Raw genomic sequence first — 72089 nt, 5'->3', positions numbered from 1 at the left:
TGTCCTTCTGTGTCTCTAACTACAGTCTTCAGTTTAAAATCTAATTTGTCTGATATAAGAATTGCTATCCCACCTTTCTTTTGAGGTCTGTTGGCATGGAAGATGGATCTCCATCCCTTCACTTTCAGTCTGGATGTATCTTTAGGTTCAGAATGAGTCTCTTGTAGACAGCATATGGATGAGGCCTGTTCTTTCATCCAACCTGCAACCCTGTGCCATTCTATGGGAGCATTTAGGCCGTTCCTGTGATTATTGAAAGATATGAATTTATTGTCATCATGTTGCCTGTGAAGACCTTGTTTTTATAGATTGTCCCTCTAAATTTCTTTTCTATATCACTCTTGGGGTCTTTCTCCTTTTATAGGATCCCCCTTAATATTTCTTGCAGGGCTGGCTTAGTGGTCACATATTCTTTCAGTTTCTGCCGGTCTTGGAGGTTCTGCATCTATCCATCCATTCTAAATGACAGCCTTGCCGGATAAAGTATTCTTGGTTGCATGTTCTCGTTTAGTACCCTGAATATGTCTTGCCAGCCCTTTCTGGCTTGCCAGGTCTCTGTGGATAGGTCTGACTTTATTCTGATATTCCTCCCTCTATACATAAGGAATCTCTTCCCCCTAACTGCCCTTAAGATGGTTTCCTTGTTTCTAAGATTTGTGAGATTTACTATTGGGGTGTTGGCCTGTTTTCCTTGATCTTGTGAGGGGTCCTCTCTGCCTCTAGGACACAAATGTTTCATTCTCCAGATTAGGGAAGTTCTCAGCTATGATTTGCTCAACTATATCTTCTAGTCCTCTCTCTCTCTCCACCCCCGCAGGGATTCCAGTAATTCTGACATTGGAATGTTTCATGGTGTCACTTATTTCTCTGATTCTATTTTCATGGATTCTGAGTTGTTTTTCCCTGGCCTCCTCTTTTCCCTTTTTATCTATTAAATGTTCTTCCAGGTCACTAATTTGTTCTTCTGTCTCACTTACCCTAGCTGTTAGATTATCTAGATTAGATTGGATTTCATTTTTAAGTTCTGCCAGTTCACCTTTCATTTCTGCCCTTACAGACTCTATGTTGCCATTAATTGGTTTCTCCATTCTAGCTATTGTCTTCACAATTGCTAGCCTGAATTCCATCTCCGACATCTTGGTTATATCTGAATCCACTTGTAAATCTGTGGCATAAGTCATAATCTCTGAGTCTTTCCTATTTTGGGGGTTCCTCCTCCTAGTCACTCTGTTCAGGGGTGGTTGAGAGAATGTATAGAGTCCAAATTATTGACCAGAACCCAAGCAAGGTGCACCTGTTTTCTAGGGACCTAGGGTTGCTGGCCTCTTGTTCTCCCAGCCTGTCTTCTGGGGGAGGGGCCTGCCGCCCTATTACTCAGGAACCCTGTTTGGGCAGAGTTACCCTGCCCCCTGTGGCGGGGGATGGGCTCAGTGAAAACCGGTTTTGGGGGGCTTTTGCTCTCTGGCAGCTTTCCCTGGCGGCTTTCCATGTCTCTTCAGAGTAGAAGAGACCTTTTCTAACCCTCTGCCTAAGAGCAGAGAGATCACAGTCTGTTCTTCAGTGAGCTCTCCAGGCCACACTATCTCCATTTCTGTTTGTGCTACTATAAACTGCAGCATCCTGGGTTATGCGCCCCTCAGCAGTGCTCCCAGTCCTCACCGCCAGGTCAGGGCACATCTCTGCCCTTTGTGCTTCTAAAACCACCAGCCGCCCCCAGTTTGCACACGGGGCCCTGCTCTGGGTTTCTGTCCTGGGGGCTGCCCTAAAGTCCTTTCCCCATTGCTACCGTTCTGAGTCTGTGCTCCGTCCCCAGTGAGGGAGGCTATCTCTCACCAGCGGTGTAGGATCCCCATGGCTAGGCTCCCTCCCCCTTCCATTTATCCTTGGATATCTGCCTGTGGAATTATGGCTCCCCGATTCATACCTCGAAACCAACCGCCTGCCATATTCTGTTTGTAGAGATCTATCTTCTTACATCTCAGGCTGATTTTGTGGGTGTTCAGAGTGGTCTGGTAGATATCCAGTTCAATTCCGGGACTGGTTAGAATAGGGTCCCTCCCCTACTCCTCTGCCATCTTTTCCCTCTCTCCATTTGTACCACTCTACTAGGTAATAGTCACAACAACAAACACAAATTAATAAATAAATAAAACAATCTAACTAGACAAGGTACCACTGTGGAGGTTAAAAAGATGTCTATTGGAGACAGACACAATTGGGATTGAACCTGGTATAGTATAGCCAAGAGGAAAAGCATCCAAGATGGCCTGCCAGTGTTCAAAGTGCCTGTGGTCTCTTGCTACCCTCTAGTGTCATGATGCAGAAGTGCAGGCCTGGAAAAGAAGGACTCCACCTCAGGAAGGCTCTAAAAAGCAAATCTTGGGTATCCACACTGAGACACCTCCAAGGAAATGGTGATGAATGGGGTAGTTTGTGCCCTGAAGGATTCAGAGTGAGCAGGGGTCAGTCCCAGTGTCCTTACATGCGTGATCTCATCTCCTTGGCACAACAACACTATGATGTATGTGTGATTATCCTCCTTACCTTAGAGACAAGGAGACTGAGGTTCAGAGAGGACAAATCACACTCCCAAGGTACTCAGAGAGTCACTAAGAGTCAAACCCAGAGTTTTCTGATTCCAGAGTCCATGCCCATGCAAATGCTCTGAGAACTTAGCAATAGGAAATCTCACAGAGGCTTAGTGGATTTTCAGAGCACCTTCCTGGGGGAGATGACATATGATCTGGGTTTTGAAGAATGAGTACCAAGAGATGGGTGCCAAAAGGGGATGGAGCAGGACCCCAGAGGGAACTACTTGAGTGAAGGAGTGATGGGGAGAAACACTGTGGGTATGAAGGGATTAAGTGGTTCAATTTGGCTTGAGTGTAGGAAGCAGAGAGAAATAAAATGGAAGGGCTGGTTGGCTTGAGACTATGTTCTTTGTTCTTCCTACTATGTTCTTCCTTGAAACCCCTGCTGTAGGCATGGGATGGCTGAAAATGAAATAAGAAGTGTGAATTCCATTCCAGAACCCTGGTGGGTTCTGGAAAGACAGAGCCCACCAGCCCTGTGTGGCTCTTACTGAACTCTGGGGCACCCCAGAGTAGCCAAGAACTCTGAGGGGTGAGAGAGGGAGGACTAGATGAAGGCCAGATTAACAAGTACAGTAGGGCTAATCTGAGATGGTGGTTCTGCCTGCGAGAAGGGCAGTAGGAGGAAGTTCCTTCAGCAAGAGGCCACTTGTTACAATGACTGCCTCCTCAAATAGGAGTCAGCAGTCTAATAGGGTTGAATGTACTCAGCTGGACAAAGATATACTTTCAAAATCAAGACACTTTTCAGGAAAAGCCACGATGTGCAATATAGTGCAAAGAGACCTACACTTAGTATCAGTAAGTGTATCACTACTCCCTTACTGAAACTTGGTTTCTTCTTGGCTAAGTTTAAAATAAAAAATTAGAATAAAAATATACTCCCTGGGTTCTGATATGGATGCAAGATAAGAGGACAGGAGCCTTGACTTGTGCTTTGGCTCAGCTTGCCTTCCAAGGTCAGAGTGTCCTTTCTCAAGCAAAACTCAGATCAGTTCACTAATAGCTCAGACCCTTCTACAGCCTGCACTCCATGGAACATGGTCACTGCCTAGTATGCTGAACTCACCCGCTCTTCGTCTAACATGCTGTAGTCTTGTAATACTCATCAAACACATCAAAACCATCCCTGTCTCAGGCCTTTGCACTTGCTCTTGGTCTGCCTCTATCCACAAATTTTGTATGACCACCTTGCCATCATCGAGCCCATCTCCAATGTCCCAGCCTCACAGAGGCCTTCCTTAACCACTCTAATGAAACATTACCATGTTGTGGTTTCTTCATAGCCCTCATGCCTTCCCTGAGATGCTGTTGTTCACTTATTTGTTCCTTGATTGTGTATGTGCTTATCATCTATCTTCCTCCCCTACCCCGCCACTGGATGTCGGCCCTGAGGAAGAAGAGCCTGTATGGGTTTTGCTGTGCCCTGTTTTTTCTGTGCCCAGGAAATGGCCAATGCAAGGTAGGTACTCATTAAGTGGTATTTGCTGCTGCAGACACGTTGACTCTCTGTAAATGGAGTTTTCCAGTTATGGGGTGTTCTTGATGATTCCAGTCCTTTCCACCTAATTAGGCCTCACAAAGACCCTTGAGGTGTAGCAAGAACAGGCCCCCATCATACAGCTTGTAATCCTGGAAATTGGTCAGTGCCTTGGACTAATTTCTGGACATTCCTTCCAGATGCCCAATTCTCAGTCTCTTTTGGGCTTATTTATTTATTTATTTATTTATTTATTTATTTATTTGACAGAGAGAGACATAGCGAGAGCAGGAACACAAGCAGGAGGAGTGGGAGAGGGAGAAGCAGGCTTCCCGCAGAGTGGGGAGCCCGATGTGGGACTCGATCCCAGGACCCTGGGATCATGACCTGAGCCGAAGGCAGACACTTAACGACTGAGCCACCCAGGCGCCCTCTTTTGGGCTTTTGTGAGAATGATGGTAGCACAATGGAATGGTTTGCCATAGAGTTAGGTGGAAGTGGAGAAGATGTGGGAAGACTTCTCTGAGCCAGAGGGATGGATAAAGTTCTCCCTCAAATCAGGAAACTTCTGGGAGAAAAGGGAGGGCATCCTTGGCCTGCACTCACCATGAGTGCATTGAGAAGACGATACTGAGCCGAGCCTCCCTCATCCTTCAGTGTTTAATACCTCCTGGCTGGTTCCTTTCCTTCCCTACCTCTACAACAGCTTCCAAATAACTCCACCAAAGTACTTATTATATATTGTTGAAATAATTTATACAGTCTGCTTCCTGCTCTAGTTCTCATGACTTGTGAGGCAGACACTAAGCCTTTATTTATCTCTGAGTGTTACTTCAGTGCCTAGAACATAGTAGGTGCTCGCTAAATGTTGAGTCCATATATTTTTTTTAGGTGTGCCTGAATGAATTCTGTTTCTACACCACACCTAAGGTGGTCCTGAGGTGGTCTTACCATGCAAACAGCCACTCAATGTCATTGGCATCCAAGACCACACCCTTGCATAGACCCATGTTCCTGAGCAGCCTCACAACAAAAGGAGGAGCTCAGAGATCTTGTTATGAGTCTGGCTCTGTGCTAGTTTTGAGGAAGACATTTGTGGCTCTGTCCTTCAGTGTTTCATACTATTGAGGTTAACAAATCAGATGCCCAAATGTCTTAAGAAACAAGAGGAATATTCTACATATCCTAGTAGATGTGGGAAAAGCAGTGGACATAAGAAAGAGTGTCTACCTTTAGACAGAGAGGACGCATTTCTTGGGGATGAGAAAGGCTTCATGAAAAAGATACCATTTGAATTTTATATTTTAAGGGTATTTTTTCTTTTCTACTCTGTTGGAATCTCAAAATATCGGACACTACTCATTTAAAATGGAAATAGATAACTTCTCATTACATCTTCATCCCCTCCTTCTTGGGATGTCTAAGTTTTGTTTCCAAGAGCCCTAACTTGTTTCTCAGGTTAGCTTTGGCCTCCATGCTGGATGGTACTCTCTGTCACTACAGCTTTGGGCTCACTGACTCTGGAGAGTCTTCCATCACATCCCTTTTGTAACCTCTAGGGTTTCCACCACCTGCCTCCTTCCCCCAGGCTGTACCAGTCTTCTATTGCTGGTAAGGCCTTTTTATTAGCCCCCATGAGGTCCTCAGCAAGGTCAGCCCTACTGTATAGCCCTGCTGCTGCTCCTTTTGGACCTACGTGGTGATGGGGACATACATAGGTGCATCACTGGCCACTCCATTCATACCAGCTGGCTGCAATTCTATTCTCCTCTCTTGAGCTGAATCTTTGGGTCTTGTCTTCCCCCAGAGAGTCTTATTTCTTTGTCCACAATCTGATTCTCAATGGAAACCTAAGAGTCTATATTTACATAAAAATTGAGCTCCCCTTTTGTTCATTTTCGCTTTTGCCAGTTGCTAGACTCTAAGCAACTTGAAAACAGGATCTCTTTATACTGCTTCAATTTTTTATGGTATCCAATTTTGTCTTAACTACATTCTAGGTCTTCAGCAAACATCTGGGGATGCATTTTATTTATATGTACTTCCCTCAGTGCCCAGCAAAGGACATTGCCCAGAGAGAGAGTCCTCAGAGTAGTGGAGACAAATTGAGGGTGCATGTGTGTGTGTAGTACAGGACATAGACCTTACAGAGCCTTTGATATGACTCAGAATTCCAGACACAGCATTTGCTCTCCCTACCAGAAAGCAAACATGATACCTGCTTATCTGGATTCCACATGCCCACTTGCCAGCACCATCCCAGCTGAAGGGTGTGCATAGAAAAAGAAAAGGCAGGGAGGGGGTCCTCCACTGCCTCTGTCTACCCTGCCTCTGCTTTATTGCTGAGAGCAGAAGGAAGTTACCCAGGAGGGAGCCACGGGTAGTGGGACCAGAGGCTCCTGGGACCCACACTTGGGCTCTGCATTTCCATTCTTTGTACCATTGCCATGTCTCATGCCCAGAATGGTGAGAGACATTTTGCCTGGTTCCTTGCTACCTAAAATGAACTATATTTCAAACTGCTTATTTAATGCATTTCTCTTTAATCTTAAGAACCAGGGACTGAGTCTATATTTTAACACTTAAGAATGTATTTTACATAAACAGTCATGTATTTATAAATTTCCATATATTTGTAATTAAAATATGTTTTAGCTACATATTTTTTGAAACCTGCATAAAATCAGACAGTTTTGTGACTGCTTTAAGAAGTGTATCACATCAGAGAAGTACCTCAGAAAGCAATTAAATGCTTAAGATCACTAGAAAAATATCAAGGGAATTTTCCATTAATACTCAGAGCAAAACTTCTTTAAATCACATTTCTCACTATGTATCTAGGTATAGAAAAATAGATAGATGATAGAGAGATGATAGATAGATATATGAAAGATAGATGATAGATGATGAATAGATAGATACATAGATATCACACAGATAGAAATTACCACCCTCAAAAAAAAAATCTTTCCTTCCTTTCTAAAATTGCATAGAATCTTTACCACCAACCAGGTATTCAGTGTGTGTGCACACTCATTTCTTGTCCCCCCCTCTTCTATGGTCAGTTTCTTAATGTAGAGATCAACTTAGCCTTCTGTTTTCTTTAGTTCAGGTTCAGTTTCTCTCACTTGCCTATTTCCCTGATTCTGAACAATACAGAAAGTCAAGTAAGGGCCCTCAAGTTTGGAGGAGCAAGATGATTTGTAACCATGATTCTCCTTTATCTTCATCAAACCTAAAGCTAGTGAGAGGACCATGCCCTCCTAAGTGCTCCTGAAGGAAAAACAGTCTCCAGCTCCACAGGTTCCCACCAGGTCAGAGAATGTATAAGTGGCTGTTGTATCCTATAGATCTGGGTATTCCAGGCCAGTGGACATCCTTCCTCCCCATCCATGGGATCTTAACAGAATGTTTTCTTGCTTGGGGAAGGGGATGTCTCACAAGTACTTTTTAAAATTAATACTTTGTTTTTTTTTTTCCTTTTTAAAAAGTTTTTATTTAAATTCCACTTAGTTAACATGCAGTGAAATATTACTTTCAGGTGTATAATATACTGTATGGTGACTAACATAACATAATAAAAATATATATAGTGATTCAACAATTCCATACATCACCTGGTGCCAATCACAAGTGCACTTCGTATCCCTATCACCTATTTAAGCCATCCACCCACCCACCTTCCTTCTGGTAACTATCAGTTGGTTTCTATAGTTAAGAGTCTGTTCATCAGAGATATTGCCCTATAGTTCTCTTTTTTATTTCTTTTTGTCTTTTACTTTTATTTTATTTTTATTTTTTTTATTACGTTATGTTAGTCACTATACAGTACATCATTAGTTTTTGATGTAGTGTTCCATGATTCATTGTTTGTGTATAACACCCAGTGCTCCATGCAATATGTGCCCTCCTTAATACCCATCACTGAGCTCACCCATCCCCCCATCCCCCTCCCCTCTAAAACCCTCAGTTTGTTTCCTGGAGTCCATAGTCTCTCATGGTTCTTCTCCCCCTCTGATGTCCCCCTCTTCATTTTTCCCTTCCTTCCCCTAATGTCCTCCATGCTATTCCTTAAGTTCCACAACCAAGTGAAACCACAGATAAGTGAAACCATTGACTTTCTCTCCTTGACTTATTTCACTTAGCATAATCTCCTCCAGTTTCATCTATGTTGATGCAAAAATTGGGTATTTATCCTTTCTGATGGCTGAGTAATATTTCAAGCTATATTACAGAGCTGTGATCACCAAGACAGCATGGTATTGGCCCCAAAACAGACAAAGATCAATGGAACAGAATAGAGAGCCCAGATATGGACCCTCAACTCTATGGTCAACTAATCTTTGACAAAGCAGGAAAAAAATGTGCAATGGAAAAAAAGACAGTCTTCAATAAATTGTGCTGGGAAAATTGGACTGCTATATATAGAAGAATGAAACTCAACCATTCTCTAACACCATACACAAAGATAAACTCTAAATGGATGAAAGACCTCAATGTGAGACAGGAATTCATCAAAATCCTAGAGGAGAACTTAGGCAGTAACCTCTTCGACATCAGCCACAGCAACTTCTTTCAAGACACGTCCCCAAAGGCAAGGGAAACAAAAGCGAAAATGAACTTTTGGGACTTCATCAAGATAAAAAGCTTCTGCACAGCAAAGGAAACAGTCAACAAAACAAAGAGGCAACCCACGGAATGGGAGAAGATATTTGCAACTGACAGTACAGATAAAAGGCTGGTATCCAAGATCTATAAAGAACTTCTCAAACTCAACACCCAAAAAACAAACAATCAAGTCCAAAAAAATGTGCAGAAGACATGAACAAACACTTCTCCAAAGAAGACATACAAATGGCAACAGACGCATGAAAAAATGTTCATCATCATTAGCCATCAGGGAAATTCAAATCAAAACCACATTGAGATACCACATTACACCAGTTAGAATGGCAAAAATTGACAATGCAAGAAACAACAAATGTTGGAGAGGTTGTGAAAAAAGGGGAACCCTCTTACACTGTCGGTGGGAAAGCAAGTTGGTACAGCCACTTTGGAAAACAGTGTGGAGGTTCCTCAAAAAATAAAAAATAGAGCTACCCTATGACCCAGCAATTACACTACTTAGGGCATTTACCCCAAAGATACAGATGTAGTGAAAAGCAGGGACACCTGCACCCCAATGTTCATAGCAGCAATGTCCTCAATAGCCAAACTGTGGAAAGAGCTGAGATGCCCTTCAACAGATGAATAGATAAAGAAGATGTCACCCATATATATAAGGGAATATTACTTTTTAAAATTAGATGTGATAACTGGTTGGCATCCCTAAAGGCAGGGTGAAGGGTCGGGTACTTCTTGGCAGAGGAAAGTTGTACCTTGCTACCTCTTACCCCTGCCCCTACCCCAGCAAACACACAGGTACAGGCACACAAAAGCCTCCAGCTCCAGCTTAAATTTGCCTGACACACTTCACAGGGGACTGACTAGAGATTTATTTATCTCTGTAAAGAGAACCAGGAGTGGAGCAGGACCAGACTTCATGACAACTGTCCTCTCGATTGAGTGACAAGAGATAAAAACCACCAATTCAAGGGTCTTATCAGGAGACTTTGGTCTCCCCAGAGGCACTACTCAAGTTTTCTGCACCTGCCTCTAACCCACTTAAAATCATAGGCTATGCCTCAGAATCCTTTGTATCTGTATTCCAGGATGAGGGGAACCACACATAGCAAAAAATGGAACAAACCATAGCCATCCAGGAAGAAGAAGGTATGGAGAAATGGAAAGTTCATCCAGCTCCATCCACCATTCTATATGTTTGAATCATTTCTCTGATTTACCCCGTAGCCAGAAATGGGTGGGTGGGCGTTGGGGATATGGTCAGAAAGATCACATGAGCAAAGGCTTTGCAATGAGAAATAGTAGGTTGTCTGCCAGGAACTACAAGAAAGTCCTTCCTGATGGGGCAGAAGCATGACCCAGGGAGTAGTGAGAAAAACCTGGAGAGGTGGGCGGGCTGTGTTGTGTCAAAATTTAGATTCGGTCCTGTAGGTAGAGGCTATGAGGAACCAACGAGGGATTCTATGTAAGATAATGACACAGACTCTTTACATTTAAAATGCATTATTTAAAAATTATTTATCTTAACACAATTTCAGACTTACATAGAAGTGTCAAAAACAATACAAAAAATTTCTGGACAACCTCCACACAGATTCACTGAAATTCCCAAATGTTGATATCTTTTCCACCCCCTTCTGTGTACATGTGTGTATGTATTTTTATAGAGCGATACATAGATATGTATGTATGTTCAGGAAGAAGATATATGTGTGTGTGTATATATATATATGTATAAATATACAGAGAGAGATGTATATATACCTATGTGTATATATAGATACATGTATATAAAGCTGGTATACATATGTATAGATTCACATGTATATGCTATATGTATATAGATACATATCTATCTATATAACTATATATCTGTTTGTATATCTGTATCTATCTTTCTATCATCTATGTTTTGTTTTCTTTTTCCTGAACATTTTGAGAGTAAATTGCCAATGTGATACCTCTTTGCTCCTAAACACTTCAGTGTATTTCTTTCTTTTTTTTTAAATCTTTTTATTTATTTATTTATTCATTTGAGACACAGAGATACAGAGAGAGAGAGAGAGAGAGAGAGAGAGAGAGAGAGAGAGAGAAAGCATGAGCAGGGAGAGAGGCAGAGGGAGAGGAAGAAGCAGGCTCCTTGCTGAGCCAGGACCGATGTGGGGCTCGATCCCAGGACCCTGGGATCATGACCTGAGCCGAAGGCAGACGCTTAACCATCTGAGCCACCCAGGCATCCCAGTGTATTTATTTCTTAAAGACAAGAAATTCTTTTACATTTGTCTTTTGGAATGATCATTTTGGCTTCTCTGCATAAGACGGTTTGCACTAGAGAGACCGCAGACAAGGAAATAGGTTAAGGGATCTCTTTGGCAATCAGGCAAGATCTGATGAAGACCAGACCAGGGAGGGGCTTCTTAAAATCACATACACCGTGTGTGGCATACATTACCCATCTAGGTGATAGATCATCAGGACTTGGTGAGTGGTGGGATGTGGTTAGAGGTGGTGCCAGGTTTCTGGTCCAGTCTGTAGGGTGGCTGGTAGGGGTGCATGGTGGTGTTGTTCACCAAAATGAAGAGTGAGTAGGAGGAGCAATGACAAGTTCAGTTGTGGAACCAGTGTTGAGACCAACAAGTCCTTGAGACAACCAGATGATGACACTGAGGAGGCACCTGGATATCCCATGGATCTGAAGCACCAGGTATCAGGCCTGGTCTGGAAATACAGATTTGCTAGTCGTTAGTATAAGGTGGTAATTAGAAGCATGGGAGTGAGTAATATTACCAAATAAGACCAAGAGCCTGGAGGCAAATCCTTGTGGATCCTCAACCTTTCAGGGGCTTCATTCTACATCTTGGGGCCACACAGGGCAAAGGTAAGCTCAGTCCCATAGGGCAGCAAAGCATCCCAGGGCATCCCTATCATGATGATGAAATCATTGGTTCTGGGCATGGAAAGGCCTGGTGGGTAAAAGCCAGCATGGGGACCTTAAAAGTGAATTACTTCTCACAACTAGGAATTTCCTCAGAGTCAGGAAAGGAAGAGGTGGTTTGAAGGGTTTAATCCCCTCTGATATGAGAGGCTGGATGAAGGCAAAGGAGAATGGGTTCCATCTCAGTCAGGTCACAGTGCAGGCCACAGCGTGTCTCCTGAGAACAGGGATGGGCCAGAGCCTTGCACTGTGTCCTGGAGAGTCTGGGAAGAGACAGGTGTGGGTGCCACACAAGTCTGGTCCTGCCATCATTGCAAAGCCTTGGCTTTAAGGGGGATGGCGGTGAGGAGCATACAAGAGGGAAAGAGAATTTCCTGCGTAGATTTTGACATTGGCCAAAGTCTGGTTTCATTTGGTTGGTTTTCGTTTTATTTTGTTTTGTTTCGTTTGATTTGGTTTGGGTTTTGGTCGGGTATCCAGTGTTCAAGTCTTCTCTCGGGCATTTGATAAAATGTGACCTAAAGTAAGTCCCTTCTTTTGTCTATCTCACCTTTTCCATATTTCTTAGTGACAAACTGGACAGACCACATTCATAGTACCCAGGCTTTTGGAGTTCACCAAAACTAAAATTATTTAAAAAAAAAAAAAAAAAACAGCACAATTGGTAAAGAGGGCCAACTTTTAATTTTCCCAAGTAAGGGCAAAAAGCCCTTTATAATTACTATCACTTCAATAAATAAAGCTAATTTTAAAATTAATGACTCTAGAAAGTGTATAGTCTCAAAAGAGAAAACAGAAAAAAAAAAGACCTTCCAAAGAAATGGAGCTCCACAACCTTATACCAAATTCCACAAAGTATGGTAACATTTTCTCATTCTTTGGTGGCCTGTTAAGGATGTCACCGAGTGCTGACACAGTCCTCGGACCAAGCATTGGGGATGTTCTGTCTGACTATTGGGCTCCTTCCAGCTCTGGCACCTCTCAGTCTGGAATGCTTTCTGTTCCCTGACCAAGCCCTGGTACCAGGAAGGAGGATTGCTCCTCTGGGACCCAGAGCTTCCTTGCCTGCATTTCTCATGCTTCTCCACAGTGCCCAGCACAAACTCGGCCCAATAGGTGAAATCTCCTTCCTTTCTGTCCCTCATCATGCCCCTGTACTGCTGCCCAGCAGTGTGTACACAGTTTATGCACAGCCGTGTATGTGCAGTGCATGGTCGTATAGTTTTTGGTGTCCTGTGGGCACAGACACAACATGTTTGAACAGGACTCTGGTCTCTGCCCTGCTCCTAGCCTTACCTTCTGCATTCCCTCATTTTGTCTCTTATGATCATAATGTGTGATTTGACTCCTCCCCTGTCTGCCTCCATTCTCTCAGCCCTCTAGTTCTGTGTATTCTTAGCTAAAGGTCATTTTTAAATGTGTCCCTCCCTTTCCTCTTCTACTGCTGCTATCTGAGGCTAGGTCCTTATCATTGCTTCTCTTCTAACTGGTGCCCCTGACTCCATCATCCCCACTCTCACCCCTGCTCCCACCTCCTGCCAACAGTCATTCAGACGTGTCTGCCCTTTGGCTCTCTGTTCCCTATGGGAAAGTCATACCATGTTAATGTTTGGAAAGAGCTTTTGGAATTATCATGTTTCACAAAGTAGAAAATCTGAGCCTCAGAGAGGGGAGGCCAGTTGTCCAAAAACACACAGCGTATTTCTGTCAGAACCGGAAGTATACCCAGGCCTTCTAAACATAAGCCAATGCCTTTCTACCTCCTTATGCTACTCAATAGAATTTTTAAAAATATATACAGTATACTATAAAGTGTCACATTTGACTGTTTAGAGCCAAAGCCCAGGTCTCATTGCATTTTCCACCCAGCAATCCCAGCTGTCCTGGTGAATCTGCCCTCCATGGGCCTGATCCCAAGGTCACTGTCTGCTGCTCATCAGCACCAATCACCCAGCACATGTACGGCAGTCTCTTTTCCCCAAAAAACACATAACATCTCCCCACCTTCAAACATTTAGTCAGTCTATATTCCCTCACCTGGAATGTCCTCATTCATTTCACAGAAATTTATATAGCTCCAAAGCTGAACCAGAAGCTTTGCTAGGTACCAGCTTGCAAAGATGAAGACAGTGTTTGTACCCTGAAGGAGCCCACTGTCTTGGAGCTTCTCCCATCTTCCTTGATGTTTTGCTGTCAACAGTGGCCCAGCCCATAGGGTGACAGCTCCTCCAAGATCCCGTGCTACCCTTGTTCCGTAGCCTCCCTTGGGTCCTGACTCATATTGTCTGCCTCCCAGCTTCAGGTCCTCTGTCACAGTGAGCTGGCCTTATTTTCCCAAGATCAAATACTCCTTGAGGGCTGGGCCTGTGGTCCTACTGTCCCCCAGCCACCAGAGAACTGGGAATGGTGTCTGCTTCCTATATACTTGATGACTGACTGGGTCCCAGCAAATCTCAACCTCTTGCCCTCCTACCAAGCTAGGTCCTGGTTCTCCTCAGGCTGAATGTGCTAATGGGTGCCCAGCACTAGAAACTGAGCAAATGAGTGTTCTTTTGTAAGCCAGAGAGAGACATCATGGAGGGAAAGTTCCCCACCCACTTCCTTCCTCTATATACACCTCTCATCTGCACTCCCTCACCAGCATGTGCATGTTTATGTAAGTGAGATGAGGATGAGATGAACACCAAGGAAATCCTATAGGGGGAGAAATGTCCTCCAAAGCCATGTGGAGCCTTAGAGGATGGGAACCATGTAAAGAAACAGGGGTCATGGGCCTACTAGATACAGACCAATGGTAGGTAGTAAGTATGTGCATATGCTTTGGAAATTGGTAGGAAAATACCACCTTCTCTCTCATCAACTTTACTGAGAACTGGACTTACAGGCCCATAAGCACTTAGGGCTGGCTATTAGAGTGTGGGAGAGATCAACGTGTGTGTGTGTGTTTGTGTGTATGTGTGTAAGAGAGAGAGAGGATTGGAGAGCGAGAAAGACAGAGAGCAAAGCTCCTGAAAGCCAGAGAATAATGGCATTCCAAATGCCCAGGATAAGCATCTAGTTTTATTGGTGGCTTCTAGATTACCCATTCCTTTTCTGTCCCCTGGTGGTAGAAGCAATACTACGTAATACATCGTGTTGCCCAACATGGGGCTTGAACTCATGACACTGAAATCAAGACCTTAGCTGAGATCAAGAGTCAGACATTAGCCCTACCGAGTGACCCAGGTGCCCCTGTGTAATACATTCTTGAGGCAGCTGAATCCACCACAAAAATTCTGTCCTGCATGGTCAGGGCCTGCGCAAGAAAAGATTGACAGAATTTAACATCCAAAACTTGTGAATTAGCAGCTGTTCATACTTTCCTTAGCTATGCAGGCATCACTCCAGTGACATTTGGATTTGAGTTCTTCAGCTAATCCAAGTCAAGCAATCAAAAACCTTGCAGCCACTGTGGAAAACAGTATGAAAATTCCTCAAAAAAATTAAAAATAAAAAATATCGTATGATCTATCAATTCCACTACTGGATATTTACTCGAAGACAACAAAAGCACTAATTTGAAAAGATATATGCACCCTTATGTTTATTGCAGCATTATTGACAATAGCCAAGATGTGGAAGCAACCCAAGTTTCCATCGACAGATGAATGGATAAAGAAGATGTGGTACTTATATACAATGGAACATTACTCAGCCATCAAAAAGAATGAAATCTTGCCATTTGTAACAACATGGATGGAATTAGAGGGAATTATGCTAAGTGAAATAAGACGAAAAAAGACAAATGCCATATGATTTCACTCATGTGGAATTTAAGAAACAAAACAAATAAAAAACAAAAAACAAACAAAAGAGATAGAAACATGTCCATAAATACAGAAAACAAACCAATGGTTGCCAGAAGGAAGGGGTGTGGAGGATGGGTGAAATGGGTGAAGGGGAGTGGGAGATACAGGCTTCCAGTTATGGAATGAATAAGTCACATGGATGAAAAGTACAGCATAAGGAATATAGTCAATGGCATTATAACAACATTCTGTGGTGGCAAATGGTAGCTACACTTGTGGCCAGCATAACATAACATATAGAGTTGTTGAATGGTGTACAACTGAAACTAACATAACATTGTATGTCAGCTATGCTTCTATTAAAAAAAATCTATAAACTCTGGAAGGAAGAAGAGAAGAAGACATGAAACAGTTTTATTTTTCCTTCCCATGTAAACAGGCCCAGTGCACAGAGGCAGAACTGCCACACAGATTTCCCATGCCCTGTTGCCTTGAGGAACAGCGAGGGCCCAGCCCTTCTTGTGCACCATGGGCCCAGTGCCGGCACAGTGCTGTGGGCACTCCATCTTGATAAATAAATGGTGGTGGTCATTCCATGATAACTGTCCCACACAGCCTTTCTTCTCTGCTATTAGGGACCTGAGCTGAAATCCATTTCCGAGACTATATGGGATCACTTCTGTCAGAGTGACAGCAGGCCAGGGGATTTTTCCCCCTGGATTCTTCCCAGTCTCACTTACTTGTCCCGTGCCGAGCCTGCCAGGACCATGGTTGAGGAGAGAGACCATTGATTTCCAAGCCCGTGTCTTCAGTGCTACAGCCTGACTTCCGAAGATCTTGGGATATTTTAAGGCTTCAGTAGAGCTTACAGCTAAATTCCATGTTGAGACTTAAGACACACCACCCTCGACACTAGCTTATGTTCATTTCTTTCAGCCAAGGTATTAGGACACTGGGTGGCAAGTGCCACTGCTTACCTTCAAATTGTGCAACTATTTCATACTTCCAAGAGTGTGTCTTGCCCTAGTATTCAGAGCCCAACTCCATGGAGTACCCAGTAATTGTGGAACACTCATTCTGTGCCAAATACTACACCCATACTTTATGTATGTTGTCCCTTTTAACCCATTTTAACATGCAGGGTGGTGTTGTTATTCTCCTTAGTAGATGAAGAAATTGAGGCTCAAAGACTTTAAGTGCCCAAGGTCACCCACTGGTAAAGGTCAGAGCTCTACTCTAAACACTTCTTGGGGATGTTTCAAAGATATATTCCATCCGTTGCCAAATATGGAGGGCATCCTGGTTTGTGCCCTGTGCCATCCCTCTGTGTCCTGGAATCTCTAACAGGAGTGGGGAGAAAGAATTGGGATGGGGCCCTGGCAGCTCAGAATCCAAGACCAGCAGAGGTGACTCCTCTGGAATCTCATTCTAATTCAATGCTTGGTTCCCCCACCCATTCCACCTTATGATAATCACTTCCTGGGAACCCTAGAATCTGGGTGACTTATACACATATAAAGAGATGAGAAAAAAAAAAGGGGGGGGGGCGCCTGGGTGGCTCAGTTGGTTAAGCGACTGCCTTCGGCTCAGGTCATGATCCTGGAGTCCCGGGATCGAGTCCCGCATCGGGCTCCCTGCTCGGCAGGGAGTCTGCTTCTCCCTCTGACCCTCCCCCTTCTCATGCTCTCTGTCTCTCATTCTCTCTCTCGCAAATAAATAAAATCTTAAAAAAAAAAAAAAGAGATGAGAGATAAGTACTGTCTACTGTAACCACCTAGTTCCCTTAAATGCAACCTAATGGTTTTCTCAGTAGAAGGCAGGACAGAGGGTTACAGCCCCCATTTATTACCTAAATAACAATAGGCATAAAATCAAAGCCATTTGCACTGTCTTTCCACCAGTTCAGGCTGAATGTGACTCTGAGCCTAGGTTAAGTCAAAGTCATGCATGTTTAATGGGCCTCCCAGAGAGCCATTCACCTCCTCAGTTGTTAAGTTTTCCTTAAGACAATGCTGTCTATGTACCCCACCCAGGCCACCCCCTCCCCTCTGCCAACCAGAGCTTCCTGGAACCCTGCCCTCACACCCTCAAAACCTGAATGCCTGCTTGGGATCATCCCAGATGCCAAGGTTCTAAGTCAAAAGTCACGAGTGAGTTTGGAAATCCAAGGCAGCCAGCCTCGTAAAGTGATGGGGAGGTGGGGCCAAGGCCAGAGTGAAGGTACCATCACCCCCAAGTCCTGCCATGCCACGAGGGAGGCTGCCAGCCCTGGGCGGTGAGTAAAACCTGAAATTTGAGGAAGGACAGGTGGGTCTTATTGTGACTAGGGACTAATTACAACACTCCAATCCCAGGCCACCTCATAGCCTTAGGCAGGAATGTGAGATGTATAAAAGGTGGGTAGGCTCAGAGCATCCCAAACCCCTTGGCATCTCCACACTCCAGCCACTGGCAAACTTGGGTAAGTCAGGCAAAGCAGTGCCTCTCCTTGCAGCCTTGCTCCACATGGTCCCAACCTGGCTGGGAGTTGGCCTGGAGCTCTGGGTGGTTGGTCAGAAAGATCTAGTTGGGCATTTCTCTTTACCAAATTATTGGGGACCAACCAATAGTGGTCTGCAAGCCATCCAGCCGAGGGTGTGGGGAGCTGGGCTGAGATGGGAGAGGAAAGTCTGCCAAGAGACCAGTGTCTTGAGGATCCTGCTGGTGTGTTATGGGTGTTGTATCTTGTCAGATGCTGAGAGGGACTCAGTAGAAGGAGAGGGCGCACCAGCCATGAGGCAGAGCACCTGGCAGAGTTGTGGTTTAAAGAAAAGTCAAATACAGGGAGGGAAGAAAGAAGACTGCATTGGGGTGCAGAGACCCCAAGGAGCACAGAGCAGCAGGGACAAGATGATGTGATATAGGGGGAAGGTCCTGCTCCAGGAATTGGGGACCACCATTTCTACCTACTTGTGCTGAATGGCTGGGGACTAATTACGTCCTTCTCTGAGGTTGGTTTTCCTCAACTGTAAATAAGAATCAAGCTAAAAAGTCCATTTTGTCTCTAGACTCCTTTCTCTTATAATTGTCTTAGAGAAAAGAGATGCTCCTTCTCATTCTTTTTTAATTTTTAGAAATTTATTTAATAAGTCAAAACCTTTACACTGTGCTCATCATGTGCTAGCTACCCTGTGTGGTTGTGTGTGTGTGTGCACACACATACATGTATGTATGCATGTTTATATGTATGCATTTTATATACCCATTTAATCCTTACAACAGCCCTAAGAGATGCATATACAGAGGGCTAAGTAACTTGATCAAAGTCACACAGCAGGTTAATAGTTTAGCCAGGACTCAGATCCTAGGCAATCCTCTTCCAGATTCCATAGTTTTGGCATAAAAGTATATTACTTTTTGTTCTTGCTCTCCTTGTCGTTCCTTCTCCCTCTCTCCCTTTTCTCTTCTTCTCCCATTCCTTCCTTGCTTCATTCTTTCCATGTTTCTCTGTCTCGAAAAGAATTGAAATGACTTACAAACTTTTGGCCACAACTTATATTCAACACATATTTACACACACATGCATGGATATTTATACACAGACATACAAACCTTAAGTTGTGAAACCATCAGGGCAAAGTAGAAGCAGAGAAGGATGTGAATGCGGCAGGCCCTGTCCTCGGGCCCAGAGTGTCTCTATGGCGAAGGCGTTCCTCACTTTTTTGTTTTTTTGTTTCCAGTTGTGTGTCAACGAAGAATGTCTCAGCAGAAGCAGAAGCAGTGCTGCCCCCCACCCCAGCAGTGCTGCCTTCCACCCCAGCAGTGCCGTCCCCCCCAGCAGTGCTGTCCCCCACCCCAGCAGTGCTGCCCCCCACCCCAGCAGTGCCGTCCCCCCCAGCAGTGCTGTCCCCCACCCCAGCAGTGCTGCCCCCCACCCCAGCAGTGCCGTCCCCCCCAGCAGTGCTGTCCCCCACCCCAGCAGTGCTGCCCCCCACCCCAGCAGTGCTGTCCCCCCCAGCAGTGCTATCCCCCACCCCAGTAGTGCTGCCCCCCACCCCAGCAGTGCTGTCCCCCCCAGCAGTGCTGCCCCCCACCCCAGCAGTGCTGCCCCCAACCCCAGCAAACCAAGCAGCCCTGTCAGCCTCCACCCAAGTGCAAGGAGCCCTGCGCCCCCAAGTGCCAACAGAAATGTCCACCCCAACAGTGCCAGAAGTCCCAGCAGAAATAAGACCCTAGCATTCGACCAGAGGCCAAGCTTCCTAGGAAAACAGAGAGCATGAAGTTCACTGCCCCTCTCTCTGCCATCTGTCAACGCCATTCACCCCAGCTTCTGACTGCAGCCACACTTCAGGAAAAGGCAGCACCAGGAGGGTGGTTTCTTCGATCTCTACTTATTAATTAGCAACTGCAATTTCCACCTCAGACAAGGATCTGGTTCTGAACTGTCTAATCATCTCTACTGACGTGTATTTACATTACTATGTCTGCTTCTCGGAAGCTTGGGCAGCATGCGGAACACCTTTCTTACCACCCTCCACCTCTGCTCCTGTTTTTCAAACAATTAAATGTAGTTCCTCTGGCACTCATGTCTCAGTCTGATTCTTCTGTTGTTGGACAATGTTACATTCCTGCAGATTTTTTGTCCCGCCCCCACCCCAGAGCCCTAGGGTAGCTGGGCATGTGGTGCAGGCAGAGGAACAGGCACAGTACAGATGCACTGGTGAGCTGTGGGTCGTTCTCAGTGGTCCTGCTGGGGTACGGAGGAGACACATCCCATACCTACGGAAAATGAAAGCACCACTGGAACCAGGGGGAGATGATGCCCATCTGGAGAACATGTGGGAGAGAAAGCATCCCTGCAGGCTGAGAAAGAGCAAGGGAATCCCCCAGTCAAGAGCTACATAGCAGAGAAGGATTGAGGCAAATAAATTATATTTCAGAGAACAGACTCCAAGGGCTTCTGGGTCTAAAGGAGTTGAGAATAAGGCCTTAAAACTTCTCCCATAGGTGAAGAGAAGACAAAAGTTTCTTCAAGCTAACCAAATGTGTCATGAGGATGAGCACTGGGTGTTATAGGCAACTGATAAATTATTGAACACTACATCTGAAACTAATGATGTACTTACTGTATGTTGGCTAATTGAATTTAAATTTAAAAAAAGGAGACAATCTATACAGACCTTGTATACTCAACACATGATATCCACCATCAATATGTGATTAAAATCACAGCCCCCATTATTTCTCAGTTGGGGATTTCCCTGAACTATTTCCCCCACAACCCCCCTACTTTCAATTAAAATTTCTGGAGGATTGCGGTAACCAGATAATTCAGAGGCACAGGTAATCCAAACTGCTGGTTCCTATTGTTTCCACTACCCACTCCATCCCTCTCCACCAAACCCCTCTCTTACAAAATAGTCCACAGGTTGGACTATTTTGTTTAGTTACATTCTCATTGGACAACAAAAAGGAGGTGGAACCTCCTTTCTTAAACCTGCCTCCCCTTTCATGCTTCTGGGCTCCAGGGCAGTCACTGAGAGCCAGCAGAAGTACCCAGAAGGAGGCAGAGAGGAAAATATCATGAAAGGGGCAGAAGGAAGTATAGAGGGAGAGATGTATGCGGATGTGTTCATATTTACATTGTAATGATAACTGTTAATGTGTGTGTGTCTCTTTGGCTGTATTATAGGAATACATTAAGGGATTCAATGGAAACATACCTCCTTGCTAATATTTGAATAGTATAGATTGGATAATGAATTCTTTTAGAAGCATTGTACATTGTGTACTCTTACTTTGTCCCAGTTTTAACTGAACATTAAGGGAATACATTTTTTTTAATTGTAACTCTGCCAATATCTTTATCTAGAGGCCTGTTGCCATTTTTGTCTTTTATGAAATTTTTGTCACCAAGAAAGGCAGGATTACGTTTTTTTTCTTTCAGATGGAGTTGATGTAGTGTATTCTTGGTTTCAAAATACTCATAGTTTGGGGACTTTGAAATGGTAAATATTTATGGTGTATAAAAAAGCATGGTACATAACTGTACGATCTTAATTACATTAAAATGCTTACTTGTGTAGATACACACATAGGATCTAGAAGTCAAACTGTAAACTGCTTGTGATTATGGATGACTTTGTTCTTTGCTTCTTGTGTTTTTCAGTTTCCTTTTATGCGCATGTTAACTTTTAAAAAATAAATTTTTTAAAACCTAAAAAAAAAGAAGTCTGGATTACCCCAACACATTATTATAGACCCTGGAGAATGCAGAGTTAGCTAAAGACCAAAGTTTTGAGCATTTCTTACCTGCAGGGCTGGGCTCCTCTTCCTCCATCAGACTCCTGTGCCTTTCAGCTGTCTCCCCTCCTTCTATCCATCCCCCATCCATCTGTCCCCCCACCCTGTCAATCCATCATTGCAGCCTTAGTAAGCACCTCCATTCCTGTTTGTGCAGAAGGTGAGGGGTGCTATAAGAACAGAGAAACCAGCACAGACTCTGGGCCTCTGGGCCCAACAGTCCCTGGGAGAAGACCCTCGTAAAACAAAGAACATTTAGACAGGGTGGCATACAATTAAGGGATGACTTGGGTGGTACATTTGACAAACACCTCACACCTTGGAATTCAGAGATAGAGAGAGTGAGAACACCTTGAAAATGAGAACTCGCTACCACCCCCACATTCAGAGCTGTCATTTCAGCACAGTCTCCAAATGTGTCCTCCTCACCCCCATACATCACCTTCTCCCCACATCTCTCTCGTTTGGGCTTTTACCCCTCTTGCCTTACCCTTCCTCACTCTGCAGTGTAACATGAGATTGAATTTCACCTCTTTGGGCTTCATTTAATTTTCTTTTTACTAATTTCCATAATTAGCACACATGCACATGTGCTTGTGTGTGGACCATCTTGCTGATTTTTCTTTTGTCCCCGTCACACTGAATCTGGATTCCAGAACCACCCCTCTTCCACTAAGTGACTTGCAGCGAGTTATAGAACTTCCCTAGGCTCACTTTTCTCATCTGTGTGGTGGGGGAGAAGATTAGCTGCTTTTTGGGGTGGAAGGGGGAGTTGTCCAATGAGAATGTAATTAAACAGTTTGATAAATGTTAGCTGTTGCTTTTATTGTTATTCTCCAGTTCTGACTGAGCAGCAAGCCTACAGGCAGCACCCTTTGCTTATTCCCACACATTGGAAGACGTGGGCTCCAGACCTTCAGTGATACAAAGGTGTAAAGGGGAAGGGCGAATTTCAGGGTCAAGGACAGGACCAATTAAGTAGAACAAAAGATCAGAGTGGGTGTTCATAGGGGGAAACAAGATTTAGTTTAGGTCATAAGTATCCCATTTGGTGGTTGCCCTTTACTTCCAGAATCTTCCCTGTTTTAACGCCTGCCCAAAATGGATCCTGCTCTTGAGGCAATCCTGGCAGCTCTAGCCCACAGTGATTCTCAGCTATCATTGGGACAGTCAGCTCTGTCTCTGTGAGGCAGGCTATGCTCCCTGGAGGCAAGAAGGGAGGCTGACAAGCTGAGGAAGCATGTACAGGGGCAAAGTCCTGACTGACACAGGTGTGCCAACTTTTGCACACATTGACACCACCCTACTGAAGTAGGTATGGCTACTCCCAACAGGGATAGAGGACTGAGGTTCAGAGAAGCTCCCTCCTTGCTTGCAATAATAACAGCCTGTAGTGGTGGAGCTGAGATGCAAACTCAGGACACTCTGGCTCTCTGGTTTACATTCTCTGTGACACAGCAAGTGCCCTGACTGTGCTGGTAGCTAGAAGAAGCATAAAGACTGAATCCTGTCTTTCCAGAACGTAGAACCCATCAATCCATTGGTGAGGCAAAGTCAGCATGTTTACAAACCTCCACACAGTCATACTTGTTTGCACAAGATTAAGCACTCGTGTGTGTTCATGCACTCACACAAATTACACACAGTGGTTGTTATTCAAGTACATTCTACAACTTTGTAGATTGGTATTGAGCTTCGAGAGCAGAAGCCGGACCAGCATTTCAGAAGCCCTGATGTGACAGTTATGGTCCTCCTAGTTTCCCAGTGGTGTAGAGGACTCTGTGGGTTAGTCAGTGTGGTGGCAGGAGCACTGGTGGGCAGGGGAGTTAGTGTGGTGGCTGTTTGCTATCTCTTACAGAAGTGGTTTTAATATTTCAACCATTCAGTCAGCAACACCTGTGTATGCTGGAATATACCTCTTGAATATCAGCCCTGTACTCACTCACTCTTGCACACTCACTCATGCTTGCACATTCATGCACATATTCCCACACATATACATTCATAAGCCCTCACATGAGGTCACAACCGATCACACACTGACACATAATCACATGCTGTCATCACATAGATATGACCACACACTGACACACACTCACAGGCACCTGAACACACAGACACACATGCTCACGGTGTCTCTCCCACTCACATGTTGGCCCCAGAGTGTGGAGTCCAGCCTCTGTTCTCATGTCCTAGCAGCTTGTCCTCTCAGCTTTTTCTCGGCCTCTGCCGCATTCCAGCAGGGATGTTCACTTCACTTCAGCCTTCCTACATGACCCCTGGAAAATCTGAATTCTCAGTTTCACTGGCCAGGTCTTCCCTCTCTCCCTCTTGTATAAAACTTTATTCCTGGTAATACTGTCTTATTAAAACATATCACTAATCTCAAGAAAACAGAAGGGTCTTGTATTTTCCAACCACACTCACTCTCCTTAGAAAACAGTTGTAATTTTAAAAAAGTGAATGTGCTGGCATTTGTTTAAGGAATACAGCGTGTTATAAACTCTCTACCAGAATTTTTCTTTGCATTAGCTCTCACATACACACCCCTGTAGTTATTTTTATATTATCTCTACTGTAGATGGACAAAACTGAGAACAAGAAGGATGAGGTATTTTTCACAAGGTCATGGAGTTAATAGGTGTCAGAACCAGGACTCTCTCTTGAGTCTGACTCGTCAAGTTGTTTGTTGGTTCCTAAGGCACACGTACATATGGGCCCATGTGCACGTGCACACACACAGACACACAGACACACACAGACACACACACACACTCACATATAAGGTAATAAAGATTTGGAGGATTCTATGAAACTTGCTTTAAACCGGACTGAAACATTGAATTAAGATTTGGGAGGCAAGAAAAGAGACATTGGGAACTCAAGCTCCAAAACTGAGCCAGGCAGGTATCCTGCAGGGACAGTGGGAGTGTAAGGTGGGGGATGATTACAGTTTTTCTCCCGTGGTACTTTTTCTAAGCAGCCCTATTCCAAGCTGGGAGCAGCTGCTCTGAGCCCCATGGAAGGAGGCAGGAAGGAGCTGCCAGTCACCACCTGTCACAGGACCTCGTGGGTGGCAGGAGGCAGTCCCCTCGTGCCCAGGTCCTGTCTCACAGGCTGAGGGCAGAGCCCAAAGCCGGGATAAAAGGGCTTCAGAGTCAGAGCACCTCCATACACTCCTCTCCTGAGGTGCTGACAGACCCACTGCTGCCTGTGCACCGGTAAGTGTCCCCTGGGACTGAAAGCAGAGCCTTCCGCAGAGGGAGCTCAAACCAGAGCAGGAGGTGGGGGGTGGGGGGCAGAGCCTTTGCAGTGTGTGTGTGTGTGTGTGTGTGTGTGTGTGTGTGTGTGTGTGGTGGGTGGCAGTGAGAAGAAGATGAGGTTGGGTTCATATTAGCAAAGAACAAGTCGCAGGGACACTGAGGGAGGGGCAAGGAGCTAGGAAGGCTGGGAACATGAGTAGAAGGAACTGTGTGAGTGTGACAGTACACTAGAAAAAACAAACTGATCTGTAGTTGTTGGTCTCTGGTTGGAAGGATTTGCAACACTGACCACCATACCAACCCATAACTGTTGTCAACAGGGAGGTTTATCTTTGAAAGCATAACTGTCCCTCCAGGGAAAAGTAAAGATGGGAACAGTGACACTCAGCCAGCAGAGAGGAAATCACAACTGACTGACTTATTTTAAGCACTCAGACAAAAGGACTTCAGAGTTGAGTAGGAACAACTCAAATCTTGATGCTGAGGTGTTAGTTTGAGGGGAGCGTCTGCAAGATGCCAGGGCAGCGGGGCCCGGTCAGGGGCCCGGTGCAAGTCCCAGCTTACAGTAAATTATCTTCTCCCTCAGCTCATTCTTCCAGCCAATCTGCAATGTCCTTTGCGGGTGTGGACTTCTATGTCCCTACAGGACAAGGATATCTAGAAAGTTCTGCAAGAGGGAATGACTGTTTTCCCTAAAGAAACAATTTCATTTCTAAACTGTCACCTAGATTTACTATTTCCGTGATTTTTGCTGTAGAATATCTCCTCTAGATGTTTGATTTTGAGCACTTTTTCTTAACATATTTTGGCTTCAGTTCTCTAATTCTATAACAGATGAAGCACTCCAGAGATGATGTGAGGGCATTTGGGGAACTATTAGAAATAATGAAAGTCTCTCTGTTGAATTATCAAGGACTCCATTTAAACAGTTCATCAAATAAAGGCACTAGAAATGATGTTGAGGACAGGAAGGGGTGGGGCAGGGGGGCTCAGGGTCCTGGGTCTGACTCACTGTGTGACTCTCCCTCAGCTCCTGACCCTGCCAGCCGAGATGTCCTGCCAGCAGAACCAGCAGCAGTGCCAGCCCCCTCCCAAGTGTCCCACGCCCAAGTGCCCCCCCAAGTGCCCCCCCAAGTGCCCCCCAGTCTCTTCCTGCTGCGGCTCCAGCTCTGGGGGCGGCGGCTGCTGCAGCTCTGGGGGCGGAGGCTGCTGCAGCTCTGGGGGCGGCGGCTGCTGCCTGAGCCACCACAGGCGACGCAGTTCCCACCGTCACAGACACCAGAGCCCTGGCTGCTGCAGCCAGCCCTCGGGGGGCTCCAGCTGCTGTGGAGGGGGCAGCGGTCAGTCGTCTGGAGGCTGCTGCTGAAGTGGACCCTGAGCCAAGGAGCGCAGGCTTGGGGACAGCGAGTGGCCAAAGCCCTCCTCCTGTTCCTGCTCCCCCTGCTGGGCCTGCCCAAGGGGCTGAGGGGTCTGAGTGCAGCCTTGAGTTCTGGCCCAGAGGATCCCTGTGCCCTGGTGCCCAGAAGCCACAACCCCTCCCCCAAACCCATTTACTCACCTCCTCCCCCATATGTGTGGCTGCCCTGGGAACCCAAAGCACAGACCCTAGGTCCTTCAGAGCTTACCTTGTTGTAAACCCAGCCTGATGTGAAATAATAAAACTAGACATCTTCATGCCCTCCTTGATTGTTGTTTTCTTTTTATTCCTACATTATCTTTTTATACTCTGTCCTCAACTCCTGCTTCCCCTGAGGCCTCAGTGTCTACAGAACTTACTCAGATTTGCCACTTGCACCACTAATGTCCTTAAGAGCAAAACAAATTTTTATTGGTTCAGAATCCAATCCAGGAACCAACATTGGCTTTTTGTCTTCTATGATTTGAAGATTTTTAAACAGTTGTTGGTTTTTGTAGAATGCCTGTCAATTTGGGTTTGTTTGATGTCTCTGCCTGACTAGGTTCAGTGATGCATTTTCACAAGGAGCGTCCTTCTGAGAGCTGACACCATGCCTCACATGATATCTAGTTGTCTCATCCCTGGAGTCCTGAAAATTGGAATAGAGACATTTGGGAACTTCCTGATAAAGTTGAGACATTGAATTTCTAAATTCCATTCCACCAAGTTGTGTCTTTTGCCAGTAGAAGCAGCCTTTTCATCCCCCTCTGAGGTGGTTAACCATGCATTTCCTGAGGAAGCTGAAAGGCCTCCTGGAATTGGTTGCCTTGCAGTGCACCGCTGGTTCTCTTGAGAACCCATCCCACCATCTCTCTTTGCTTCTAGACATGCACCTCGACTCAAGTCCCAGTAGGCCCCAAAAGGTGATGTAGAAAGTGTGACCCATAAACGGGTACACTGCACTCCAAAAGAACTACATGATTTTTTCTAATTTATACAGATATAAACCCAGGGAATATGTGTGGGATGGATATTAAGGGTACAAGATAATTGTGGAAGGGACATAAAGTTGGATCAGGCCGAATTTATTCACGCAAGTCCGCTTGGACGGGGCTCTAACAATTTGTTGGGTTGGTTGGCTGAAACATGGACCAAAAGGTGGCTGACACTGAATGAAAATGAGATGCCAGGACTTCCTTAGTAAATTATAGAGGAAGGGGTCCAAAGGCTTATTGGGATGCTAGAGTGGAGTTATCAGTTGACATCTGCTCATCTCCTCTGGAAGGGCCCAGAGGACTTATCTTTCAGGGCTATGAGAAATCAATTTGTGAGGAGACCACAGCATCCTTGAAGAGCTATGTGATTGGTCTTCTCTGTAGGTTAGAAATTACAGTGGAATCTGATGCCACTGAATTGGGAAACCTAAATGCAATAAGGATAATTGGATACCATTGGCAGCACTCGGGCACCAAAGGCAAAGTGGGTGTGGTTACTATCATGGACAGCAGAGTCAAAGCAGTAATCAGAACATCCTGACTCACAGAGAGCTGTGGCTCTGGCTAGTTCGTCATGGTGGTTTGGAAATGAAATTGATGGGGAGCCTACTACATTCTTACTTTATATGTATAGGAGGAAAAGTTCTAAGTGAACAAACCTCTGAACCATAAAAAGAGAGAATAATGCTCCCTTAATCAATTCCCAACTCTGAGCTGGTTTGTAGACACGGAACCCCTCGAATGAAGGGGAGGATGGGTCCTCTGGAGGAAGAACTCTTGAACTCCGCCAAAGAGTTATACTATTAATCTTTCCCCCAGCGTTCCCCAAAGGAACTTACGGCACTTTACCAGGGTAATTGTGCACTGGGGAAAAGAAAATAATCAGACTTTGGGGCTAACGGACACTGGCTCTGGATTGATGCTAATTCCAGGAGACTCAAAACATCACTTTGGTCCACTTTGGTCCCTATTTGGTAGGATAGGAGCGTATGGAGGCCGGGTGATCAATGGAGTTTTAGCTCAGTTTTTTCATCTCACCGTAGGCCCAGTGGGTCCTGAACCCACCCTGTGGTTGTTTCCCTGGTTCTAGAATGTATGATTGGAACAGACAGACACAACAACTGGCAGAATCCCCACTTTGGTTCTCTGATCGGTAGAGTGAGGGCTCTTATGATGGGGAGGTCAAGTAGGAGCCATTAGAACTATCTCTACCTAGAAAAATAATAAATCAAAAGCAACACCACATCCCTGAAGGCATTGCAGAGATTAGTGATACCATGAATGATCTGAAGGATGCAGGGGTGGTGATTCTCACCACATCCCTATTTAACTTGCCTATTTGGTTTGTGCAGAAAACAGATGGGTCTTGGAGAATGACAGTGGGTTATTGTAAGCTGAAGCCAGTGGTGAGTCCCCTTGTAGCTGCTGTACCAGATGTGGTTTTGTTACTTGAGCAAGTTAGCACATCCCCTGGTAACTGGCATGCAGCTAGTGATCTGGAAAATGTTCTTCTTCTCTTTTTTTGCCTTCATATCTGTCAGTAAAGACCACCAGTTTAATAATAGAGCAGTTTATTTTCAGTTGGAAAGGCCAGCAATATACCTTTACTGTCCTTCCTCAGGAGTAGGACAATTCTGCTACTCTATGTCATAATTTAGTTCTCAGCAATCCTGATTGTCCTTCCCTTCGACAAGTCATCACACTGGTCCATTCTGTCAATGATATTATGCTGATAGTACCTAACAAGTAAGAAGTAGTAACTACTCTAGACTTACTGGCAAGACATTTGTGTGTCAGACGGTAGGAAATAACTCTGACAAAAACTCAGGGGCCTTCTACCTTGGTGGAATTTCTAGGGGTCCAGTGGTACAGGGCATGTTGAGATATCCCTTCTAAAGTGAAACAGAAGTAGTTGCATCTGGCCCCCCCTACAATAAAAAATGAGGCACAACACCTAGTGTGCCTCTTTGGATTTTGGAAGTAACATATTTTTCATTTGGGTGTGCTACGCTAGCCCATTAACTGAGTAACCCCAAACCTGCTAGTTTTGAACGCAGTCCAGAAGAGGAGAAGGCACCAGGAGACAGAATGATTCCATTGAACTGGAAGTTAAGAATGCCACTTGGCTACTTTGGCCTCCTCAGGACTCTGAATCAACAGGCGAAGAAGGTAGCTACAGAGCTCAGTGGGGCGATTGATCCTGATTACCACCGAGGAATTAAACTGCTACTCACAGTGGAGGTAAAGAAGAGTATGTGTGGAATACAAGGGGTCCCTTAGGGTGACTCTTAGTTCTGCCACGCCCTTCGATTAAAGTCCATGGGAAACTCGAAGAACCCAATTCAGACAGGACTATTCATGGCCCAGACCCTTCAGGAATGAATATTGGGTGACCATGGCCAGAACTATGGGCATTTCTTACTATGAGCATGTTTACTTCCTTACTTTGGTATGAGTGTGTGTGTGTGTGTGTGTGTGTGTGTGTGTGTGAAGTACCTTTGGTTTCCTCCCATTCTATCACATAACATAAGATGTATTGACTGATATAGTTCAGTATTGTTCAACATTACATAATAAAAGTCAAGTTAAGGATATCAAGGAGAAGAGTCAACATCACTGAAGGACTTTACATCCTTTTCTGGAGAAAGGGTTTTTGCATTATCTGCTAGACAGAGCCTAACTGCATCATGTTAGCTGGCAGTATGGCCTTGTCATTGTCTTTATTTGGCGGTTAAATATTGTTTAAGGAGATGTGTATGGGTGCCAAGTGGACAAGGGGTGAATTGTGATGGTTAATTTTATGTGTGAACTTGGCTAGGCCATGGCACCCCGATTTTAAATCAAACACTCAACGTAGATGTTGGTGTGAAGGGATTCTTTTTTTTTTTTTTTAGATGTGATTCACATTTAAATCAGTTGACTTTGAGTAAAACAGATTACCCTCCGTAATGTGGATGGACCTGAACCAGTCAGTAGAAAGATTTAGGAAAAAAGACTGAGGGCTGCGCAAGAAGAAGGAATTCTGCCTGCAGGCTGCCTTCAGACTGGCGGCTGTACCGTCAACACTCCCGGGTTCTCTAGCCTGCCAGCCTGCTCTGCAGTTCTCAGACTTGCCAGCTCCCGCAGCTGTGTGGGCCAGTCCCTTAAAATAAATCTCTGTGTATATAGGTACACATCTTACTGGTTCTGTTTCTCTGGAAAACCCGGACTAACACAACGTGTGTGGATATGTGTGTGTATGAGGGAAATAATGAGGTGGGGGGAGGGAGGGATTAGGAAAGGGTTCTTTGTGTCCTTTACTCATTTCAGTGTGTATGTGTATTTACTTTTGAATTTGTAATATGTATTTATATATTAGGGCTATCAACTTCTTCCCAGGCCTATGTGTTATATTGTTCTGTAGTTATTTGTCTTTTTACCTTATATATGATACTTTATGCTGTATAAAACTTATGTTTTTTCTGGACTTTAATTAATCAACTCTTTTCTTTATATATTATGGGGTTTGTGCCATTATTATTGCACCTTCCCCCATCAATAATTAAACAACAATGATCTATATTTTCTATTGATTTTAGAATGTTGATTTCAGAGATGAAGAAAACTATAATTTGTTAAGTGCTCATTTGTAGCTCAGAAGGGAGCTGAGTGGGAAGGCACAGAGGAAAATTAATTCAGTCTGAATTGCTTCCCATATGATCTCAGCAGTGCCCCCTCCAGCTCCCTGAGAGATGAGAGAATGACCATGTAAGAGACAGGACCCCTTGGGTGAATAGGCCACCTCAGAAGGCCTCCAGTAGTCAGACATGTCTACTGAACGGTCCCAAAGCCACTGGTAGCGAATATCCAAAGCCAAAGTGTCCGTCCAAGTGATATGGTTGCAACCACGTGGCTGACTCATCACTAAGGCCTAGCAGGTGGGTAATTTGAGTGCCGCCCTGCCTGGAGGCAGAGGCATGGACCAGATGGACTCCTTACCCCATCATTCTAAGAATCAGGAGCTGAGCTCCCATGTGAGCCAAGGCATGAATATCCTGGCCACTCCCCCATAAGTAAGCCCACTGGAACAACTTGAACAAATGTCATGGTCAGGTGAGACAGTGGCTGACTTCTGAAGAGGGGTGTGGCCATCACACCTCACTGGGCCTGTCTTGGAGTGTGGTCTCTCATGAGGGTGACCGGAGTCACAGGGAACAGCTGTTCGCAAACTGCCAAGTCAGTGCTAATGCTAATGAAAGGGTTTTTAAAAGTCTATTAACCACCCATGCATGCATAAGCGTGGACTAGCTGCTGAAGGGGAGTGAGAAATATGAGGCACAGTTGTGTTGTTAAAGGGTTTATTAAAATCTCCTTTGTAAGATAATGTCATGTAAAGGATACTGAGCAAGTGGGACTTGAACGGCATTGTCTCAGAAAGGAAAATATCATGGAATAAAGCATAGGAGTGGGGTAAGGAGAGACATGTGGCCAATGTGCCAGTTCTTCTTGGGACACCAACAGAGAAACTGGAATAGTTGCACAGAGTCATACTGCACAGAGCCTTGACTGTCTCTAAAAAATGGCCGCCTTGATCCTGAACGCACTGGAGCCCTGGACGAGGCTTCCTGAAGGTCAGGGGTAATGATTTCTGGAGTGGGAGATGGTGGAAAGAAACATGTGTGCACCCCAGCGAAGAGTAGCATTAAGGAGAAACCATTACAGATGAGAGGCTGTGGGGCACCAGGGAAGGCCACGTACTTTGAGATATCTGATGGTGAGAGTGACAGACAAGGTGGACTCTTTCTCTCTCTCTCTCTCTCTCCTTATATCTGTATCTGTGTCTGTGTCTACATCTACATCCATATCTGTATCTGTGCTTATATCTACATCTCTATCTATGTCTACATAATATATATAATTATCCACATATGTAATACACACACAGATAAATCAGTTAAACAGTCTAACATATCCACAGTCATGTGCACATGTACAGTTCACCAGCTATTGGTTCTCCTTGCCCGTTATGACCCAGCTATGGATATTTTTGAGTCATGTTGGGCTCATCTCAGGCTCTGGAGAATTATTTTGGACACTTCTCGGGGGAGGACTTTCTTCTCATAACTACTCAGGTCTAATTTGTCTTTATCTAATTAATTGCTTATTTTTTAAATATGTTGCCCTCCAGACATGGAAGGAACACCTGCTATATGCCAAATTGACATTTGTCTTTATCTCACTCTCCTAAAAATATTTCCAAAAATTCCTTCAAAGAACCTCGAGTCCAAGCAGCGATGCTGGAGGTTCCTACTGAATCCCAAGCCCTCCTGTTCTATGAGGTCTTCCCGCCTCCTCAGCCCCAGGGGCTCCTGCCCTTGTGGTCCTCCCCACAGACACCCACACCACAGCCTAGAACCCTCTCGCTGTCTCTTCCCCTTCCTGCTTTCTCATCCACGGGCTCACCCTCCCCCTGCCTGGAAGATCCCTGGAAAACAGATTCTCATTGTCCCATGCAAGGCAGTGCAGCTTTTCTCTCTGGCTCCTCCACAGGGATATCGTTATATGAAAATGTATGAAAGACCTCCGTGGAAAAAAATGGTCATTTTAAAAGTCAGATGCAGCTCACCTGGAAAATAACTGTGATCTGAAAACAATCCATTCTTTTTTAATCATCGATGGATAGATAGCTCACATCTGAGGGTCCACTGGGTTTCCCTTCCATGACTCTACTGACCCCCGTGACACCATTGAGAGTAATTTTTATCGCCTGTTTTAAAGTTGAGGAAACCGAGAATGAGAAAAGTTAGGTGATTTTCACAAGATTACATGGCTAACAAGTGGCAGGCCCAGGATTCTCTCCCAGGTGGATCTCACTCACTTCTAATCCAGACTTTTAACCATGATGGCGTGGATGTGCGTGTACACGCATACACATGCACACACACACACGCGCGCGCGCGCGATCTGCCAGGGTGGCAGGGACACAAGCAGAGACACGTAGAGGTTTCTGGAGGTCTCCATCCAGAGCAGGCTGTCAAGGCATTAGGACAGGAGGGGCTGGGGGGCCAGGCTCTAAGAAGGATGTGTGAGGGACAGGCAGCTGTAAGGAGAATGAAGTGGCACTGATGGTGGCAATGTCTGGGCCCTGCGGGGAGGCAGGGAGCAGCTGCCAGGCACCACCTGTCACAGGACCATGTGGGTGGCAGGAGGTGGTCCCTGCATGCCCAGGTCCTGCCTCACAAGCTGGGAGCTGAGCCCAAGACTGGGATAAGAGGACCCCCTTGAATCTGTCCACTATGAGATCCAAGAAAATCGCTCCTATCTCCATAAATAATTAACCACAAACCGTTAACGTCTTTTTCAGAATGCACACTATTATGGGAGGCATTCCAAAATCCTACTATGAAACATGAATCTATGTTCTATCTGAAGTTTAAGCATTTGTCACCTACCTTAGAAATATTCTGAAACTGATGGACATTATTTCTGAACTTTGATTATGCCTCTCCCTATATTGCATGCCATGCTGTTGCCCTGTCACGATGGGGCAGCTCAAATCCCACCTGCTGTTTTATGTGTCATGTGACATATCACTCCAATGAAGTTATAATAAGTTCCTTAGCATTCTGGCTTGGATCTTATGTTTGTTGCCTCCATTGGTTCATACAGGGCTATGCACAGAGTGAGCAGTTAATGATCTTAAAATCCTATTACTAGCATTAGCATTGATTTTTCAAGTGACAAATACCTAATCCTGATGAATAAGCTCATTCCTATAGGATACCACTCTCTGAAACAGGCTCAGTGCGGTGGGTTGGCCACATTTTCCTGAGCGATTTGTTCTCCTGCTCAGTGTTGGGGTGGTCATCCAGAGGATGTAGCTGCTGTTTGACCCATGAGCTGGATGGACCCTGGCAATTGAAGACTTCTCACCCCTTCCCCATCCTTGGGATGTGGGTTCTGCTTTCCTTCCCCAGAGGCTGCCCTAAGGACACAGCCTTGAGATGGTGATGTGGTGTTGAGACCATCTGGGTATTATATGTGACTGAGCCCAGTTAAATCCTCTGCATAATTTTTTAAGATTTGAAGGAGGAGGTGTGGAGATCTACCTGTCTTGCAGCTACCCAGTGCAAGCCTCCTGAGTAAGTTTCCTTGTTCATCAAACCTACTTCCTACCAACCTGAGGCCTTCTTTGCTCTCTCCCTGTTCTCTGCCAGGAGGAGCCAGTTTTGGTTTACACCAGGGAAGTTCCTAAGCAGCTTGGAGCCAACATTCAGGCTGTTCCAAAGACTTGGTAATGGGGAAGTGGTCAAGACATGGATTCCTGCTCCTGATTTGTGGGATGATGGGGTTGAAATGCCATCTGATCCATGCCTCTGCCTCCATGCAGGGCATTGCCCAAACTGTCAATTGACCTGACTTAGATGTAGGCAGTGAGTCAGCAGCACAGTTGTATCATGAAGACAGGATCTTAAGCCTTGGATAAAGGTCTCATGGCTTTTCTAACAGTCCAATATATAAACATTTTGACCATCAAAGCATTGGCTTTCTGAGGCTTCCCATTTGTCCAGGTGTCTATTGCACCCTCTTCTTTTTGTCAAGCTGAGTACCATGCACAGGTTACCAATCCCAGGGGAGCACTCTAAACACTCTACCCACTGCATCTCAGCATCAGAGTTGCCAAGGAAAATACAATGCAGTCAAGCACTAGATGGAAAGACATTTCACTCACATAGAGAAGAGACAGATCAAGACTGGCTTCCACAGTGGGCATTGATCCCCCATGGCCAGAGGCCACCCCCCTCAGGTGGCAGTGGAGGAACCTTGCCCTTCCTCCAAGGCAGAGATGCTACAGTGAGGGTGGCTAGAGGCCAGCCTCTTTATCTCTTGGTGAGGAAGTGTTCCAGGCCCAAGGCCCATTCTATGCTGTTGAGAGGGGGTCAAAGACTGTACCCACAAAACTTCTTTTCCCAGCACCTTTAGTTGTTAACTTTTCATTATCTCCCAGAATGAAGGAAGCATTGCTGAGATCTAACCAGAAACAATGCAGACTGAGAAACTGTTTTTCTCTGTGCTCCAGAGCCAGCACCAAGCAAATCTGCAATCTTTGCTTTTTTTCCTCCATCTCTACAAACCCTTTAAATCATACTAAATTAAATTCTAAATGTTGAAGCAATATTCTTAGAGTCTAGGTAAAAATTCAGTTACTATTTTAAATAGCATCTTTTTTTAAAGTTACATTTTCTGAGTCTTGCTACTAATTTTTTTATATTTACCTCATATTTGTCTCAGCTGCGCTGGGCTCTCCCATTACTTCTGAATTATTGCAGTGGACATTCTTATGCATCTTTTCTTTCATTTTATTTTTTTAACTCATTTGCCTCAATGTCATAACAATGTTTGTGTTATGTTATGAATGGTACATTCATTTTAAGCTTAATTCATCTTCCCCAATAAATATTTGTTGAATGAATTAATGAATCATCCAAATCTTTATGCTAATTTGCATTCTCAGGAACAAAGCGTAAGTGACCATTTGCATATCACCTGGTGAGTTTTGTACCAACAACAAGTTTTGTGAGCTAATTTTTGAAAGGTATTATAAATCTGAAAGCTCCTTCCTAGAAAATGAACTCTGTTTCTTCTGTATGAGCGAGGTAGAATTGCTTTTCCAAATTAATTTCAGTGGTAATTACAAGTATTTATTATTTTTCTTTCTTATCTTTCTTTTTTTTTGAGATTTTATTTATTTCAGAGAGAGAGAGAGAGCACGAGCAGGGGAAAGGGCATAGGGAGAGGGAAAGGCAGACTCCCCACTGAGCAGGGAACTCAACACAGGGCTCTATCCCAGGGTCCTGGGATCATGACCTGAGCCGAAGGCAGACGCTTAACCAACCAACTGAGTCACCCAGGTGCCCTTCTTTCTCTTTTTCTTAGAATCCATCATTCATGGCTTTTCCAAATCTTTTGTAAGAATGTTTACTTGTTTACTCTTAATTTATATGAACCCTATATTTATTAGAGATTTTAGTCCTATAACTGTCATTTGTAATCTATTTTCCCAAGTTAAACCTTATTTTTTTAGAGCAGTTTTAGATTCATAGAAAAACTGAGAGGAAGGTACAGAGATTTCCCATATACCCCCTATGCCCATCTATGCGTAGCTTCCCCACTATCAACATCCCCCACAAGAGTGGTACATTTGTTACAATCCATGAAGCTATATCGACACATCGACATCCAAAGTCCATAGTTCACATTACTGGTTACTCTTGTAATACACTCTGTAGGTTTGGACAAATGTATAATGAATGACATGTATCCATAATTATGGTATTATAGGGAGTACTTTCACTGCCCTAAAAATCCTCAGTGTTCTGCCTACTCTTACCTTCCCTATCCTATCCTTAAACAACACCCTGATCTTAAAAGATTAAAAAAAAACACTGACCTTTCACTGTCTCCATAGTTTTGTCTTTTCCATATGTCATATAGCTGGAGTCATACAGCATATAGCATTTTCAGATTGGCTTCTTTTATTTAGTAATATATATTTATAGTTCCCCCATATCTGTTCATTGCTTGATAACTAATTCCTTTATACTGCCAAATAACATTTCTAGATATACCACAGTTTACTTATTCATTTACCTCCTGAAGGGCATGTTGGTTCCTTCTAAGATTTGGTAATTACGAATAAAGCTGCTCTAAATATCTGTGTGCAGCCTTTGTGTATACATAAGTTTTCAACTCCTTTGGTTAAATACCGTAAGATTGCTTGATCGCATGGTAAGAATGCATTTACTTTTGTAAGCAACCACCAAACCATCTTCCAAAGTGGCTATACCATTTTGTATTCCTATCCGCAATTAATGAGAGTTCCTATTGCTCTGTGTCTTTATCCGTATTTGCTGTTGCCAGTGTTCCAGATTTTGTCCATTCTAATAGGTGTATAGGGGCATCTCATTGTTGTTTTATTTTTTATTTATTTTTTTAAAGATTTTATTTATTTATTTATTAGAGAGCGAGCGAGAGACAAACAGCATGAGAGAGGAGAGGGTCAGAGGGAGAAGCAGGCTCCCCGCTGAGCCGGGAGCCCGATGTGGGACTCGATCCCAGGACCCTGGGATCATGACCTGAGCCGAAGGCAGTCGCTTAACCAACTGAGCCACCCAGGCGCCCCCTCATTGTTGTTTTAATTTGCCTTCCCCTGATGACATATCATGTGGAGTGTCTTTTCAGATGCTATTTATTAGTCATCTGTATATCTTCATTGGTGAGGTATTTGTTAAGGTCTTTTGTCCATTTTTTAGCTGAGTTATTTTTTTTCTTATTGTTGAGTTTTAAGAGTTATTTATATGTTTTGAATAGTCCTTCATCATATGTGCCCTTTGCAAATATTTTCTGATAGTTTGTGACTTGTTTTATCAGTCTCTTAACTTTGTCTTTTGCAGACCAGAAGCTTTTAATTTAATCAAGTCTAGTTTATCACTTATTTCTTTCCTGTAGTGTGTATTTGGTGTTGTATTTAAAAAGTCATCACCAAACCCAACTTAGTCTAGGTCTTCTTCAATAGTTATCTTCCCAGAGTTTTATAATGTTTCATTTTATATTTAGGTCTGTGATCCATGTGAGTTTATTTTTATAGTGAAAGGTATAAGGTTTGTGTTTAGATTAATTTTTTTTTGAATGTAGATGCCACTTTAGCCAGCATTACTTGTTGAAAAGATTATCTTTGTTTCATTGTATTACTTTTGTTCTTTTGTCAAAGCTCAATTGACTATATTTATGGGTGTCTATTTCTGGCCTCTCTATTCTATTCCATCTATCTATTATCTATTTTCTATTATTTTCTTAATGTCAAATTGTCTTGATTATGTAGCTTTATACTAAGTCTTAAAGTTGGGTAGTGTCAGTCCCACAACTTTGTTTTTCTCCTTTATACTGTGATCTTTTGCCTCATCATATGAATTTTATAATCAGTTTCTTGATACCCAAAAAATAACTTGTGGGATTTTGACTGAGACTGCATTGAATCTATAGATCAAGTTGAGAAGAACTGACATCTTGACAATATTGATTCTTCCTATCCATGAGCATGGAACATCCCTCCATTTATGTAGTTCTTATTTGATTTTGTTCATTAGAGGTTTATAGTTTTCTTCATATTGATCTTATACATATTTTGTCAGATTTATACCTAAGTATTTTATTATAGGGTGGTGCTAATGTAAGTGGTATTGTATTTTTAATTTCAAATTCCACTTATTCACCGGTATATAGGAAAATGATTGATTCTTGTGGATTAACCTTGTATCCTTCAGTCTTGCTATAATTCCTTATTAGAGCCAGGAGGTTTGTTTGTCGGTTCTTTCAGATTTTCTACATAGATTATCAAATAATCTGCAAACAGAACAGTTTATTTCTTCCTTCCCAATCTGTATTCCCTTAATTAACTTTTCTTATCTTATTGTATTAGCTAAACTTCTAGTACTATGTTGAAAAGGAATGGTGAGAGGGGACATCCTTGCATTATACCTGATCTTAGAGGAAAAGCTTTGAGTTTCTCATGACATTAATTTTGTTTCTTTCCATCTTTTTTTAATGGTGGTAATAATTCAAAATTACTCATTTATTACCAAGTATTAAAGGATTTTTAAAATTTTGAGGATAGTTTATTTTATATATATAAATAAATTTATTTGAGCATAGCTGGTTGATAAATATCTTTACATCGGGCAATGTTACATTAGTTTTACTGTTAAAATATCCATACTACCCAAAGCGATCTATAGATTCAATACAATCCCTATCAAAACACCAACAGCATTTTTCACAAAACTAGAACAAATAATCCTAAGATTTTTAGGGAACCACAAAAGCCCTAAATAACCAAGGCAACCTTGGGAAAGAAAAACAAAGCTGGAAGTATCACAATTGCCAATTTCAAGATACACTACAAAGCTGTAGTAGTCAAAACAGTATGGGACTGGCACAAAAACAGACACATAGATCCATGGAACAGAATAGAGAGCCTAGAAATAAACCCTAGCTTATATGGTCAATTAATCTTCGACAAAGGAGGCAAGAATGTACAATGGGAAAAAGACAGTCTCTTCAATAAATGGTGCTGGGAAAACCAAACAGCTACATATAAAAGAATGAAATTGGGCCACTTTCTAACAACACACACAAAAACAAACCCCAAATGGACTAAAGACAGGGGTACCTGGGTGGCACAGTCCATTAAGCATCCGACTCTTGGTTTTGGCTCTGGTCCTGATCTCAAAGTCGTGAGAGCAAGCCCCATGTCGGGCTCAGAGCAAAGCGTGAAGTCTGCTGAAGTTTCTCTCTCCCTCTCCCTCTGACCCTCCCCTCTGCACATTTGCATGCTCTCTCTCTCTCTCTCTCTCTCTCTCTCTCTCTAAAATAAATAAATAAATATTTTTAAAATTGGCTAAAGACATAAATATGAGACCAGAAAACATAAAAATCCTAGAAGATAACACTGATAGTAATTTCTCTGACATTGGCCATAGCAACATTCTCCTAGATCCATCTCCTAAGGCAAGGGAAACAAAAGCAAAAATACTGATGTGTCTACATCAAGCTTTTGCACAAAAAAGGAAACAATCAACAAAATAAAAAGGCAACCCACTGAATGAGAGAAGATATATAAGAGAAGAAATGATATATCTGATAAGGGGTTAATATCCAAAATATATAAGAAACTTGTACAAGTCAACATTAAAAAAACAATCTGATTAAAAAATGGGCAGAGAACATGAGCAGACATTTTTCTAAAGAAGACATACGATGGCCAACAGATACATGAAAACATCACTATTAGGGAAATGCAAATCAAAACCACAATGAGATATCACCTTACACCTGTCAGAATGGCTAAAATCAACAACACAGGAAACAAAAAGCGTTGGCAACACTGCTGATGTGGAGAAAAAGGAGCCCTCATGCACTGTTGGACGGAATATAAGTTGGTAGAGTCACTGTGGAAAACAGTATGGAAAGTCCTCAAAAAATTAAAAATAGAAATACCATATGATTCAATAATTCCACCCAAAGAAAATAAAAAGACTAATTCAAAAATGTGTATGCACCCCTATGTTTATCACAGCATTTTTGACAATAGCCAAGATGTGACAGCAACTTAAGTGTCCATCAATAGAATGGATAAAGATGAAGAGGTATAGGGCGCCTGGGTGGCTCAGTTGGTTAAGCGACTGCCTTCGGCTCAGGTCATGATCCCGGAGTCCCGGGATCGAGTCCCGCGTCGGGCTCCCTGCTCAGCAGGGGGTCTGCTTCTCCCTCTGACCCTCCCCCCTCTCATGTGCTCTCTCTCTCTCATTCTCTCTGTCTCAAATAAATAAATAAAATCTTTAAAAAAAAAAAAAAAAAAAAAAAAAAAAAGATGAAGAGGTATATATGTATATACATATATACATATACACATACAATGGAATATCATTTGGCCATAGAAAAGAATGAGACTTGCTATTTACCACAACATGGATGGACCTAGAGGGTATTATGTTAGATAAAATAAACCACACTGAGAAAGACAAATAATCTTTATATCTTTTTAATAGTGCTTTCTACTATTTAAGAATTTATTTTTTCCACATTTAACCACATCGATTTCATATATCCACATTTCCCTTTATAAATTTTGGATTATGTGTTATTCTTTAAATTTTCTCCAAATAATGATTAGCCACCAACTACATTTTAAATTGCATTGATTGCATTTAGGGTTACATAACTGCATATATTCGGCAAAAGTTATTGAATTGTATATTTAAAAATTAGTGAATTTTATTGTGTAAATTAATACAGTAATAAAATGATTCTAAAACTTAATAAGGGTTTATTGCATATATGCATTTGTGTGTGTGTGTGTGTGTGTGCATGTATATTTAAGCTGAAGGAGACTAACCAGGATCCCTGGAGTGAGGAGGTAATGGTAGGAAGAAGGGACAGAGTTAGACATCTGAAGGGAACCAAAAGATGAAAGAACAATGATCACAATTAGTGCTGCTTCAGGGCTGTTGTTAAAAGGGAAAGCAGGGGCGCCTGGGTGGCTCAGATGGTTAAGTGTCTGCCTTCGGCTCAGGTTTTGATCCCCGGGTCCTGCGATCAAGCCCCACCTCAGGCTCCTTGCTCAGTGGGGAGCCTGCTTCTCTCTCCCTCTACCTGCTGCTCCCCCTGCTTGTGCGCGCTCTCTCCCTCTGGCAAATAAAAAAATAAATAAAATCTTAAAAAAAAAGGAAAATCAATATTTTTTTTTTTTTAGAGAACATAGAGATGAAGTATTTGACCTGAAAAAACTGAGGGGAGAAAGGGGAGAAGTAACCGATTTTTTAAAATTCCCTAATTCCTTATAGGCCTTTTAATTTTTATAATCTTTGCCGCATGCTACATGGATGTTTCTAGTTAGAAACATCATGTTTGTTTCGTGGGCTATTTGTAGAAAATTCATGTATAATTTTCTAAATAAATTTTTTGGCTGAAGGAGAAAGAAATTTGAGGGTGAGTTGGGGCAATGTCACAATGGAGAAGGAGGAGGAGACCAGGGGAGGAATGGAATATGCATTGCCCTTGTGACTTGTTTGGACCCCAAAGAAAGTCCAAGTTCAAGTTCCAGAAGAGCTACAAAGTATTTGTCTGAGAAATGGTGTCAGAGTACGAGGCAGAGCCATTTTCTCTCCCCTCCTCCCATCACCAACCATGCAACTAGCACAAATTTGATTTCCAAGATCTCTGGGCAGCAAGAGAATGCATAGTGGTGGAAAAATAAAATACTGGGATGCAAGCAGGCCAGGAAGAGTCTAGAACAGGATGGTAAGCAGATTTCTGGTTTTATTGTTTCACTTGAGGAGCAGAAGGCAAGGAGAGTAGCTGGGGCGTGGATTAGAGTCTGTGGTTTGGGGATCCCAGGGCAAATAACACAGTTGGTGTCAGAGGTCAGCAGATGGAATTAGGGGAGAGGATTCAGCCTTCTGAATCCCAGGGCAGAGGGACCCACCAGCCCAGAGCTCAGAACCTTCACTGAGACAACTCAGCCCCTTGGGCAGGCCCAGCAGGGGGAGCAGGAACAGGAGGAGGGCTTTGGCCACTCGCTGTCCCCAAGCCTGCGCTCCTTGGCTCAGGGTCCACTTCAGCAGCAGCCTCCAGACGACTGACCGCTGCCCCCTCCACAGCAGCTGGAGCCCCCCGAGGGCTGGCTGCAGCAGCCAGGGCTCTGGTGTCTGTGACGGTGGGAACTGCGTCGCCTGTGGTGGCTCAGGCAGCAGCCGCCGCCCCCAGAGCTGCAGCAGCCGCCGCCCCCAGAGCTGGAGCCGCAGCAGGAAGAGACTGGGGGGCACTTGGGGGGGCACTTGGGGGGGCACTTGGGCGCGGGACACTTGGGAGGGGGCTGGCACTGCTGCTGGTTCTGCTGGCAGGACATCTCGGCTGGCAGGGTCAGGAGCTGAGGGAGAGTCACACAGTGAGTCAGACCCAGGACCCTGAGCCCCCCTGCCCCACCCCTTCCTGTCCTCAACATCATTTCTAGTGCCTTTATTTGATGAACTGTTTAAATGGAGTCCTTGATAATTCAACAGAGAGACTTTCATTATTTCTAATAGTTCCCCAAATGCCCTCACATCATCTCTGGAGTGCTTCATCTGTTATAGAATTAGAGAACTGAAGCCAAAATATGTTAAGAAAAAGTGCTCAAAATCAAACATCTAGAGGAGATATTCTACAGCAAAAATCACGGAAATAGTAAATCTAGGTGACAGTTTAGAAATGAAATTGTTTCTTTAGGGAAAACAGTCATTCCCTCTTGCAGAACTTTCTAGATATCCTTGTCCTGTAGGGACATAGAAGTCCACACCCGCAAAGGACATTGCAGATTGGCTGGAAGAATGAGCTGAGGGAGAAGATAATTTACTGTAAGCTGGGACTTGCACCGGGCCCCTGACCGGGCCCCGCTGCCCTGGCATCTTGCAGACGCTCCCCTCAAACTAACACCTCAGCATCAAGATTTGAGTTGTTCCTACTCAACTCTGAAGTCCTTTTGTCTGAGTGCTTAAAATAAGTCAGTCAGTTGTGATTTCCTCTCTGCTGGCTGAGTGTCACTGTTCCCATCTTTACTTTTCCCTGGAGGGACAGTTATGCTTTCAAAGATAAACCTCCCTGTTGACAACAGTTATGGGTTGGTATGGTGGTCAGTGTTGCAAATCCTTCCAACCAGAGACCAACAACTACAGATCAGTTTGTTTTTTCTAGTGTACTGTCACACTCACACAGTTCCTTCTACTCATGTTCCCAGCCTTCCTAGCTCCTTGCCCCTCCCTCAGTGTCCCTGCGACTTGTTCTTTGCTAATATGAACCCAACCTCATCTTCTTCTCACTGCCACCCACCACACCCACACACACACACACACACTGCAAAGGCTCTGCCCCCCAGGCCCCACCTCCTGCTCTGGTTTGAGCTCCCTCTGCGGAAGGCTCTGCTCTCAGTCCCAGGGGACACTTACCAGTGCACAGGCAGCACTGGGTCTGTCAGCACCTCAGGAGAGGAGTGTATGGAGGTGCTCTGACTCTGAAGCCCTTTTATCCCAGCTTTGGGCTCTGCCCTCAGCCTGTGAGACAGGACCTGGGCACGAGGGGACTGCCTCCTGCCACCCACGAGGTCCTGTGACAGGTGGTGACTGGCAGCTCCTTCCTGCCTCCTTCCATGGGGCTCAGAGCAGCTGCTCCCAGCTTGGAATAGGGCTGCTTAGAAATGGGGTAGAGGGTAAATTCCTACCACTATCTATCAGTCAGTACTCTAGCCTCTCATTCTTGGAACCCATACTCCTAACCCCAACTTCCTTTCTTTACTCCCAAATGTTAATTTAATGATTACAATCAACCTGGTTTAAGCCAAAATTTTAATATATTCCTTCATGTTTTATTCCATGCTGGTAATCCTGATACGTTCAATATTATAGTGTGTGTGGTTTCAGTTTTGTAGAAATGGCATCATACTTGAGGTTCTCATCTGCAACTTGCTCTCTTCTTTAAACATTATTTTTGTATATTATTCAAGTTGATCTGTGTAGCTGTCATTTATTCATTTTTACAACCTTATAGTATCCATCTTACGAGCACAGTGTGATTTTGATATCCTGTCTCTTTGGGATGTGCATTCAAGTTGTTTGCACTACTTGCCCTATAAATATTGCAGTTTTGGGGATATTTGTGTGTGTGTGCTTGCGTATGTGTTGGAGAGGATCTCCAAGTTAATCATCTATAAGTGGAAGCGTTGAATTTTCGATCATTCCCATCCCTCCAATTTGCTCTTGTCAATTTCTGTTTCCACTTATGGTTTATAAGAATCACTCTTTCTGTACATTGTTGCTAAACTTAAGTAACTGCCATTTGATGTATGTTAATTGATATTCCCTTGTACTTTTTTTATGTGTTTCCTGCTTAGTAATAATCATGACCATCTTTTCATGTTTGTTGATCATTTTTGTTTACTTTTCTATGAATTATTTGTTCTTTTTAAAAAAATTTCTATTTGCCTCTTTTTGTTAGGATCTGTAAGTTCTTCACATATTCTGGTTTCTAGTGCAGCATCTTTTAAAATTTTATTTTATTATGTTATGTTAATCACCATACATTACATCATTTGTTTTTGATGTAGTATTCCATGATTCATTGTTTGTGTATAACACCCAGTGCTCCATTCAATATGTGCTCTCTTTAATACCCATCACCAGGCTAACCCATCCCCCCACCCCCTTCCCTCTAGAACCCTCAGTTTGTTTCTCAGTGTCCATAGTCTCTCATGGATTTTCTCCCCCTCCAATTCCCCCCCCCTTCATTTTTTCCCTTCCTACTATCTTCTTCTTCTTCTTCTTCTTCTTCTTCTTCTTCTTCTTCTTCTTCTTCTTCTTCTTCTTCTTCTTCTTCTTCTTCTTCTTCTTCTTCTTCTTCTTCTTTTCTTCTCCTTCTCCTTCTCCTCCTCCTCCTCCTCCTCCTCCTCCTTCTTCTTCTTCTTCTTCTTCTTTATAACATATAATGTATTATTTGTTTCAGAGGTACAGGTCTGTGATTCAACAGTCTTACACAATTCACAACGCTCACCATAGCAACACCCTCCCCAATGTCTATCACCCAGCCACCCCATCCCTCCCACCCCCCACCACTCCAGCAACCCTCAGTTTGTTTCCTGAGATTAAGAATTCCTCATATCAGTGAGGTCATATGATACATGTCTTTCTCTGATTGACTTATTTCGCTCATCGTAATACCCTCTAGTTCCATCCACATTGTTGCAAATGGCAAGAACTCGGGTTTTTTGATGGCTGCGTAATATTCCATTGTATATATATATACCACTTCTTCTTTATCCATTCATCTGTTGATGGACATCTTGGCTCTTTCCATAGTTTGGCTATTGTGGACATTGCTACTAGAAACATTGGGGTGCACGTAGCCCTTCGGATCCCTACATTTGTATCTTTGGGGTAAATACCCAGTAGTGCAATTGCTGGGTCGAATGGTCGCTCTATTTTCAACTTTTTGAGGAACCTCCGTACTGTTTTCCAGAGTGGCTGCACCAGCTTGCATTCCCACCAACAGTGTAGGAGGGTTCCCCTTTCTCCGCATCCTCGCCAACATCTGTCCTTTCCTGACTTGTTCATTTTAGCCATTCTGACTGGTGTGAGGTTTTAATTTGGATTTCCCTGATGCCAAGCGATGTTGAGCACTTTTTCATGTGTCTGTGGGCCATTTGGATGTCTTCTTTGGAAAAATGTCTGTTCATGTCTTCTGCCCATTTCTTGATTGGATTATTTGTTCTTTGGGTGTTGAGTTTGATAAGTTCTTTATAGATTTTGGATACTAGCCCTTTATCTGATATGTCATTTGCAAATATCTTCTCCCATTCTGTCGGTTGTCTTTTGGTTTTGTTGACTGTTTCCTTTGCTGTGCAAAAGCTTTTTATCTTGATAAAGTCCCAATAGTTCCTTTTTGCCTTTGCTTCCCTTGCCTTTAGCGATGTGTCTAGGTCTAGTGCAGCAGTATTAAATGAGTTGTGAACATCTTTCCTCTTGTTTGCTTTTTAATGGGTCATTTCTGAGCAGGTAATTTATTTTTAATATAGCTCTATCTTTGCATCATTAACAAAGCTATGTGCACTTTTCATGACTTTATGAAGTCTCAACCATTCATAAGCTCAGAAATCTGTTCTTTTCTGCTTTCTTAAAAAAAGTAGTAAAGACTAATTTTCTTTTTAAAATTAAGGTTTTTCTTTAACCCAGAATGGAATTTTTGTACATTTTATGTTTATTTTAACATTTTTTTCCAAATGGATAATCAGTTGTCTATCATAATCAAATATTTTATTTTCCCAGTAATTTGAAATACCTCCTCAGTCATAACTGAGTTTCCACATTTGTGTAGCTCTGTAACTGGCCTGATCATTCTTTTCACTGCCAATTTGTTTATCCCAATGATAATATCCTGCTGCCTTAATTACTATAGGTATGTAATCAATTGTGATATCACATAGGTTCCATAACTTTGCCCCCCCCTTTAAGATTGTCTTGGTGATTACTAGAGCTTTGCTCTTTCATATAAAATTTAGAGGCAGCTTGTCATTTGACACAAATGAAAGTAAAGAAAAGAAAATATCTTTAGAATTTTGATAGAAATATCACTAAGTATATGCATTTATAAATGAAGAAATGTAAGATTTTTTTCCATAATTTCCCTTTTGAACCATCCTTGAATATGGTATATCTATCTCTCTTTTGGTATTCTGCGATGCCTTTCAGTAACGTCTCCTCATTTTATCAAAAATATTTCACACTAATATTTTAGACACTATAATTTTTGCTATCTTAAATAGCAACTTTTAAAATTATAAGTTTGAATTATCTATTCTGGTAAATATAAATCTAATTTATTCTGTATTATGCTCTTATATCTTATAACTTTTCTAACTCTTACTATTATTTTTACTTCTTGTGGTAATCGTTCTTATGCACATGATTTTTTTTATCAAAGCTTTTCTTTCTCCTTGGGTTACATTCTTAGAAGCTCAGTTGTTATATAAAAGCGATTATGCTCATTTTAAAGCATGCTCATTTTAAATTTTAATTTGTATGCATAACAATTATGTGTTGAATAATGAATCGCCAAATTTCCACCCAGATGGTTATGGCAATTTATATTTCCAACAACACTAAGACCCATTTCTGATCACCTTCAACAATACTGAGCTTTGTTATCTGTCTTAAGTTTTTTCCAGTTCAGTATAAAGGAATAAATCTAATAGAACTCACTCCTGAAAAGTCATCACTGTTTTATATGTAGTTCTTTGGTTATTTGTATGCATAAACATAGATTTATGCAAATCTATGCAAAAGATTTATGCAAAAAAGATTTATGCAAAAAAAATAGATTTTAAAATCTATTAGTCACTTATATCTCTCTCTGAGCTATTTGTTCATGTGCTTTGCCCATAGCTTTGTAGTTTTACTTATTTTCTATAAAATTGCAAGAACTTACTGTTTATTATGAATTTTAATTCTATTACTGACCTATGTATTTTATTTTTCCTTACTTGGTTAATTTTTCCATCTTTGAAAAAAAGGATGTGTTCTGTCATACAGAATTTTTTTCTATGTGGTGAAATTTGTCAATTTTTTAAAAAAATTTTGTTATGTTATGTTAGTCACCATAAATACATCATTGGTTTTTGATGTGGTGATCCACGATCCATTGTTTTCATATAACACCCAGTGCTCCATGCAGTTCGTGCCCTCCTTAATACCCATCACTGGGCTAACCAATCCCCCCTCCCCTCTCCCCTCTAAAACCCTGTTTGTTTCTCAGAGTCCATAGTCTCTCATGGTTCATCTCTCCCTCCAATTCCCCCCAACCCATTTTACCCTTCCTTCTCCTAATGTCCTCCATGCTATTCCTTATGTTCCACAAATAAGTGAAACCATATGATAATTGACTTTCTCTGCTTGACTTATTTCACTTAGCATAATCTCCTCCAGTCCCATCCATGTTGATGTAAAAGTTGGGTATTCATCCTTTGTGATGGCTGAGTACTATTCCATTGTATGTATGGACCACATCTTCTTTATGCATTCATCTGTTGAAGGGCATCTCAGCTCTTTCCACAGTTTGGCTATTGCAGACATCGCTGCTATGAACATTGGGGTGCATAGGGCCCTTCTTTTCACTACATCTGTGTCTTTGGGGTAAATACCCAGGAGTGCAATTGCTGGGTCATAGGGTAGCTCTATTTTTAAATTTTTGAGGAACATCCACACTGTTTTCCAAAGTGGCTGTACCAACTTGCATTCCCACCAACAGTGTAAGAGGGTTCCCCTTTCTCCCCAACCTCTCCAACATTTGTTGTTTCTATCCCTGTCCATTTTTGCCAGTCTAACTGGTGTAGGGTGGTATCTCAATGTGGTTTTAATTTGGATTTCCCTGATGGCTAATGATGATGAACATCTTTTCATGTGTCTGTTAGCCATTTGTATGTCTTCTTCAGAGAAACGTCTTTTCATATCTTCTGCCCACTTTTTGACTTGACTATTTGTTTTTTGGGTGTTGAGTTTGAGAAGTTCTTTATAGATCTTGGATACCAGCCCTTTATCCGTAGTGTCATTTGCAAATATCTTCCCCCATTCTGTGGGTTGCCTCTTTGTTTGGTTGACTGTTTCCTTTGCTGTGCAAAAGCTTTTTATCTTGATGAAGTCCCAAAAGTTCCTTTTTGCTTTTGTTTCACTAGCTTTTGGAGATGTATTTTGAAAGACGTTGCTGTGGGCGATGTCAAAGAGGTTACTGCCTATGTTCTCCTCTAGGATTTTGATGGATTCCTGTCTCACATTGAGGTCTTTCATCCACTTTGAGGTTATCTTTGTGAATGGTGTTAAAGAATGGTCGCGTTTCATTCTTCTGCATGTGGCTGTCCAATTTTCCCAGCACCATTTATTGAAGAGACTGTTTTTTTTCCATTGCATGTTTTTTCCTGCTTTGTCAAAGATTAGTTGACCATGGAGTTGAGGGTCCATATCTGGGCTCTCTATTCTGTTCCATTGGTCTATATGTCTGTTTTTGTGCCAGTACCATGCTGTCTTGGTGATCACAGCTTTGTAATATAGCTTGAAATCGGGCTACGTGATGCCCCCAGCTTTGTTTTTCTTTTCCAACATTTCCTTGGTGATTCGGGGTCTTTTCTGGTTCCATACAAATTTTAGGATTGTTTGTTCCAGCACTTTGAAAAATGTCATTGGAATTTTGATCGGGATGGCATTGAAGGTATAGATTGCTCTGGGTAGCATAGACATTGACCAATATTTATTCTTCCGATCCATTAACACGGAATATTTTTCCATCTTTTTGTGTCTTCTTCAATTTCTTTCATGAGTGTTCTGTAGTTCCTAGAATATAGATCCTTTACCTCTTTGGTTAGGTTTATTCCGAGGTATCTTATGGTTTTTGGTGCTATTGTAAATGGAATCGTGTCTCTAATTTCTCTTTCTACGGTTGTGTTGTTAGTGCATAAGAAAGCAACTGATTTCTGTGCATTGATTTTGTATCCTGCCACATTACTGAATTGCTGTATGGGTTCTAGTAATTTGGGGGTGGAGTCTTTTGGGTTTTGCACATAAAGTATCATGTCGTCTGCGAAAAGAGAGTTTGACTTCTTTGCCAATTTGAATACCTTTCATTTCTTTTCGTTGTCTGAGTGCTGTTGCTAGGACTTCTAGTACTATGTTGAACAACAGTGGCGAGAGTGGGCATCCTTGACTTGTTCCTGATCTTAAGGGAAAGGCTCTTAGCTTTTCCCCATTGAGGATGATATTCGCTGTGGGTTTTTCATAGATGGATTTTATGATCTTGAGGAATGTTCCCTCTATCCCTATACTCTGAAGAGTTTTAATCAGGAAAGGATGTTGTATTTTGTCAAATGCTTTTTCTGAGTCAATTGAGAGCACCATATGGTTCTTCTCCCTCCTCTTATTAATGTGTTCTACCACATTGATTGGTTAGTGACTGTTGAACCTCCCTTGCATCCCGGGGATAAATCCCACTTGGTCTGGTGGATGATCCTTTTAATGTATTGTTGGATCCTATTAGCTAGGATTTTGCTGAGGATTTTGGACTCCATAGTCATCAGGGATATTGGTCTGAAATTCTCCTTTTTGGTGGGGTCTTTGCCTGGTTTGGGGATTAAGGTAATGCGGGCCTTATAGAATGAATTTGGAAGTTTTCCTTCTGTTTCTCTTTTTTGAAACAGTTTCAGTAGAATAGGTATTATTTCTTCTTTAAATGTTTGGTAGAATTCTCCAGGGAATCCAAAATGCCCAGGACTCTTGTTTTTTGGGAGGTTTTTGGTCACTGCTTCAATCTCGTTACTGGTTATTGACCTATTCAGGTTGTCAATTTCTTCCTGTTTCAGTCTTGGCAGCTTATAGCTTTCAGGAAGGTCTCCATTTCATCCAGATTGCTCAGTTTATTGGCATATAGTTGTTGATAATAATTTCTAATAATTGTTTCTATTTCCTTGGTGTTAGTCGTGATCTCTCTCCTTTCATTCATAATTTTATGAATTTGGGTCCTTTCTCTTTTCTTTTGGATAAGTCTGGCCAGTGGTTTATCGATCTTATTAATTCTTTCAAAGAACCAACTTCTAGTTTCGTTGATCTGATCTACTGTGTGCCTGGTTTCATTGATTTCTGCTCTAATTTTAATTACATCTCTTCTAATGTGTGGCTTAGGCATCATTTGTTGCTTTTTCTCTAGTTCTTTAAGGTGTAGAGTTAATTGGTGAATTTGGGATTTTTCTATATTTTTGAGTGAGGCTTGGATGGCTATGTACTTCCCCCTTCAGACCGCCTTTGCAGTATCTCATAGGTTTTGGACCGATGTGTTTTCATTCTCATTGATTTCCACGAATTGTTTAAATTCTTCTTTGATTTCCTGGTTGATTCAAACATTCTTGAGCAGAGTGGTCTTTAGCTTCCAAGTGTTTGAATTTCTGCCAAATTTTTTCTTGTGATTGAGTGCCAGTTTTAGAGCATTGTGGTCTGAGAATATGCAGGGAATAATCTCAATCTTTTGGTATCGGTTGAGACCTGATTTGTGACCCAGTATGTGGTCTATTCTGGAGAAAGTTCCATGTGCGCTCGAGAAGAAGAGTATTCTGTTGTTTTAGGGTGGAATGTTCTGGTCCAATGTGTCATTCAAAGCTCTTGTTTCTTTGTTGATTTTCTGCTTAGATGATCTGTCTATTGCTGAGAGTGGAGTATTGAGGTCTCCTACAATTAACGTATTGTTATCAATATGACTCTTTAGTTTGGTTAACAGTTGACTTATGTAGATGGCTGCTCCCATGTTGGGGGCATAGATATTTACGATTGTTAGATCTTCTTATTGGATAGATCCTTTAAGAATGATATAGTGTCCTTCTGTGTCTCTAACTACAGTCTTCAGTTTAAAATCTAATTTGTCTGATATAAGAATTGCTATCCCACCTTTCTTTTGAGGTCTGTTGGCATGGAAGATGGATCTCCATCCCTTCACTTTCAGTCTGGATGTATCTTTAGGTTCAGAATGAGTCTCTTGTAGACAGCATATGGATGAGGCCTGTTCTTTCATCCAACCTGCAACCCTGTGCCATTCTATGGGAGCATTTAGGCCGTTCCTGTGATTATTGAAAGATATGAATTTATTGTCATCATGTTGCCTGTGAAGACCTTGTTTTTATAGATTGTCCCTCTAAATTTCTTTTCTATATCACTCTTGGGGTCTTTCTCCTTTTATAGGATCCCCCTTAATATTTCTTGCAGGGCTGGCTTAGTGGTCACATATTCTTTCAGTTTCTGCCGGTCTTGGAGGTTCTGCATCTATCCATCCATTCTAAATGACAGCCTTGCCGGATAAAGTATTCTTGGTTGCATGTTCTCGTTTAGTACCCTGAATATGTCTTGCCAGCCCTTTCTGGCTTGCCAGGTCTCTGTGGATAGGTCTGACTTTATTCTGATATTCCTCCCTCTATACATAAGGAATCTCTTCCCCCTAACTGCCCTTAAGATGGTTTCCTTGTTTCTAAGATTTGTGAGATTTACTATTGGGGTGTTGGCCTGTTTTCCTTGATCTTGTGAGGGGTCCTCTCTGCCTCTAGGACACAAATGTTTCATTCTCCAGATTAGGGAAGTTCTCAGCTATGATTTGCTCAACTATATCTTCTAGTCCTCTCTCTCTCTCCACCCCCGCAGGGATTCCAGTAATTCTGACATTGGAATGTTTCATGGTGTCACTTATTTCTCTGATTCTATTTTCATGGATTCTGAGTTGTTTTTCCCTGGCCTCCTCTTTTCCCTTTTTATCTATTAAATGTTCTTCCAGGTCACTAATTTGTTCTTCTGTCTCACTTACCCTAGCTGTTAGATTATCTAGATTAGATTGGATTTCATTTTTAAATTCTGCCAGTTCACCTTTCATTTCTGCCCTTACAGACTCTATGTTGCCATTAATTGGTTTCTCCATTCTAGCTATTGTCTTCACAATTGCTAGCCTGAATTCCATCTCCGACATCTTGGTTATATCTGAATCCACTTGTAAATCTGTGGCATAAGTCATAATCTCTGAGTCTTTCCTATTTTGGGGGTTCCTCCTCCTAGTCACTCTGTTCAGGGGTGGTTGAGAGAATGTATAGAGTCCAAATTATTGACCAGAACCCAAGCAAGATGCACCTGTTTTCTAGGGACCTAGGGTTGCTGGCCTCTTGTTCTCCCAGCCTGTCTTCTGGGGGAGGGGCCTGCCACCCTATTACTCAGGAACCCTGTTTGGGCAGAGTTACCCTGCCCCCTGTGGCGGGGGATGGGCTCAGTGAAAACCGGTTTTGGGGGGCTTTTGCTCTCTGGCAGCTTTCCCTGGCGGCTTTCCATGTCTCTTCAGAGTAGAAGAGACCTTTTCTAACCCTCTGCCTAAGAGCAGAGAGATCACAGTCTGTTCTTCAGTGAGCTCTCCAGGCCACACTATCTCCATTTCTGTTTGTGCTACTATAAACTGCAGCGTCCTGGGTTATGCGCCCCTCAGCAGTGCTCCCAGTCCTCACCGCCAGGTCAGGGCACATCTCTGCCCTTTGTGCTTCTAAAACCACCAGCCGCCCCCAGTTTGCACACGGGGCCCTGCTCTGGGTTTCTGTCCTGGGGGCTGCCCTAAAGTCCTTTCCCCATTGCTACCGTTCTGAGTCTGTGCTCCGTCCCCAGTGAGGGAGGCTATCTCTCACCAGCGGTGTAGGATCCCCATGGCTAGGCTCCCTCCCCCTTCCATTTATCCTTGGATATCTGCCTGTGGAATTATGGCTCCCCGATTCATACCTCGAAACCAACCGCCTGCCATATTCTGTTTGTAGAGATCTATCTTCTTACATCTCAGGCTGATTTTGTGGGTGTTCAGAGTGGTCTGGTAGATATCCAGTTCAATTCCGGGACTGGTTAGAATAGGGTCCCTCCCCTACTCCTCTGCCATCTTTTCCCTCTCTCCATTTGTACCACTCTACTAGGTAATAGTCACAACAACAAACACAAATTAATAAATAAATAAAACAATCTAACTAGACAAGGTACCACTGTGGAGGTTAAAAAGATGTCTATTGGAGACAGACACAATTGGGATTGAACCTGGTATAGTATAGCCAAGAGGAAAAGCATCCAAGATGGCCTGCCAGTGTTCAAAGTGCCTGTGGTCTCTTGCTACCCTCTAGTGTCATGATGCAGAAGTGCAGGCCTGGAAAAGAAGGACTCCACCTCAGGAAGGCTCTAAAAAGCAAATCTTGGGTATCCACACTGAGACACCTCCAAGGAAATGGTGATGAATGGGGTAGTTTGTGCCCTGAAGGATTCAGAGTGAGCAGGGGTCAGTCCCAGTGTCCTTACATGCGTGATCTCATCTCCTTGGCACAACAACACTATGATGTATGTGTGATTATCCTCCTTACCTTAGAGACAAGGAGACTGAGGTTCAGAGAGGACAAATCACACTCCCAAGGTACTCAGAGAGTCACTAAGAGTCAAACCCAGAGTTTTCTGATTCCAGAGTCCATGCCCATGCAAATGCTCTGAGAACTTAGCAATAGGAAATCTCACAGAGGCTTAGTGGATTTTCAGAGCACCTTCCTGGGGGAGATGACATATGATCTGGGTTTTGAAGAATGAGTACCAAGAGATGGGTGCCAAAAGGGGATGGAGCAGGACCCCAGAGGGAACTACTTGAGTGAAGGAGTGATGGGGAGAAACACTGTGGGTATGAAGGGATTAAGTGGTTCAATTTGGCTTGAGTGTAGGAAGCAGAGAGAAATAAAATGGAAGGGCTGGTTGGCTTGAGACTATGTTCTTTGTTCTTCCTACTATGTTCTTCCTTGAAACCCCTGCTGTAGGCATGGGATGGCTGAAAATGAAATAAGAAGTGTGAATTCCATTCCAGAACCCTGGTGGGTTCTGGAAAGACAGAGCCCACCAGCCCTGTGTGGCTCTTACTGAACTCTGGGGCACCCCAGAGTAGCCAAGAACTCTGAGGGGTGAGAGAGGGAGGACTAGATGAAGGCCAGATTAACAAGTACAGTAGGGCTAATCTGAGATGGTGGTTCTGCCTGCGAGAAGGGCAGTAGGAGGAAGTTCCTTCAGCAAGAGGCCACTTGTTACAATGACTGCCTCCTCAAATAGGAGTCAGCAGTCTAATAGGGTTGAATGTACTCAGCTGGACAAAGATATACTTTCAAAATCAAGACACTTTTCAGGAAAAGCCACGATGTGCAATATAGTGCAAAGAGACCTACACTTAGTATCAGTAAGTGTATCACTACTCCCTTACTGAAACTTGGTTTCTTCTTGGCTAAGTTTAAAATAAAAAATTAGAATAAAAATATACTCCCTGGGTTCTGATATGGATGCAAGATAAGAGGACAGGAGCCTTGACTTGTGCTTTGGCTCAGCTTGCCTTCCAAGGTCAGAGTGTCCTTTCTCAAGCAAAACTCAGATCAGTTCACTAATAGCTCAGACCCTTCTACAGCCTGCACTCCATGGAACATGGTCACTGCCTAGTATGCTGAACTCACCCGCTCTTCGTCTAACATGCTGTAGTCTTGTAATACTCATCAAACACATCAAAACCATCCCTGTCTCAGGCCTTTGCACTTGCTCTTGGTCTGCCTCTATCCACAAATTTTGTATGACCACCTTGCCATCATCGAGCCCATCTCCAATGTCCCAGCCTCACAGAGGCCTTCCTTAACCACTCTAATGAAACATTACCATGTTGTGGTTTCTTCATAGCCCTCATGCCTTCCCTGAGATGCTGTTGTTCACTTATTTGTTCCTTGATTGTGTATGTGCTTATCATCTATCTTCCTCCCCTACCCCGCCACTGGATGTCGGCCCTGAGGAAGAAGAGCCTGTATGGGTTTTGCTGTGCCCTGTTTTTTCTGTGCCCAGGAAATGGCCAATGCAAGGTAGGTACTCATTAAGTGGTATTTGCTGCTGCAGACACGTTGACTCTCTGTAAATGGAGTTTTCCAGTTATGGGGTGTTCTTGATGATTCCAGTCCTTTCCACCTAATTAGGCCTCACAAAGACCCTTGAGGTGTAGCAAGAACAGGCCCCCATCATACAGCTTGTAATCCTGGAAATTGGTCAGTGCCTTGGACTAATTTCTGGACATTCCTTCCAGATGCCCAATTCTCAGTCTCTTTTGGGCTTATTTATTTATTTATTTATTTATTTATTTATTTATTTATTTGACAGAGAGAGACATAGCGAGAGCAGGAACACAAGCAGGAGGAGTGGGAGAGGGAGAAGCAGGCTTCCCGCAGAGTGGGGAGCCCGATGTGGGACTCGATCCCAGGACCCTGGGATCATGACCTGAGCCGAAGGCAGACACTTAACGACTGAGCCACCCAGGCGCCCTCTTTTGGGCTTTTGTGAGAATGATGGTAGCACAATGGAATGGTTTGCCATAGAGTTAGGTGGAAGTGGAGAAGATGTGGGAAGACTTCTCTGAGCCAGAGGGATGGATAAAGTTCTCCCTCAAATCAGGAAACTTCTGGGAGAAAAGGGAGGGCATCCTTGGCCTGCACTCACCATGAGTGCATTGAGAAGACGATACTGAGCCGAGCCTCCCTCATCCTTCAGTGTTTAATACCTCCTGGCTGGTTCCTTTCCTTCCCTACCTCTACAACAGCTTCCAAATAACTCCACCAAAGTACTTATTATATATTGTTGAAATAATTTATACAGTCTGCTTCCTGCTCTAGTTCTCATGACTTGTGAGGCAGACACTAAGCCTTTATTTATCTCTGAGTGTTACTTCAGTGCCTAGAACATAGTAGGTGCTCGCTAAATGTTGAGTCCATATATTTTTTTTAGGTGTGCCTGAATGAATTCTGTTTCTACACCACACCTAAGGTGGTCCTGAGGTGGTCTTACCATGCAAACAGCCACTCAATGTCATTGGCATCCAAGACCACACCCTTGCATAGACCCATGTTCCTGAGCAGCCTCACAACAAAAGGAGGAGCTCAGAGATCTTGTTATGAGTCTGGCTCTGTGCTAGTTTTGAGGAAGACATTTGTGGCTCTGTCCTTCAGTGTTTCATACTATTGAGGTTAACAAATCAGATGCCCAAATGTCTTAAGAAACAAGAGGAATATTCTACATATCCTAGTAGATGTGGGAAAAGCAGTGGACATAAGAAAGAGTGTCTACCTTTAGACAGAGAGGACGCATTTCTTGGGGATGAGAAAGGCTTCATGAAAAAGATACCATTTGAATTTTATATTTTAAGGGTATTTTTTCTTTTCTACTCTGTTGGAATCTCAAAATATCGGACACTACTCATTTAAAATGGAAATAGATAACTTCTCATTACATCTTCATCCCCTCCTTCTTGGGATGTCTAAGTTTTGTTTCCAAGAGCCCTAACTTGTTTCTCAGGTTAGCTTTGGCCTCCATGCTGGATGGTACTCTCTGTCACTACAGCTTTGGGCTCACTGACTCTGGAGAGTCTTCCATCACATCCCTTTTGTAACCTCTAGGGTTTCCACCACCTGCCTCCTTCCCCCAGGCTGTACCAGTCTTCTATTGCTGGTAAGGCCTTTTTATTAGCCCCCATGAGGTCCTCAGCAAGGTCAGCCCTACTGTATAGCCCTGCTGCTGCTCCTTTTGGACCTACGTGGTGATGGGGACATACATAGGTGCATCACTGGCCACTCCATTCATACCAGCTGGCTGCAATTCTATTCTCCTCTCTTGAGCTGAATCTTTGGGTCTTGTCTTCCCCCAGAGAGTCTTATTTCTTTGTCCACAATCTGATTCTCAATGGAAACCTAAGAGTCTATATTTACATAAAAATTGAGCTCCCCTTTTGTTCATTTTCGCTTTTGCCAGTTGCTAGACTCTAAGCAACTTGAAAACAGGATCTCTTTATACTGCTTCAATTTTTTATGGTATCCAATTTTGTCTTAACTACATTCTAGGTCTTCAGCAAACATCTGGGGATGCATTTTATTTATATGTACTTCCCTCAGTGCCCAGCAAAGGACATTGCCCAGAGAGAGAGTCCTCAGAGTAGTGGAGACAAATTGAGGGTGCATGTGTGTGTGTAGTACAGGACATAGACCTTACAGAGCCTTTGATATGACTCAGAATTCCAGACACAGCATTTGCTCTCCCTACCAGAAAGCAAACATGATACCTGCTTATCTGGATTCCACATGCCCACTTGCCAGCACCATCCCAGCTGAAGGGTGTGCATAGAAAAAGAAAAGGCAGGGAGGGGGTCCTCCACTGCCTCTGTCTACCCTGCCTCTGCTTTATTGCTGAGAGCAGAAGGAAGTTACCCAGGAGGGAGCCACGGGTAGTGGGACCAGAGGCTCCTGGGACCCACACTTGGGCTCTGCATTTCCATTCTTTGTACCATTGCCATGTCTCATGCCCAGAATGGTGAGAGACATTTTGCCTGGTTCCTTGCTACCTAAAATGAACTATATTTCAAACTGCTTATTTAATGCATTTCTCTTTAATCTTAAGAACCAGGGACTGAGTCTATATTTTAACACTTAAGAATGTATTTTACATAAACAGTCATGTATTTATAAATTTCCATATATTTGTAATTAAAATATGTTTTAGCTACATATTTTTTGAAACCTGCATAAAATCAGACAGTTTTGTGACTGCTTTAAGAAGTGTATCACATCAGAGAAGTACCTCAGAAAGCAATTAAATGCTTAAGATCACTAGAAAAATATCAAGGGAATTTTCCATTAATACTCAGAGCAAAACTTCTTTAAATCACATTTCTCACTATGTATCTAGGTATAGAAAAATAGATAGATGATAGAGAGATGATAGATAGATATATGAAAGATAGATGATAGATGATGAATAGATAGATACATAGATATCACACAGATAGAAATTACCACCCTCAAAAAAAAAATCTTTCCTTCCTTTCTAAAATTGCATAGAATCTTTACCACCAACCAGGTATTCAGTGTGTGTGCACACTCATTTCTTGTCCCCCCCTCTTCTATGGTCAGTTTCTTAATGTAGAGATCAACTTAGCCTTCTGTTTTCTTTAGTTCAGGTTCAGTTTCTCTCACTTGCCTATTTCCCTGATTCTGAACAATACAGAAAGTCAAGTAAGGGCCCTCAAGTTTGGAGGAGCAAGATGATTTGTAACCATGATTCTCCTTTATCTTCATCAAACCTAAAGCTAGTGAGAGGACCATGCCCTCCTAAGTGCTCCTGAAGGAAAAACAGTCTCCAGCTCCACAGGTTCCCACCAGGTCAGAGAATGTATAAGTGGCTGTTGTATCCTATAGATCTGGGTATTCCAGGCCAGTGGACATCCTTCCTCCCCATCCATGGGATCTTAACAGAATGTTTTCTTGCTTGGGGAAGGGGATGTCTCACAAGTACTTTTTAAAATTAATACTTTGTTTTTTTTTTTCCTTTTTAAAAAGTTTTTATTTAAATTCCACTTAGTTAACATGCAGTGAAATATTACTTTCAGGTGTATAATATACTGTATGGTGACTAACATAACATAATAAAAATATATATAGTGATTCAACAATTCCATACATCACCTGGTGCCAATCACAAGTGCACTTCGTATCCCTATCACCTATTTAAGCCATCCACCCACCCACCTTCCTTCTGGTAACTATCAGTTAGTTTCTATAGTTAAGAGTCTGTTCATCAGAGATATTGCCCTATAGTTCTCTTTTTTATTTCTTTTTGTCTTTTACTTTTATTTTATTTTTATTTTTTTTATTACGTTATGTTAGTCACTATACAGTACATCATTAGTTTTTGATGTAGTGTTCCATGATTCATTGTTTGTGTATAACACCCAGTGCTCCATGCAATATGTGCCCTCCTTAATACCCATCACTGAGCTCACCCATCCCCCCATCCCCCTCCCCTCTAAAACCCTCAGTTTGTTTCCTGGAGTCCATAGTCTCTCATGGTTCTTCTCCCCCTCTGATGTCCCCCTCTTCATTTTTCCCTTCCTTCCCCTAATGTCCTCCATGCTATTCCTTAAGTTCCACAACCAAGTGAAACCACAGATAAGTGAAACCATTGACTTTCTCTCCTTGACTTATTTCACTTAGCATAATCTCCTCCAGTTTCATCTATGTTGATGCAAAAATTGGGTATTTATCCTTTCTGATGGCTGAGTAATATTTCAAGCTATATTACAGAGCTGTGATCACCAAGACAGCATGGTATTGGCCCCAAAACAGACAAAGATCAATGGAACAGAATAGAGAGCCCAGATATGGACCCTCAACTCTATGGTCAACTAATCTTTGACAAAGCAGGAAAAAAATGTGCAATGGAAAAAAAGACAGTCTTCAATAAATTGTGCTGGGAAAATTGGACTGCTATATATAGAAGAATGAAACTCAACCATTCTCTAACACCATACACAAAGATAAACTCTAAATGGATGAAAGACCTCAATGTGAGACAGGAATTCATCAAAATCCTAGAGGAGAACTTAGGCAGTAACCTCTTCGACATCAGCCACAGCAACTTCTTTCAAGACACGTCCCCAAAGGCAAGGGAAACAAAAGCGAAAATGAACTTTTGGGACTTCATCAAGATAAAAAGCTTCTGCACAGCAAAGGAAACAGTCAACAAAACAAAGAGGCAACCCACGGAATGGGAGAAGATATTTGCAACTGACAGTACAGATAAAAGGCTGGTATCCAAGATCTATAAAGAACTTCTCAAACTCAACACCCAAAAAACAAACAATCAAGTCCAAAAAAATGTGCAGAAGACATGAACAAACACTTCTCCAAAGAAGACATACAAATGGCAACAGACGCATGAAAAAATGTTCATCATCATTAGCCATCAGGGAAATTCAAATCAAAACCACATTGAGATACCACATTACACCAGTTAGAATGGCAAAAATTGACAATGCAAGAAACAACAAATGTTGGAGAGGTTGTGAAAAAAGGGGAACCCTCTTACACTGTCGGTGGGAAAGCAAGTTGGTACAGCCACTTTGGAAAACAGTGTGGAGGTTCCTCAAAAAATAAAAAATAGAGCTACCCTATGACCCAGCAATTACACTACTTAGGGCATTTACCCCAAAGATACAGATGTAGTGAAAAGCAGGGACACCTGCACCCCAATGTTCATAGCAGCAATGTCCTCAATAGCCAAACTGTGGAAAGAGCTGAGATGCCCTTCAACAGATGAATAGATAAAGAAGATGTCACCCATATATATAAGGGAATATTACTTTTTAAAATTAGATGTGATAACTGGTTGGCATCCCTAAAGGCAGGGTGAAGGGTCGGGTACTTCTTGGCAGAGGAAAGTTGTACCTTGCTACCTCTTACCCCTGCCCCTACCCCAGCAAACACACAGGTACAGGCACACAAAAGCCTCCAGCTCCAGCTTAAATTTGCCTGACACACTTCACAGGGGACTGACTAGAGATTTATTTATCTCTGTAAAGAGAACCAGGAGTGGAGCAGGACCAGACTTCATGACAACTGCCCTCTCGATTGAGTGACAAGAGATAAAAACCACCAATTCAAGGGTCTTATCAGGAGACTTTGGTCTCCCCAGAGGCACTACTCAAGTTTTCTGCACCTGCCTCTAACCCACTTAAAATCATAGGCTATGCCTCAGAATCCTTTGTATCTGTATTCCAGGATGAGGGGAACCACACATAGCAAAAAATGGAACAAACCATAGCCATCCAGGAAGAAGAAGGTATGGAGAAATGGAAAGTTCATCCAGCTCCATCCACCATTCTATATGTTTGAATCATTTCTCTGATTTACCCCGTAGCCAGAAATGGGTGGGTGGGTGTTGGGGATATGGTCAGAAAGATCACATGAGCAAAGGCTTTGCAATGAGAAATAGTAGGTTGTCTGCCAGGAACTACAAGAAAGTCCTTCCTGATGGGGCAGAAGCATGACCCAGGGAGTAGTGAGAAAAACCTGGAGAGGTGGGCGGGCTGTGTTGTGTCAAAATTTAGATTCGGTCCTGTAGGTAGAGGCTATGAGGAACCAACGAGGGATTCTATGTAAGATAATGACACAGACTCTTTACATTTAAAATGCATTATTTAAAAATTATTTATCTTAACACAATTTCAGACTTACATAGAAGTGTCAAAAACAATACAAAAAATTTCTGGACAACCTCCACACAGATTCACTGAAATTCCCAAATGTTGATATCTTTTCCACCCCCTTCTGTGTACATGTGTGTATGTATTTTTATAGAGCGATACATAGATATGTATGTATGTTCAGGAAGAAGATATATGTGTGTGTGTATATATATATATGTATAAATATACAGAGAGAGATGTATATATATCTATGTGTATATATAGATATATGTATATAAAGCTGGTATACATATGTATAGATTCACATGTATATGCTATATGTATATAGATACATATCTATCTATATAACTATATATCTGTTTGTATATCTGTATCTATCTTTCTATCATCTATGTTTTGTTTTCTTTTTCCTGAACATTTTGAGAGTAAATTGCCAATGTGATACCTCTTTGCTCCTAAACACTTCAGTGTATTTCTTTCTTTTTTTTTAAATCTTTTTATTTATTTATTTATTCATTTGAGACACAGAGATACAGAGAGAGAGAGAGAGAGAGAGAGAGAGAGAGAGAGAGAAAGCATGAGCAGGGAGAGAGGCAGAGGGAGAGGAAGAAGCAGGCTCCTTGCTGAGCCAGGACCGATGTGGGGCTCGATCCCAGGACCCTGGGATCATGACCTGAGCCGAAGGCAGACGCTTAACCATCTGAGCCACCCAGGCATCCCAGTGTATTTATTTCTTAAAGACAAGAAATTCTTTTACATTTGTCTTTTGGAATGATCATTTTGGCTTCTCTGCATAAGACGGTTTGCACTAGAGAGACCGCAGACAAGGAAATAGGTTAAGGGATCTCTTTGGCAATCAGGCAAGATCTGATGAAGACCAGACCAGGGAGGGGCTTCTTAAAATCACATACACCGTGTGTGGCATACATTACCCATCTAGGTGATAGATCATCAGGACTTGGTGAGTGGTGGGATGTGGTTAGAGGTGGTGCCAGGTTTCTGGTCCAGTCTGTAGGGTGGCTGGTAGGGGTGCATGGTGGTGTTGTTCACCAAAATGAAGAGTGAGTAGGAGGAGCAATGACAAGTTCAGTTGTGGAACCAGTGTTGAGACCAACAAGTCCTTGAGACAACCAGATGATGACACTGAGGAGGCACCTGGATATCCCATGGATCTGAAGCACCAGGTATCAGGCCTGGTCTGGAAATACAGATTTGCTAGTCGTTAGTATAAGGTGGTAATTAGAAGCATGGGAGTGAGTAATATTACCAAATAAGACCAAGAGCCTGGAGGCAAATCCTTGTGGATCCTCAACCTTTCAGGGGCTTCATTCTACATCTTGGGGCCACACAGGGCAAAGGTAAGCTCAGTCCCATAGGGCAGCAAAGCATCCCAGGGCATCCCTATCATGATGATGAAATCATTGGTTCTGGGCATGGAAAGGCCTGGTGGGTAAAAGCCAGCATGGGGACCTTAAAAGTGAATTACTTCTCACAACTAGGAATTTCCTCAGAGTCAGGAAAGGAAGAGGTGGTTTGAAGGGTTTAATCCCCTCTGATATGAGAGGCTGGATGAAGGCAAAGGAGAATGGGTTCCATCTCAGTCAGGTCACAGTGCAGGCCACAGCGTGTCTCCTGAGAACAGGGATGGGCCAGAGCCTTGCACTGTGTCCTGGAGAGTCTGGGAAGAGACAGGTGTGGGTGCCACACAAGTCTGGTCCTGCCATCATTGCAAAGCCTTGGCTTTAAGGGGGATGGCGGTGAGGAGCATACAAGAGGGAAAGAGAATTTCCTGCGTAGATTTTGACATTGGCCAAAGTCTGGTTTCATTTGGTTGGTTTTCGTTTTATTTTGTTTTGTTTCGTTTGATTTGGTTTGGGTTTTGGTCGGGTATCCAGTGTTCAAGTCTTCTCTCGGGCATTTGATAAAATGTGACCTAAAGTAAGTCCCTTCTTTTGTCTATCTCACCTTTTCCATATTTCTTAGTGACAAACTGGACAGACCACATTCATAGTACCCAGGCTTTTGGAGTTCACCAAAACTAAAATTATTAAAAAAAAAAAAAAAAAAAACAGCACAATTGGTAAAGAGGGCCAACTTTTAATTTTCCCAAGTAAGGGCAAAAAGCCCTTTATAATTACTATCACTTCAATAAATAAAGCTAATTTTAAAATTAATGACTCTAGAAAGTGTATAGTCTCAAAAGAGAAAACAGAAAAAAAAAAGACCTTCCAAAGAAATGGAGCTCCACAACCTTATACCAAATTCCACAAAGTATGGTAACATTTTCTCATTCTTTGGTGGCCTGTTAAGGATGTCACCGAGTGCTGACACAGTCCTCGGACCAAGCATTGGGGATGTTCTGTCTGACTATTGGGCTCCTTCCAGCTCTGGCACCTCTCAGTCTGGAATGCTTTCTGTTCCCTGACCAAGCCCTGGTACCAGGAAGGAGGATTGCTCCTCTGGGACCCAGAGCTTCCTTGCCTGCATTTCTCATGCTTCTCCACAGTGCCCAGCACAAACTCGGCCCAATAGGTGAAATCTCCTTCCTTTCTGTCCCTCATCATGCCCCTGTACTGCTGCCCAGCAGTGTGTACACAGTTTATGCACAGCCGTGTATGTGCAGTGCATGGTCGTATAGTTTTTGGTGTCCTGTGGGCACAGACACAACATGTTTGAACAGGACTCTGGTCTCTGCCCTGCTCCTAGCCTTACCTTCTGCATTCCCTCGTTTTGTCTCTTATGATCATAATGTGTGATTTGACTCCTCCCCTGTCTGCCTCCATTCTCTCAGCCCTCTAGTTCTGTGTATTCTTAGCTAAAGGTCATTTTTAAATGTGTCCCTCCCTTTCCTCTTCTACTGCTGCTATCTGAGGCTAGGTCCTTATCATTGCTTCTCTTCTAACTGGTGCCCCTGACTCCATCATCCCCACTCTCACCCCTGCTCCCACCTCCTGCCAACAGTCATTCAGACGTGTCTGCCCTTTGGCTCTCTGTTCCCTATGGGAAAGTCATACCATGTTAATGTTTGGAAAGAGCTTTTGGAATTATCATGTTTCACAAAGTAGAAAATCTGAGCCTCAGAGAGGGGAGGCCAGTTGTCCAAAAACACACAGCGTATTTCTGTCAGAACCGGAAGTATACCCAGGCCTTCTAAACATAAGCCAATGCCTTTCTACCTCCTTATGCTACTCAATAGAATTTTTAAAAATATATACAGTATACTATAAAGTGTCACATTTGACTGTTTAGAGCCAAAGCCCAGGTCTCATTGCATTTTCCACCCAGCAATCCCAGCTGTCCTGGTGAATCTGCCCTCCATGGGCCTGATCCCAAGGTCACTGTCTGCTGCTCATCAGCACCAATCACCCAGCACATGTACGGCAGTCTCTTTTCCCCAAAAAACACATAACATCTCCCCACCTTCAAACATTTAGTCAGTCTATATTCCCTCACCTGGAATGTCCTCATTCATTTCACAGAAATTTATATAGCTCCAAAGCTGAACCAGAAGCTTTGCTAGGTACCAGCTTGCAAAGATGAAGACAGTGTTTGTACCCTGAAGGAGCCCACTGTCTTGGAGCTTCTCCCATCTTCCTTGATGTTTTGCTGTCAACAGTGGCCCAGCCCATAGGGTGACAGCTCCTCCAAGATCCCGTGCTACCCTTGTTCCGTAGCCTCCCTTGGGTCCTGACTCATATTGTCTGCCTCCCAGCTTCAGGTCCTCTGTCACAGTGAGCTGGCCTTATTTTCCCAAGATCAAATACTCCTTGAGGGCTGGGCCTGTGGTCCTACTGTCCCCCAGCCACCAGAGAACTGGGAATGGTGTCTGCTTCCTATATACTTGATGACTGACTGGGTCCCAGCAAATCTCAACCTCTTGCCCTCCTACCAAGCTAGGTCCTGGTTCTCCTCAGGCTGAATGTGCTAATGGGTGCCCAGCACTAGAAACTGAGCAAATGAGTGTTCTTTTGTAAGCCAGAGAGAGACATCATGGAGGGAAAGTTCCCCACCCACTTCCTTCCTCTATATACACCTCTCATCTGCACTCCCTCACCAGCATGTGCATGTTTATGTAAGTGAGATGAGGATGAGATGAACACCAAGGAAATCCTATAGGGGGAGAAATGTCCTCCAAAGCCATGTGGAGCCTTAGAGGATGGGAACCATGTAAAGAAACAGGGGTCATGGGCCTACTAGATACAGACCAATGGTAGGTAGTAAGTATGTGCATATGCTTTGGAAATTGGTAGGAAAATACCACCTTCTCTCTCATCAACTTTACTGAGAACTGGACTTACAGGCCCATAAGCACTTAGGGCTGGCTATTAGAGTGTGGGAGAGATCAACGTGTGTGTGTGTGTTTGTGTGTATGTGTGTAAGAGAGAGAGAGGATTGGAGAGCGAGAAAGACAGAGAGCAAAGCTCCTGAAAGCCAGAGAATAATGGCATTCCAAATGCCCAGGATAAGCATCTAGTTTTATTGGTGGCTTCTAGATTACCCATTCCTTTTCTGTCCCCTGGTGGTAGAAGCAATACTACGTAATACATCGTGTTGCCCAACATGGGGCTTGAACTCATGACACTGAAATCAAGACCTTAGCTGAGATCAAGAGTCAGACATTAGCCCTACCGAGTGACCCAGGTGCCCCTGTGTAATACATTCTTGAGGCAGCTGAATCCACCACAAAAATTCTGTTCTGCATGGTCAGGGCCTGCGCAAGAAAAGATTGACAGAATTTAACATCCAAAACTTGTGAATTAGCAGCTGTTCATACTTTCCTTAGCTATGCAGGCATCACTCCAGTGACATTTGGATTTGAGTTCTTCAGCTAATCCAAGTCAAGCAATCAAAAACCTTGCAGCCACTGTGGAAAACAGTATGAAAATTCCTCAAAAAAATTAAAAATAAAAAATATCGTATGATCTATCAATTCCACTACTGGATATTTACTCGAAGACAACAAAAGCACTAATTTGAAAAGATATATGCACCCTTATGTTTATTGCAGCATTATTGACAATAGCCAAGATGTGGAAGCAACCCAAGTTTCCATCGACAGATGAATGGATAAAGAAGATGTGGTACTTATATACAATGGAACATTACTCAGCCATCAAAAAGAATGAAATCTTGCCATTTGTAACAACATGGATGGAATTAGAGGGAATTATGCTAAGTGAAATAAGACGAAAAAAGACAAATGCCATATGATTTCACTCATGTGGAATTTAAGAAACAAAACAAATAAAAAACAAAAAACAAACAAAAGAGATAGAAACATGTCCATAAATACAGAAAACAAACCAATGGTTGCCAGAAGGAAGGGGTGTGGAGGATGGGTGAAATGGGTGAAGGGGAGTGGGAGATACAGGCTTCCAGTTATGGAATGAATAAGTCACATGGATGAAAAGTACAGCATAAGGAATATAGTCAATGGCATTATAACAACATTCTGTGGTGGCAAATGGTAGCTACACTTGTGGCCAGCATAACATAACATATAGAGTTGTTGAATGGTGTACAACTGAAACTAACATAACATTGTATGTCAGCTATGCTTCTATTAAAAAAAATCTATAAACTCTGGAAGGAAGAAGAGAAGAAGACATGAAACAGTTTTATTTTTCCTTCCCATGTAAACAGGCCCAGTGCACAGAGGCAGAACTGCCACACAGATTTCCCATGCCCTGTTGCCTTGAGGAACAGCGAGGGCCCAGCCCTTCTTGTGCACCATGGGCCCAGTGCCGGCACAGTGCTGTGGGCACTCCATCTTGATAAATAAATGGTGGTGGTCATTCCATGATAACTGTCCCACACAGCCTTTCTTCTCTGCTATTAGGGACCTGAGCTGAAATCCATTTCCGAGACTATATGGGATCACTTCTGTCAGAGTGACAGCAGGCCAGGGGATTTTTCCCCCTGGATTCTTCCCAGTCTCACTTACTTGTCCCGTGCCGAGCCTGCCAGGACCATGGTTGAGGAGAGAGACCATTGATTTCCAAGCCCGTGTCTTCAGTGCTACAGCCTGACTTCCGAAGATCTTGGGATATTTTAAGGCTTCAGTAGAGCTTACAGCTAAATTCCATGTTGAGACTTAAGACACACCACCCTCGACACTAGCTTATGTTCATTTCTTTCAGCCAAGGTATTAGGACACTGGGTGGCAAGTGCCACTGCTTACCTTCAAATTGTGCAACTATTTCATACTTCCAAGAGTGTGTCTTGCCCTAGTATTCAGAGCCCAACTCCATGGAGTACCCAGTAATTGTGGAACACTCATTCTGTGCCAAATACTACACCCATACTTTATGTATGTTGTCCCTTTTAACCCATTTTAACATGCAGGGTGGTGTTGTTATTCTCCTTAGTAGATGAAGAAATTGAGGCTCAAAGACTTTAAGTGCCCAAGGTCACCCACTGGTAAAGGTCAGAGCTCTACTCTAAACACTTCTTGGGGATGTTTCAAAGATATATTCCATCCGTTGCCAAATATGGAGGGCATCCTGGTTTGTGCCCTGTGCCATCCCTCTGTGTCCTGGAATCTCTAACAGGAGTGGGGAGAAAGAATTGGGATGGGGCCCTGGCAGCTCAGAATCCAAGACCAGCAGAGGTGACTCCTCTGGAATCTCATTCTAATTCAATGCTTGGTTCCCCCACCCATTCCACCTTATGATAATCACTTCCTGGGAACCCTAGAATCTGGGTGACTTATACACATATAAAGAGATGAGAAAAAAAAAAGGGGGGGGGGCGCCTGGGTGGCTCAGTTGGTTAAGCGACTGCCTTCGGCTCAGGTCATGATCCTGGAGTCCCGGGATCGAGTCCCGCATCGGGCTCCCTGCTCGGCAGGGAGTCTGCTTCTCCCTCTGACCCTCCCCCTTCTCATGCTCTCTGTCTCTCATTCTCTCTCTCGCAAATAAATAAAATCTTAAAAAAAAAAAAAAGAGATGAGAGATAAGTACTGTCTACTGTAACCACCTAGTTCCCTTAAATGCAACCTAATGGTTTTCTCAGTAGAAGGCAGGACAGAGGGTTACAGCCCCCATTTATTACCTAAATAACAATAGGCATAAAATCAAAGCCATTTGCACTGTCTTTCCACCAGTTCAGGCTGAATGTGACTCTGAGCCTAGGTTAAGTCAAAGTCATGCATGTTTAATGGGCCTCCCAGAGAGCCATTCACCTCCTCAGTTGTTAAGTTTTCCTTAAGACAATGCTGTCTATGTACCCCACCCAGGCCACCCCCTCCCCTCTGCCAACCAGAGCTTCCTGGAACCCTGCCCTCACACCCTCAAAACCTGAATGCCTGCTTGGGATCATCCCAGATGCCAAGGTTCTAAGTCAAAAGTCACGAGTGAGTTTGGAAATCCAAGGCAGCCAGCCTCGTAAAGTGATGGGGAGGTGGGGCCAAGGCCAGAGTGAAGGTACCATCACCCCCAAGTCCTGCCATGCCACGAGGGAGGCTGCCAGCCCTGGGCGGTGAGTAAAACCTGAAATTTGAGGAAGGACAGGTGGGTCTTATTGTGACTAGGGACTAATTACAACACTCCAATCCCAGGCCACCTCATAGCCTTAGGCAGGAATGTGAGATGTATAAAAGGTGGGTAGGCTCAGAGCATCCCAAACCCCTTGGCATCTCCACACTCCAGCCACTGGCAAACTTGGGTAAGTCAGGCAAAGCAGTGCCTCTCCTTGCAGCCTTGCTCCACATGGTCCCAACCTGGCTGGGAGTTGGCCTGGAGCTCTGGGTGGTTGGTCAGAAAGATCTAGTTGGGCATTTCTCTTTACCAAATTATTGGGGACCAACCAATAGTGGTCTGCAAGCCATCCAGCCGAGGGTGTGGGGAGCTGGGCTGAGATGGGAGAGGAAAGTCTGCCAAGAGACCAGTGTCTTGAGGATCCTGCTGGTGTGTTATGGGTGTTGTATCTTGTCAGATGCTGAGAGGGACTCAGTAGAAGGAGAGGGCGCACCAGCCATGAGGCAGAGCACCTGGCAGAGTTGTGGTTTAAAGAAAAGTCAAATACAGGGAGGGAAGAAAGAAGACTGCATTGGGGTGCAGAGACCCCAAGGAGCACAGAGCAGCAGGGACAAGATGATGTGATATAGGGGGAAGGTCCTGCTCCAGGAATTGGGGACCACCATTTCTACCTACTTGTGCTGAATGGCTGGGGACTAATTACGTCCTTCTCTGAGGTTGGTTTTCCTCAACTGTAAATAAGAATCAAGCTAAAAAGTCCATTTTGTCTCTAGACTCCTTTCTCTTATAATTGTCTTAGAGAAAAGAGATGCTCCTTCTCATTCTTTTTTAATTTTTAGAAATTTATTTAATAAGTCAAAACCTTTACACTGTGCTCATCATGTGCTAGCTACCCTGTGTGGTTGTGTGTGTGTGTGCACACACATACATGTATGTATGCATGTTTATATGTATGCATTTTATATACCCATTTAATCCTTACAACAGCCCTAAGAGATGCATATACAGAGGGCTAAGTAACTTGATCAAAGTCACACAGCAGGTTAATAGTTTAGCCAGGACTCAGATCCTAGGCAATCCTCTTCCAGATTCCATAGTTTTGGCATAAAAGTATATTACTTTTTGTTCTTGCTCTCCTTGTCGTTCCTTCTCCCTCTCTCCCTTTTCTCTTCTTCTCCCATTCCTTCCTTGCTTCATTCTTTCCATGTTTCTCTGTCTCGAAAAGAATTGAAATGACTTACAAACTTTTGGCCACAACTTATATTCAACACATATTTACACACACATGCATGGATATTTATACACAGACATACAAACCTTAAGTTGTGAAACCATCAGGGCAAAGTAGAAGCAGAGAAGGATGTGAATGCGGCAGGCCCTGTCCTCGGGCCCAGAGTGTCTCTATGGCGAAGGCGTTCCTCACTTTTTTGTTTTTTTGTTTCCAGTTGTGTGTCAACGAAGAATGTCTCAGCAGAAGCAGAAGCAGTGCTGCCCCCCACCCCAGCAGTGCTGCCTTCCACCCCAGCAGTGCCGTCCCCCCCAGCAGTGCTGTCCCCCACCCCAGCAGTGCTGCCCCCCACCCCAGCAGTGCTGTCCCCCCCAGCAGTGCTGTCCCCCACCCCAGCAGTGCTGCCCCCCACCCCAGCAGTGCCGTCCCCCCCAGCAGTGCTGTCCCCCACCCCAGCAGTGCTGCCCCCCACCCCAGCAGTGCTGTCCCCCCCAGCAGTGCTATCCCCCACCCCAGTAGTGCTGCCCCCCACCCCAGCAGTGCTGTCCCCCCCAGCAGTGCTGCCCCCCACCCCAGCAGTGCTGCCCCCAACCCCAGCAAACCAAGCAGCCCTGTCAGCCTCCACCCAAGTGCAAGGAGCCCTGCGCCCCCAAGTGCCAACAGAAATGTCCACCCCAACAGTGCCAGAAGTCCCAGCAGAAATAAGACCCTAGCATTCGACCAGAGGCCAAGCTTCCTAGGAAAACAGAGAGCATGAAGTTCACTGCCCCTCTCTCTGCCATCTGTCAACGCCATTCACCCCAGCTTCTGACTGCAGCCACACTTCAGGAAAAGGCAGCACCAGGAGGGTGGTTTCTTCGATCTCTACTTATTAATTAGCAACTGCAATTTCCACCTCAGACAAGGATCTGGTTCTGAACTGTCTAATCATCTCTACTGACGTGTATTTACATTACTATGTCTGCTTCTCGGAAGCTTGGGCAGCATGCGGAACACCTTTCTTACCACCCTCCACCTCTGCTCCTGTTTTTCAAACAATTAAATGTAGTTCCTCTGGCACTCATGTCTCAGTCTGATTCTTCTGTTGTTGGACAATGTTACATTCCTGCAGATTTTTTGTCCCGCCCCCACCCCAGAGCCCTAGGGTAGCTGGGCATGTGGTGCAGGCAGAGGAACAGGCACAGTACAGATGCACTGGTGAGCTGTGGGTCGTTCTCAGTGGTCCTGCTGGGGTACGGAGGAGACACATCCCATACCTACGGAAAATGAAAGCACCACTGGAACCAGGGGGAGATGATGCCCATCTGGAGAACATGTGGGAGAGAAAGCATCCCTGCAGGCTGAGAAAGA

The 72089-nt window shown here is 43.4% G+C and overlaps 2 protein-coding genes and 1 pseudogene across 2 annotated transcripts; 2 read left to right on the top strand and 1 right to left on the bottom strand.

Moving 5' to 3' along the window:
• The first annotated feature begins 26013 nt into the window (after positions 1-26013).
• Positions 26014-26636, top strand: LOC135363984 (late cornified envelope protein 1F-like). Its single transcript, XM_064587469.1, has one exon. The coding sequence runs from the start codon at positions 26014-26016 to the stop codon at positions 26326-26328; it is 315 nt and encodes a 104-aa protein (XP_064443539.1). The 3' UTR covers positions 26329-26636.
• Positions 26637-26968: 332 nt separating this feature from the next.
• LOC135364039 (uncharacterized) lies at positions 26969-29367 on the top strand (annotated as a pseudogene).
• A 12837-nt stretch (positions 29368-42204) lies between these two features.
• LOC135363983 (late cornified envelope protein 1C-like) lies at positions 42205-42800 on the bottom strand. The gene has a single exon (XM_064587468.1). The coding sequence runs from the start codon at positions 42796-42798 to the stop codon at positions 42508-42510; it is 291 nt and encodes a 96-aa protein (XP_064443538.1). The 5' UTR covers positions 42799-42800; the 3' UTR covers positions 42205-42507.
• Positions 42801-72089: the final 29289 nt, after the last annotated feature.

This window comes from Mirounga angustirostris, unplaced genomic scaffold (genome assembly GCF_029215605.1).
Source record: "Mirounga angustirostris isolate CCGP_5_RB_7025 unplaced genomic scaffold, mMirAng1.0.hap1 SCAF_4, whole genome shotgun sequence".
Classification (NCBI taxonomy): domain Eukaryota; kingdom Metazoa; phylum Chordata; class Mammalia; order Carnivora; family Phocidae; genus Mirounga; species Mirounga angustirostris.
The sequence above is the reverse complement of the archived record's forward strand: the minus strand, read 5'-3'. Positions and strand labels throughout refer to the sequence as shown.

Bases quoted from the DNA above. Each gene is read 5' to 3' on its own strand.
- LOC135363983 (XM_064587468.1), bottom strand. From the start codon at position 42,798: ATGTCCTGCCAGCAGAACCAGCAGCAGTGCCAGCCCCCTCCCAAGTGT.
- LOC135363984 (XM_064587469.1), top strand. From the start codon at position 26,014: ATGTCCTGCCAGCAGAACCAGCAGCAGTGCCAGCCCCCTCCCAAGTGT.